The 70,883-nt window shown below is 46.4% G+C and overlaps 2 protein-coding genes across 8 annotated transcripts; both read right to left on the reverse strand.

Moving 5' to 3' along the window:
• Positions 1-592: 592 nt before the first annotated feature.
• On the reverse strand, positions 593-34,755 carry NCAPH (non-SMC condensin I complex subunit H). Of its 3 annotated transcripts, none has more exons than XM_045446995.1 (18): positions 34,229-34,755; positions 29,639-29,858; positions 29,388-29,478; positions 28,385-28,477; positions 27,924-28,059; positions 27,131-27,255; positions 20,357-20,546; positions 18,629-18,720; positions 17,710-17,915; positions 13,871-14,019; positions 13,413-13,519; positions 12,365-12,487; positions 9,663-9,773; positions 8,284-8,466; positions 7,512-7,625; positions 4,991-5,082; positions 4,578-4,653; positions 593-1,119 (listed from the first exon to the last, which is right to left on the reverse strand). In XM_045446995.1, the coding sequence occupies exons 1-18, from the start codon at positions 34,245-34,247 to the stop codon at positions 1,060-1,062; spliced, it is 2,187 nt and encodes a 728-aa protein (XP_045302951.1). In that variant the 5' UTR covers positions 34,248-34,755; the 3' UTR covers positions 593-1,059. The 3 variants fall into 3 exon arrangements, with proteins under 3 accessions (XP_045302951.1, XP_045302952.1, XP_045302950.1); XM_045446996.1 differs by having other exon boundaries at positions 8,290-8,466; positions 34,229-34,754; XM_045446994.1 differs by lacking the exons at positions 593-1,119; positions 34,229-34,755 and adding exons at positions 1,572-1,921; positions 33,834-33,856.
• Positions 34,756-38,025: 3,270 nt separating this feature from the next.
• Positions 38,026-42,906, reverse strand: ITPRIPL1 (ITPRIP like 1). 5 transcript variants are annotated; one of them, XM_045446998.1, is made up of 3 exons: positions 42,402-42,906; positions 42,133-42,245; positions 38,026-41,292 (listed from the first exon to the last, which is right to left on the reverse strand). In XM_045446998.1, the coding sequence occupies exon 3, from the start codon at positions 41,276-41,278 to the stop codon at positions 39,635-39,637; it is 1,644 nt and encodes a 547-aa protein (XP_045302954.1). In that variant the 5' UTR covers positions 41,279-41,292; positions 42,133-42,245; positions 42,402-42,906; the 3' UTR covers positions 38,026-39,634. The 5 variants fall into 5 exon arrangements, with proteins under 5 accessions (XP_045302954.1, XP_045302955.1, XP_045302956.1 ...); XM_045446999.1 differs by having other exon boundaries at positions 38,026-41,571; XM_045447000.1 differs by lacking the exon at positions 42,133-42,245.
• Between the last annotated feature and the right edge of the window lie 27,977 nt (positions 42,907-70,883).

The raw sequence follows: 70,883 nt of genomic DNA on the forward strand, positions 1-70,883 counted from the left end.
ACTGCTTCTGATCTAACATCCAAGATCTCTATTTACCCAGTGAGTGGTGACAGGGTGCTCTGATAGACGGAGGACCTGCCAAGGAGAGAATTACTTGGATCAATGTCTACAGGCAGAGCCTGTGATCTGAGCAGCATATAGTACCAGTGGCTAAGAACAGACTCTAAGAAGCACATTAGTTCAAGATCAGTCTCTGACAGCTGTCTGCCCTTAGGCAGGTTCCTTTACCTTCAAGTACCTATTTCTCCTCTGTAAGATGTGAGTGATGAAACTATGTTCCTCACAGAGATGCTAAGAAGGCTGAGTGAAGTAATCCACGGGAGGTAGCCGCTTAACAAAGGTTAGCAATTTTTACCACCATCACCCTCCAGCAGAATTCATAGGCCCAATGGACCCAATCTGGAAATCTGAACCTCCAGCCAGTGGTTTCTTTGTCCTCTACTGTTACAAGACCAATCTTCTCAGCCCTTAAGTGTTTCCTGCCTTTACTGACACACAGGTACCTCATCAAGCTAACAAGACTGCAACCCCCTTAAGGGAAAGCACCAGCTCTAAAACTTTTCTAGAAGATAGTCAAATATTTTGTCAGGCATATGATTCAGAATGATTTTATTTAAGCAGACATAACATATATACATTTGTAAGTGCACAGACGATGTATTTTATGTACATGGCTTAGACAGCTGTTTAAAGACAACCAGTGCCTACTGGGAAACAATTTTCTACAAAAGTGTGGAAAAAAACAAAGATCAACTGAGGAGGCAAAAACTAGACATGAATTCAAAACATGGATATAGGTTTTCATAATCAAGAACAGTGCCCTCACCATCTCCTCCCTGTGGTCACCACAGGGCAGGAAACTTTAATCAAAGAGCTTCAGGGTGCTGGTTCCCAGACCGTGAGGAAGAGAAGGGAAGAGCAACAGATAAAAAACCTGGCACTTTGGTAGTGGGCTACAGCCTTGCCACAGGCCTGCCACACTTGCAGCACCCAGAGTGGGGACGTCCTGGTCACCGAAGAAGCGATGAGCCCCTTTCTGCCAACTCTTCTCGGGCAAACTCAATCCCCTTGCCTCACAAGAATGTCGGAAAGGTCCTCAGTTCCTTCCAGCTTTAGATTCTGAAGGAAGGTCAAACACATGAACAGATTCTAATCAAGGTAACAGGGTGGTGACAAAGAATGAACTTAGTCCCATGATTGTAAGAAAATTATGTTATAGCAAATATTACTTGCATAATAAAGCTAATTGCAAATCCTTGCCAACTGCAGGGGGAAAAAAGGCAAAAAGAAAGACTTCCTGGTGCTGGTTCCTGCAACAACCTCTCTCTGTAACGGGCCCAAGAGCTAAGCTATTTGCTCTGGAAGGAACGAAAAGTGGATGGGAAGCCACCAGGAGACACAACACATGCTTGTTAACCCTGTCCATATGTGGCCTTGTCCAGGCCCTCCCCCTCCCTGCCCCATAACCTCATCCCTGAGGACGGCCGTGACAGCCCCCTCGCTCCATCTGCTCAGGCCTTTCCCTACCTCTCAGCTCTTCCCCCACCTAACACCCCCACTCTCCCACCCCATGAATTCCCCACCAATCCCAGGCACTTGTTTCCTTTAGGACCAAACAATTGCCAGAGGCCTGTCTTGCCTAAGCTCACCACAAGCATACCTCCCCTCACTTGGCACTGGAGGCAGGCACGATGTGCTGGCACTCAGCAACCACACCACCCTTTCTGGTTCACCTTCCTGTACTGCTAACGATGGAAAGCTGAAATCATACCCCCTGAAGTGTGACTTCTACGACTCAGGTTCCAGAAGCGGTTCAGGTTTGGCTAATCAGTCACACCATATTGGCACTCAGGCCCACAGAGGTAGAGGAGACCCAGCGTCCACCACTGCACCCCAAGCCCCATCGCACTTCTCAGGGGAGCTCATTCCCAGAGTGGCTGATGAAGAGTCCAGATGGGAATGAAAGACAGGGAGAAAGAAGGCCACAAAAGAGTCATGTTCTGGTATTAAGCGTTGTGAAATTTCTCTTGGTGGTTCTAAACTGAGTTACCACAGACCCCTGCAGACTATCATGGTAACTGACAGGGTCAATGTTACAGTCAAATCTTCTCAAACAGCCCAAAGCCAAGACCCAGCAATGGCCTCCCTCAGCGCTTAGCCCAAGGGTTTCTGGTCTGGTGCCATCTCCCCATCCTTTAAATTCTGAGTGCTCTGGGCCCCTAAAGACACACTCGATCACAGCACAACAATCCCGGCCCTGCTGTTGGGGGAAGCAGCGCAGTGCTGGAGCCAGAGCATTATGTGCCTCAGTGAGGCCACAAAATCACCGATGCTTTTTAGCAGGGTTTCCTCGGCCCAGTCTATTTGGGAACCGAGTGTAGATCATACAGCCGCTCTCTCACAGGGAAGAGGCAGGCTTCTGCAGAGACACACAGCCCAGGGCACCACCGATTCTCAGACTGGTGCAATTGAGTGAAATCAGTAACATTCTTCGTTTGGACTCAAGATGAGGGTTTCTGAGCTTTGGGGGCACCCTGTGCTTTAGGAACCTGTGTGTGCTAGGAGAACACACCCAGTGGGAGAGTTCACCAGCACCTACGTCCGTAAAGATGGTGTGAGGTTCCAGGCCTCCCCCAGAACAGCTTTACAGTCACACTTCTGAATGTCAGACAGATGGATGGCTTATGTGCCCTCCTCTTCAGATGGGGAATCCTCCTCAGAGCCATTTGTGGATTTCTTGTCAGGATGATAATATCTTTTTGGTTTTTTTTTCCTCCTAGTTATTCTTTCTTCATGTAGTTTGCTTCCGACATTGGATAAGTTGGAACATGTCAAGAATCACACGGAGCCATTCTCACTGCCATCTCCCACAACCACGGATGGGGCTGTGTGTCCCCTAGCCTTGTCTTCAGGACTTCTGAACAGGGCACATGATCTCTCCAGTCAGCCACTGCTGCTTACTACCTTTCACCCGGCAGCCATGTGAGTTCAATGTTCCTGGGTCAACAATCAACCACGGTGGCTCTAATGTATAAGCTCTTCCCGTCAGAAGCTAAGCTGGGTTGCTCTGTTCACGCCTCAGTAGTGAACGCCCGGGCCCAACAGTCAGCACCGTAGGTGCACACACGCAGCACCTGTCCTGGCTCACTGGCTCTTCCACATCTCTTCCCCACCCAGCCTCAAAACTAGCTTCTGCCAAATGGACACTTTCTTCTTCTTCAGTGAGGTCATGAGCTTCGAAAGAGAAAAAGTGGTCCCTGACTCCCAGTGGTAGGTCCGCGTGGATAGGCTGAAGGCTATCCTACACGGGTCATCCTGCAAGGGAACCTCTCGCCTTCGGGCCCAGCAGTCGGTCCAAGCAAGTCCAGAGCCGCGAAACAGCCAATCATCGTTGCGTCATTTTAATTACGAGGCCAGAGGTCAGGCACTGGCACACAGGAAATCCTGGGTGCTTCTGCAGCACCCCATTTTTGCTGGCATTCCAGTGCAATCTTATCAATCCTCTCAAACCACTCTTCGGTGTTCAGACAGGCGCCACACTCTCGGCTCTGGGGCAGGGTTCCAGTCTTGGAGGAGGTTAGAATCCACAGCTGTGGTGCACGATAGCAGCAAGACACGCCCAGCCCTAGTGATGCTCTACTTCGAGAGCCAAAGTCTACGTGAGGGACCAGCTGCCTAAGGACACGAAAGGATACAAAGGGTACAAAGCCTCACGCAGTGCCACTTATTGGGGCTTGTTGCTGGCTGCCTCACCGGGCTGCCTCCTGGGTAGCTACCACCACACTCTCGGGAAGATGGGTCCCTGCCCGCTCTTCTGGTGACTGTGCCACAGCTGCTCAGTTCTGCTGGCTGGCGTGGCACACCGCGGAGCCTGGCATTGTTGGTGGTGCGGCCCTGCTGGCCATGGCCTCCATGTCTCACTATCCTCTCCCTGCATCAATTTTCCTTTCATCCTCACCTGGCCCTCTGTCCTCCACCACATCTCCATGTGTCTTGACTTTGGCACCGGCAGGATTTGCCCTTTAAAGCCTCCGACACCCCAAAATACAAAAGCACTTTATGTTTTAAAGTTGGGAACTGACAGATCACAATTCAGCACCTAAAAATTTCCCCACTTGGGTCCTCCTTATTATTTTCATTGCTAATCACACCCAGTGGCCTTTTTCTAAGTTACTTCTTTTTTTTTTTAATTTTTTTTTATTTTTTTTTTTCAATGTTTATCTATTTTTGGGACAGAGAGAGACAGAGCATGAACGGGGGAGGGGCAGAGAGAGAGGGAGACACAGAATCAGAAACAGGCTCCAGGCTCTGAGCCATCAGCCCAGAGCCTGACGCGGGGCTCGAACTCACGGACCGCGAGATCGTGACCTGGCTGAAGTCGGACGCTTAACCGACTGCGCCACCCAGGCGCCCCTCTAAGTTACTTCTAAGTGCATGGTCAATCCTCTGGGTTGAAAGTACTGCATAAGTCACTGTATTTAAGATGTCCTATGAGGTTGCCCGTGAGAGATCTAATTAAGAGCTCAAACAGGTTGCTATGAACAAAGAATACTCCCACGCTTACCAGATTTACCTACCTTTTCATTGGCTAAATGTAGGAGACAGGCAAAGGCCAGAGGTATAGAGAGGTTCTGAGCCATAAGGGGAGGCAAGCTATAAAACAAAGAGGCAAGTATTTAGCTGGGTCACTGCAGTTCTAGGAACAAAGGCTCTTTCATCAAGTATGAATACACATGTCCAGTGAACAAACTAAGCAGAAACAAAGAAATATTTCAGATGCATTTTATAAGCAGGTTCTTCTAGTTTCTCATTTGGAAATAAAATACCACTTGTCCCATTCCAGCCAATGGTGCAGAAAAATGCCTTTTTAAAAGTTGGTCTCTATTAACTCATTTCACAATGCAAAGAAGACACAGAAAAACTGCCCCAAGTATTAAAAGAGCAGAGCGTGTGCAGAGGGTCTGTCAGCCCTGCGGTCACTGGCACGCACCTCTTCTGCAGGTCCTTTGTGAGCCCGCTGAGCATCTTCTCATCAGCCACCTTTCCCATGTCCCCTTCTTTTCCAGTTTCACTGTGGTTTGTCTAACAGAAGAAGGATATTGACAACTCCGATATGTAGGACCAGTTCACTTTCGAGAAAGCAACATAAACCTAAAGATTGTATCTCCAAAAAGTCTACATCTGAATGAAACCACATTTTCTAAGTTACATCTTAAAGAAAAGGGACCCATAAGAGGACTCCATTCCTTAGTCCTGCACCAGGACACTGACTACCAAGTGATGGTAAATGTTGATGTCAATGTCAATGTAATCCCAGTAAAGGAAAAACTGCAAAAAGTCTTCTAGTTTTCTCTGAGGAAAAAAAGTACAAACCAACAAAAGCCATGATCATTTATAGTTTCAACTGGCCTAACGCAGCCAAGGGCAGCACAGAATCCATAATCCATACGGCAAGCAGTTATCAAAGGATGTCATGTCTCGTATTTGTGTTACAATAATTCAGAATGTGTACATGGTGGGTGGGATGGGGAGGCAGGACAGGATGGGTGACAGTATACATAAAACAGCGATAGTTATCAGAAGTAGGTGTTCACTATACTATTCTCTCTCTACTAATATGTTTGAGTATTTTCGTGATAAAAGACTTTTTAAAAAAGAATAAATTCTTAGTTAACCATAATCCCTGGAGTAGAGGGTATTCTAAGTTGTTTAAATTCAAAGTTTGGGGTGCCTGAGTGGCGCAGTCAGTTGAGTGTCCAACTCAATTTTGGCTCAGGTCATGATCCCAGGGTTGTGGTTTCAAGCCCCACATCGGGCTCTGTGCTGAGCATGGAGCCTGTTTAAGATATTCCCTCGCTCCCTCCCTCTCTCCTTCTCCCTCCTTCCCCCCACCCCCCATCTCTGGTCGCATGCTGTCTCTCTAAAAATAAAATAAATCTTTAGGGGCGTCTCGGTGGCTCAATCAGTTAAGCATCCGACTTTGGCTCAGGTCATGATCTCTGTGAGTTCCAGCCCCGCAACAGGCTCTGTGCTGACAGTTCACAGCCTGGAGCCTGCTTCTGTGTGTGTCTCTCTCTCTGCCCCTTCCCAGCTTGTGCTCTGTCTCTCTCTTTCAAAAATAAACAAACGCTTAAAAAAAAAAAAAAAAAAAAAAACTTAAAAAAAATAAGTAAATCTTGAAAATAAATATATAAATAAATAAACTCAAAGTTTACGCAGAACCCCTTTCCTACTTTTTTTTTTATTTTTAATTTTTTAAGATGTTTTATTATTTATTTATTTATTTATTTTTTTTTTTTTTTTTTAATTTTTTTTTTCAACGTTTATTTTTGGGACAGAGAGAGACAGAGCATGAACGGGGGAGGGGCAGAGAGAGAGGGAGACACAGAATCGGAAACAGGCTCCAGGCTCTGAGCCATCAGCCCAGAGCCCGACGCGGGGCTCGAACTCACAGACCGCGAGATCGTGACCTGGCTGAAGTCGGACGCTTAACCGACTGCGCCACCCAGGCGCCCCTTATTATTTATTTTTGAGAGAGAGACAAAGACAGAGTGTGAGCGGGAGAGGGGCAGAGAAAGAGGGAGACACAGAATCCAAAGCAGGCTCCGGTCACTGAGCTGTCATCAGAGCCTGATGCGGGGCTCAAACTCATAAGCTGTGAGATCATAACCTGAGCCAAAGTCGGACACTTAACCGACTGAGCTACCCAGGCACCCCACCCCTTTTCTACTTTGTAAAAAGTGCATTTCCCTTACATTTGCATCCTATTCAGTTTTAGGCATATGATTGGAGCCTTAGCTGATATGTAGGACTACACAACTCAGGGTCCTCAGTCAAAGCATGATTTTCACTTCTCAGCCAACAGGAGAAGGTATAGGAGAACGGGTTGGGTTTGGAAAGCTCAGAACATTGTCTGAGCATTAGCGGTCCAATAGAGAGGATGGAAGGATTCTGGTTAACTGAGAGTTCCATTTAGTTGGAGTCAGTCAAGGTTTCACCTTGTTCTGAAGGAGAAAGAGACAATTTGACAAAATTGTTTTTTACTATTTTACTACTTTGATTATATTTCCCAAATCAAGAAGTATTAGATCAAAGGGCTTAAACATTTTATGGCACCTGAGATGTTAGAATTTGCTTTCCAAAAGGGTCATTTATCAACTTAAATTGCACCAGCAGTGAGTAAGTACTCCAAGCTTTTCCTCAACTCTGTACTGAAAAAACTGTTTAACTGCTAAAGTTGCTATTTTAAAGGAGCCTAAAATGCTTTCATCTGTATTTTTTGATGACCAGCAAGGCTGAATAATGTCACGTGCACTAGTTTACCATCTGCATCGCCTTTCGTGTGACTTGCATGTTCATATACTTGGTTCATTTCTCTTTCAGAGGTGTGAAGTTTCTTAGTATTTCTGAATGAAAGCTTTCTGAATTCACGCCATTGATCTTAGAGCCTTAACCACGAGCTATTCCCCTCCCACATGCCGGGCACCTAGAGAGTAAGCCGAACATGTTACCTCCGCGTCTGCATGCTTGGAGAACTCTGTCAGCAAACTCCACATGCTTTGCTTCAACTTCTTCATGTCCATCTTTTTGGCAGTCTTGGCATAATGAATTTCAATTTTATTTACCTGCAATAGATATATAACCAAGTAAAACTGAGTAAAATAAAAAAAAAAAAAAAAACATTTACTATCAACCCATTGTAAAATCAAAAGTCTGGAGTTCAAATAAAGAATCTAGTTTGGTTTAATCCAAGGAGTTCTAGAACTTCCTTTGGATATACCAAAATAGAGTCTCTTCCTTTAACCTAATTTCTTGTTGATCAAGTATAATCTACATTAAGACTAACCTGGAAAGAGACATAGGTCAATCAAATATATATGAAATCACCAAGCCTGTCACTTGGTATGGGACAGATGCTTAATGCATGATAATTTAATACAAATTGAATCTGGCCAAGATTTTCCAGAGACAAATAGCTAGCCTCACGCAATCAGCACAGAAACCGACTTTCCCTGCCTGCAGCCTTCATTCACATACTTTACCACTTTGCTCCTAGTTATATGGTTTATCACAATCTCTAGAGAGATGACTAGTTCTACACATACTTAATTAGCATCAGCTCATTCCCAACACAGCCCTACTTAAGAGTCAGCCACTTAGAGAGTAACGACTTAAAATGGAGGGGGAAAAAAAAAAAAAAAATCAAGCCCAGACCAATATGACTCTCATATAGGAGGCAAATTAAATAGATCTCAGGCAAACAATGTAATTCTCAGCTTTCACCTCTACCTTCTGAGGTTCAGCTACCAGATTCGACTCCCCATAAGAGGTGATGTCCAATCCTTGGACTTCAGGGATATCATCATTCTCTTGTGTTGTTTTAGGTGGATGGCAAGATGTAAGGTCAAAGGTCCCAACTGGTCCCACAAATAAATCATCCGACTCTTCATAATCACTGTCAGCAGCCTGGGCAAGAAAACAGTTCTTCAAGTTTGGCAGAAGCTGTCTGAGAGGCTTAGAAGTATCCTTGAAAAAGACTGTATTTACACATCAAGAGCAGAGCACCTGAGAGTTCATTGTGTGAGTCAAGCCTACGATGGACTTCTAGGTGCCTCTATTTATCTTCCTGTTATACATAAACCCTAAGAGGAAAGCTATCTGTTAACTAAGACCTCTAGAGCAAATTGAAAGGAATTCAATAATCACAACTGCCAGTATCACCTTTGGCTTCAGGCCAACTTAAGATTTCATTTTATAGATAGCATTCTTGAAACACTGGAGATCTGACCCACATCCCTCATCCAATGTGAGCCCAAGAGTCGCCAGGGGTCTCCAGCCGGCCACAGGATTCCTGTCCGGGAGCCATGAAAAATTCATTCTTGGACCAAGGCCAGCAGGAATGGATCAGATCTCTGGGCTGGGACCCAGGACTTGTTTTTAGCGGTGATTCCTTTTTAGGGTGATTTTTAAACACCCGGAAAGTTTGAGAAGCACTCAAGAGGTCTGGATTTTCACTAAAATGTAACAACACAATTCTCCACGTAAGATGGTAAGGTGAACAAACTATTCTGCAGTTGTTGTCCCTCTCCCTACAGGGACACAGATGAGGCTTAATATTTTCCCCCTTTCTGTTATTTACATTTGCTATCTCATTGGTGGACTCACAATAGGAATACTGAGATTATTCAGCCTAAACCTAGATCTAAATTTGGGGAGTAGTTTGTATAAGTTTGCAATGTAAGAACCAAAATCAGAGCTAGAAGCCTGGTCTCCTGAATCTACCCCATAGACTTTTTGCCTATCAGATCACACCATCTTCAGATGTCTATGTGCTCTGTCTCCCTAGCCGAAATACTAGCTCCTCAGAGCAGGAAGAGTATTTTCCTTTGAAATCCCAAAATAGCCAAGATAAGTGCTTTGCACAGGCTAAAGATATTGACTGGTTTATTGGAGTATGATCATTCGCTTTCCGCATGTAGGACTGGCGGCAAAGCAGGCCAAGGTTTTGGCTGTTTCCTCAGCTTTGCTCATTCCCTGATGCCTGGGGCAGGGCAGGCAGCCACAAACTCCCCACCTGATTTAGAATTTCCTGCAGCTTTCCACCATATAGGAAAGAAGGCTCTTCCGCTTAGAAGAGAGGACAGAGCTCTTCTCTCCTTTACCTGTAATCCAGGGCAAAAGTTGGAGGTGTCGTTAGGGTTGTTGTAATCATAGTCTCCAATTTCTTCATAATGTTCAGTTCCTGCCCTCTGGCCTTGGGCCATCTTAAGTAACTAGAATGAAGGAAAGAATAACTGTAGAAAGCAATTTCTAGGAAACATCTCTAAACTAAGATGGACAATAACCTTACTTCTTATGATCAATCTCCTAGAATTATAGAATTTTAGGGGTGCCTGGGTGGCTTAGCCAATTAAGCATCTGACTTCATCTCAGGTCATGATCTCACGGTTCGTGAGCTCGAGCCCCACGTTGGGCTCTGTGCTGACAGCCCAGAGCCTGGAACTTGCTTCAGATTCTGTGTCTCCCTCTCTCTCTGCCCCTTCCCTGCTCATACTCTGTCTCTCAACAATAAAAATGTATGAATGAATGAATAAATAAATAAATAAATAAATAGAATTATAGAATTTTAGAGTTCTAAGCGCCCTGAAAAGTCATCTTAATCCTGACAACTTCAACTGCACAGCTCCGTTCTAGAGCAAGCCCTGGGGTAGCAGGGCTTGGAGACTCCATCCAACCCAAATAAACCAGAGAGCTGGTGTGCAATTAGGTCTGTGCACAACTTTATTGGAAAGGGTTTCTTCATTAAAAACAAAACTGCCTAAAGCTATCTGAAAAGAAGTCAACTTGGTTGCTGCTCGAGCAATTCTGAGAAAACCCATTCACAATTTTAATTCACAGGCAGCCTGTCTCATTTCTGGGACAATCATAAGAAGAAACATCCAGCTTTTTCCCCTGTTGTTACACACAGGGTCCTTGTTCTGCCTTCCAGAGCCTCAGAGAACAAGTCTGCCTCCTCCTTTGGGAATGCCTGTGACCACAGCCCTTCAGATATTTGCTGATCGTTAGACCAGTGATTTTTGCCTGAGGGGTTTCTTTGGGGAGAAGGACATGAGGCTGAAGGTATGTAGTTTACAAAGCATACTGAATATTTTAATACAACTCTATACCCAAAAGCAGCCAAAAAAACCCTTCACAATGTTTTTATAATACAAATCCAAAAATAATATTCAACAATAGGAATTTATTGTCTATTTTCTTCCACTGTTCCTCCTATAACACTGTTTCTTAATCTCTCTCCATTTAGGATACTCTCCTCGAGGCACACTCTAAATTGTCCATAGTCTACAAAAAGTGTTTCAGGAAGGGAACATGACAGCGGTTGCCATTAGAATCCCCTTGCAAGATATTAAACTGGATGGGTGGTTGATCTGTATAGTCTCTAATCAAATAGTGCTTATTAATCCAGCATCTAATTTCCAGGGTTTCCAGAGCTTAACAGTCATTTTCCCAGTGTAACTCTGCTGGGAAGGTCAGGGATCTCCAGCTCCTGCTGCCTGGCTGCCCTACCACACACAGTGAATTTGTTCCCATGGACAATCAGAAGCAAAAGTTCTTTCTTCTATAAGAGACAATCATAAAACAAAAAACAAAAAACCACCCCCTGGAATGCAATGTCTCAATGACTTTGTTCTACCATCTTAACATCTGAATATGCAAATTCCCACCGAAGGTCACAATCTTCAAATGTTCACAATAAGGGCTTGAGGGAAAAGGGGGTGGCTTGTGGCCACAGAGAGCAGCTGCAGGCGGGGCAAGGTTTGAGAAGTGTCCTACCATCCTGCTCTTCCGCCACAGGGTTCCACTTTCTGATCAGAACGAGGGGGCTAGCATCTTACCAATACTGACCATAGCCATACTTTCTCGTACTGCGGTTTTGTATCTCTTTCTGCAATTTTAAGAATATTTCTATTAAGTAAACAGTATTGATTAAAAAGGAAAATAAATTACTGTTGGTTTACAAAAACACAATGTGAGATATCAGTGATTTGGGGGAGCTGTATACATATCATTACGGTCTTGTACAGAAAGAGGCAAAATAAGGAAGAGGAAACTGAAGACAGTTTGTGTATATGACGCCACAAGACTAGAACCACCAGGAATGCAAATGAACGGGGGTCTAGATAAATGAAACCTAGCTTGAACCACTGACTGGTTACCCTGGCAACAGTGACATGCGCTTGCTACCAGCATCACCAGAAGAACACAGGCAGATGAAGCAAACAGCGACTAGGTACAGCACCAAGTGGTCTGGAGTGCTTATCTTAACAGAGGAGCCAGGAAGGTTGCGCAGCACTGGAGAACTCCCTGAGGACTGCACAGTCAGACACTGGCACCTACATCACCCCTCATGTCACAGTCTACACCCCGTCCACACCCTGACCATGAGGAAGGCAACGTGGGCTGGGGACAGCATCTGCCTAGTGAATCCACCACCTCAACGAGAAAGTAGAGAATCAAGCAATAACTAACATCTTGTAAGAACCTCAACAAAAGATTGTTTATCGCCCTAGCATTTCAGCGTGTAGGGCTCAGTGTCCATCCGGAGGTCTAACCAACTGATGTATTTCAAATCTTTGGTGTGCATCTATCCCATAAGCTTTCCCTTTAGCTCTGCTATACCCACTGCGTCTTCCAGTAACTGCCCTCGGCTAACACACATCTCTCCTCTCGCTCTCTCCTTTTCCTTAAAGGCACTGTCTGACAGTCACACTACCCATCATCCGATACCTCTGATGTGCTATCAGCAGGTTAGACAACAGCAGCAGCCTGAACGAACCAAGGAACAGTCTTATCCTGGTCTTACCCTGGTTCCTGGTTTGAGATGCAGCTGGACAAGATTATCAGTCTCATAGAGGAAATCCGTAGGAAGAGTGGTAGCTCTCCAATTCTGATTCTCCAAAGTGGATTTGGTCAGAATAGTAGCAGCCTATTAAAAAAAAAAAACAAAAAAAAAAAAACAAGTTTTTAGTCATCTTTAATAAGAATGTTTTAAGAAGAATAAAGAATATAAGAATATAAATATAAAGAATATAAAGAATATAAAGAAAATAAGAATATTTTTTAAGGAGCTTGGAAAGGATTTGGGCAGCACTAGTCTACTGTCAGAATTCCCAGTTCCATGTGAAAGAGTGATTTTGCTAGACATTATTCATATTCTAAACCTGATTCTATCTGCCACTGAGTACGGGGTTTTTTCTCAATTCCTCTAGAGACTGAGGGAGAATGAAACCATCTATCTACTCTAAAACTTATATTTGTAATTAATTGTTTAAAAAATCACATCTGTGGGGCATCTGAGTGGCTGTTGGTTAAGTGTCCAACTCTTGATTTCGGCTCAAGGCAGGATGTCACCATTTGTGAGTTTGAGTCCCGCATTGGGCTTCATGCTGACAGCACGGAGCCTGCTTGGGATTCTCTCTCTCTCTCTCTCTCTCTCTCTCTCTCTCTCTTTCTGCCCTTCTCTTGCTCATATACACTCGTGCTCTCTCTCTCTCTCTCAAAATAATAAATAAACTTAAAACAAAAATCACATCTAGGGGTGCCTGGGTGGCTCAGTCGGTTGAGCGTCTGACTTCGGCTCAGGCCATGATCTCACAGCCCATGAGTTTGAGCCCTGCATCGGACTCTGTGCTGACAGCTCGGAGCTGGAGCTGGCTTTGGATTCTGTGTCTCCCTCTCTCTCTGCCCCTAACCCACTCGCATTCTGTTTCTGTCTCTCTCAACATAAATAAATACTAAAAAAAAAAAAAAAAAAAAAAAAAAAAAAAAAATTAAAAAAAAATCACATCTGAAAAGAAAGAGTAAAAAGAGTAATTTAAGAAAGCACATATGCTAATAAATCTAGCACAAACCTTTGTTTTTCGAAAATATATGTCAAAGTCAATATCATCATCAAAGTCAATTTCAAAATCTTTCTTTGTATTCTTCTTTTTGTTTTCTGATTTGGAGGCAGCATCATCTGCAGAAATGAACACAGACATCAATACCGTTCACCTCTGTGGACAATATTTACCCATTCTGCAAGATCCTTATCAATGGCAAAATACCATTTTTATCTGAACAACATAATGGCATTAGGAAAGGCAAACCACATACCTATCTCATCAACTGGTAATTTGTGGTCTTGCTAACAAAACACAATAAAAAATATGCTAATTAATCCCTTCCATTCAAAGATAGAATGCAAAACATATAACGCTGGCAAGCCCTTCAGAGTTCTAGAGTCCTGCCTTGTAAGCTTGTGGTCATTCCCACATATGCTGGATGGTCACTGACACTATGTGTTCAAGTTCCATCTAGAAGTACATACGTTTGAGTCGGGGTCTAAAGCGCCAGTGATCCGGGCCAGCCCACATCGACATGGTACGGGGACTAAAATAGGAATATTCTCCAGGTTTCATGGACAGAAGGGGGCACATGGTCCTAATGTCTCCATCCCCAAGGGGAATCATTTCTTCCCTGTAACACACATGAAATCACATTTTTACATGTGCAACCATGTACACGTCAATATATATAACACAATCACGCATTTACACGTAAAGCAGCATGTGAGGCAACTGAAGACTACCTATTCAGTTTTCACAGATGGGCAGGATTTCTAAGAGTTAGTTCAATATAAATACTTCATCGTTAAAAATCCTTTAGTTCTTACTTAGTCAAAGTGCTTTTGCTTCTCTTAATTTTATAACAATATGATCATAGCTATACAAGGAGGTTTTAAAGTGCTTCATAAAATGCAAGTTTACCCACTTGAGAGACAAGAAAAGTGGCAGAGAGAAAGTTGGATTGCACAGTTAATAAAATGCCAGAGCTGGGAGTTGGACACAATTCTCTGAATCAGCTTCAAGATCTTTCCATATGGAAGATTTTCCACCACACAAGATGATAATCTCTCTCTCATTCTTTCTTCACCCTCCTTCCAAAAGTGAGGGCTCCAATAACACTAGTGTAATGTCTACCAAAAGTGAAACAGATGTTATTCTAATTTGTCCCCCAAATGATCGGGGTGGAGGAGGGGCACTTGTAATCCGTTAAGCCATCTTAGCTTTATTTTTGCTGTGTGTGAAGTCTAACTGGCCAGTCCAGCATGGCAGTTTTGGGTTGATTTTTCAACCTTTCTACAGGGTACTAGTATGTGTGAGGTAGCTTTCTCCTAAAGGCCCCTGACGCATCAGAAAGTATGTTAGTGCTGCTATACTGCCCTCTAAAGGTAAAGGTAACAAGGAAACTTCAGGCACCAAGGGGTTTTTCATCCATACTGTGCGATCCATATACACAAATCCTCTTTACATCAAACCTTATGGAATAAGGTTAAAAAGCTTTAACAGGGGACTTCACCTGTATCTACAGAATATTTATTTAAAAACTAGGAAACTGGATTTGTATAATTATTGTGCAATTAAAACTTAATTTTAAAAATAAGAATATGCTCAAAAAAATTCACATTTCCAGTCTGTAGAACGCCCATGTTACTGATAACTGTACTACACTGTGAGCTCCGGAGGGAGAAAGACGATGCCTTCAGTAGAATCTCTGCTCAATTCTCACAGATACTGTTCTGTTTTGGCAGTCATGCTGGGAATGTATTGGGAACTTATAGGCAAAGCTATAAAGAGCTTGGCCCCCATCTCCTGAGAATCTGTGGGCCAGGGCAGGGCTAAGGCCCTTGAGGCTTGAACTCTAGCCATTTTATCTTACAATACACAATACTATGTGGCAGGCACCCTACTGGTCCTAAGTCCCTGACTCAACAACCAACCTACTTCATGGTCTATCCAGTTTTCAAGGCCTACCCCCCACCCCCATCAAGCTTCTCTAATCCCCTCTGGGGGAACTATTTCTTTTACCTGCTCCCCCACCACAGGGCTCCTCCTTCAATTCAACACCAGTTCAGCACATCACACTTTAACCCGCAGGGTAAAGGTCTCCTCCCATTTGTCTTCTAGCGCATCACCCGGCACTTAGCAAAATGCTTCATTCTTACATGCATGGAGCGGGCTGTGGTGGGCCCCGGACTATAGACTAGGTCTGTAACCACAGCAAGCACCTGTACACAGAGAGATTGGCTAGAGCACACGTGGCCCACTGCTGCAGGAAGAGGGAATGCGCCCAAGATGCTGCTGGACATACAACACTTCTGTCAGGCCCGGCCTTGTTAACAGATGATGTGCACAGTTGTCCAAGTGTTGCCATCCAGGGACCAATAACATGGGGCATCCTACAGAACACTGGAACTTATAATTCAGCACTGCCATAACCCACCTTGAGCTAGAGAAGCCCTTAAAGACCTTTTAGTCCAGTACAGTGTTGTCATCACGGGTGCACAGTACAATCACCCAGGAAAAGTTTGGGAAATGTGACGAAGAGCCTGGCTTCAGGGACTCTCAGTGAAATGCTCTGGGGTGGAGCCTACTATCCAAAGTTCATTACATGCAGCCAGAATTGGCCAAAGGTGCTGAGTGATACCCAGCTCCATCCCATTAGTTAACTTCTCTGAGCCTGTTCCCCCATCTGTGAAGTGGGGATAACAGGACTTAATGATAAGGTTGTTGTAAGGCTTAAGAAATGACATTTTCTGCACTACGTAAATTATGTGAGGTAATGCAGGTAAGGCACCTGGTATGGGTCTGGCACAAAGCCAGAATAATATAGCACTCATGAGCTCAGACGTTATTATTATCTAGTCCAAACCCTTCATTTTATGGATGAGAACACAAGACCCTAAAAGGTGATGCCACTTGCCTCTGCCCCACATCTCACATCTATCAATGACAGAGTCAAGTCTGTGCAGTTTAAATATTGACTGAGCTCTCGGGAAAGAACAGCACCAGGCCAAGGACAGGGATTTCAAGATGGACAAAACCTTAGGCTAGAACCTAAGCCCCCTGGCCCTAATGCACTCAGTAGGATGGACTCTACGATTTCATTCTGTTTGAAACTGGAGAGAAATGGAGACATTTATTCAAAATACCAAAATGGAAGTAACTAAAGCCCTTTGTTACCATCAATTCCTCAGATGCCAGGAAAAGTAACAGTTGTTCTCTGACATTTGAAAATGATATTAAAAGAGCTAATCCCACCAACCTGCCTACCATTTCTCACTTTGTAGAAGATAGGATGGGAACGGGGACAAGACTGCAAGTATAATAATAGTACAAATCAGGAGAAGAAAGGACGGTGCCAAAGGTCTTAGATGGTAGTTTTGCCTTGAGGTGCTAAATGTTTAGCCCATCACTATCTACTCCGATTTGAAGAGACATTATCAATCAAATCATTTCCCACATAAGCAGACAAATTATACGGGACAACTTCTAAGGTTTTACCCCATAGCAAACCAGCTTAGCTGTCCCCAGTCACAGGCACACAAAACTGCTGTAGGCACAGGGACTGTTCGTTTGTAGTCTTATGGAATCTCCCACACCCAAGCCTATTCATGACCTTTAGAGGCCCTTGGTACTACGTGATTATGATGCTTCCAAACCATATTCAAAATTAAAACAATACTAATCTCTTCAGTACGTATAAAAAGGCCCAGAAAGCTCTGATTTTCTTCTATGCCTACTAGAGTAATAAAAAATTTAAATTACTACAGGCTAATTCCTCCTGCCCAATATGCTCAGTTTTATTTGCTTATTTAGTTTCCCCTGCTTTGCTTATCCCTGGTCTGCCTATCTGGTAACTGAACACTGCCCAGCCCCCCTTCTTTGCTTGACCCTGAAGAGGCAGGGGCCACTGTTTCTGTAAGCAGCACATAAGCCTGTTTGTGTCTATAACTGACATGCAGTGATGTAGCCAAAAGCCAGACTATGCATCATATGTAGAAAGAAAGCACACTCTGTGCTACCAAAACACGTAACAAGAGCCACCACTGAAGTAGCTCCTGTATCCCGGGTACTTTTTTCCAGCACTTTACATATTTTAGTTCTATCCTTACAAACTCCCACAGTGTCAGTTTTATAACCACTAAGTTGCTGAGCCAAATTCACAGGCAGGTGTGATTCCGTGAGTCAGAACGGCTCAGCCTGTGTGGACTACATGGCCAGCACGCCAGCCTAGCCAGTCTCAGAGATGAAATTCGAATGTCTCAGCAGGGAAAGAACAAATGGAAAACTCCGCTGGGAACATCTGTGGCCCTGAGAGCCTTACGGGCAGCTATGAGTGTGGCAGGGTTCCTTCCAGCTCCTGAACTCAGCGTTGTCCCCAGCCATGCTGTGCTCAGGCTCGTCGTTCGCATCAAAGTCGTCCTCCATGGGCCCATCAGGAAAATCCCCGCAGTCATCCTCCTCTACCTCGGCGTTGATGTCAAACACCTGTTCGTTTTTCTTGAACTTGTCTACCAGGGCAGACACGGACTGGAGAGGACACAGAGAGGGTTCTCTAGTACTCCCCATTCCCACGGCCACCCCAGCCACTGCTGGAGGAACAGACTCCTTTCTCATCCCAAAATTTGAGTTTCCAGACTCTCCTCCCACCTCCCCAGAGCCAACGTTCTCACGATAGTAAAGCGCTGAGGAAGTTTATATTGTGCAGCACAGGATGAAGCTGTATTGTCATCAGGCACATTTTGTAAAACATGAAACAGGAATCTGTATCCATTAACTACATGTTTAGAGAAAACTGTTTTCCATGGAGACCATTTATTCCGGAAGTGGTAGTATGTAGGCTAAAGGGGGCCATACTAAAAATATACAGAGGAAAGCTCTACACATGACAATTTCTCAGGAAACTCTGTGCCAAGGGACTCAACCCTGAAGAGCAGGAAATTCCTTGAGCCTGACAGCAGCCTGAGACCAGAGGACTGGAATTAACCATGTTAGAGGGTAAAGCTAATTAAAAAAAATGCACACCCAGGAATGACAGGGCTGCCTCACCCTCCATTCCTAGCCCCCAGGTTTTAGTCCTTACAGAAGTGCCAAGGGAAATATTTTCTATACTCTTGGCTAAATAAAAATGATGCCACAGTTTTGGTTCTCACTGGGCAGGACTTGTCTTGGGCCATCTCACTGAAACCATGAGCAGTTGGACAAATGCCCAAAGCCCTTAGAAGTCTAAAAGTTGAACTCACCTCATTATGTGCCTCGCTGTCCCATTTAGTGAACTGGAACCCGGCCAGGGAAGGGCAGATCTGGCAATCTTCCACACACTGTTGCAAGGGCGCTGGAGAGAACAGAAGATGGCAAAGAGGGACGATGGCAAAGAATGTGGATGGAGCACACTCCTCCCTGCTCAGAACGACCAGAGCAGCACGATGGAGATGGGAGGCTCAGTTGCCTCTTGTTCTGTGGCAGAGGCTGGCTGGAGGCCAAGCTCCAGGTCACAGACTTCTGTCCAGGGAGAGGGTGGTGCTCCAAAGACATACCCACACTGGAAGCAGGCTCCACATTGGCATTCCAAGAATTACTGAAACATTAGGGCAGAAACCTGAAGCATAGACATTTGACTCTGAAATGGACTCTGTGCCCCTATGCTATAGCTGGGAAATCAAAAACCCTTCCAAAAAGTGTACCAACTGGGGGTACCTGGGTGGCTCAGTCAGTTGAGTGTCCGACTTCAGCACAGGCCATGACCTTGCAGCTCGGGAGTTTGAGCTCTACGTTGGGCTCTTTGCTGTCAGCACAGAGTCCACTTCCGATCTTCTGTCTCCCTCGCTCGCTCTGCCCCTCCCCTGCTTGTGCTCACTCTCTCTCTCTCTCAAAAAAAAAAAAAAAAAAAGTGTACTAACTGCACAACCAATCATGCAATGCTACTTATTTTAGTCCCAAACTAAACTAGTTACCTCACAGGATTAAAGTCCCAGTTGGGAGCATAAACTTGGAAATAGATCATGAGCACAAAACAGCTGTACTTAGAAAACTTTAGATGAGAATCGGGGCGCCTGGGTGGCTCAGTCGGTTAAGTGTCTGACTCTTGATTTTGGCTCAGGTCATGATCTCACAGTTCATGAGATCAAGCCCTGCATCAGGCTCCATGCTGGGCGCGCAGCCTGCTTAAGTTTCTCTCCCTCTGCCCCTCCCCTGCTCACACATGTGCACGTGTGCACTCTCTCTCTAAGCAAAAAACAAAAAAAAGAAAAAAAACTTTATACAAGAATAGAAAGGATGAAAATGGGCACCGTAACATCTGTGTGGCCCTGGGGGCAGGGGGGTGGGGGGGAGGACCAATTTCATGCAACACATAAAAAAGACTGCACACAAGTGTAGCTACTACATTCCCGCACCTGCCATCCCCCCCCACCCACGGCTGTCACAATTTCTCAGATGATTCAGAGGGGTATGGACGGTAGGATGGGAGGGGGGATAAAACCCTTTCCAAGCCAGTATAAGGAGTTAACAAAAGGACAGGTCCGTTCTCAGACCACCACAGTGGAGTCTGAAAATAATTCACAATGCCCTCTTCTCCTCAGGACCCCCTAAATTGGTAACAAAAGAACAAGGCCTCCCTGGCTCACCAAAAGCCTATTTTAAAGCTCCTTTCCCAAGTCCAAACTGTGACAGGCCAGGCTTAGCCCAGGGCTCTAAAACGTGACTGTGCGAGCTGGCTACTGACAGGGGCACATGAGGGATACAACACATATAGACCAGGTGGGCATCAGCTACTTACTACTCTTAGACTCCATGCTGCAGAGAGGAAGAGAAGTTAGTTTCTCCCAAAAGGATGCCCAATTTGGCATTCCAGAGGCACCTTCTGGTAATTTAGCCAAGCAACATAATGACAGGCTTATTACACTCCAGGGCTGTACGGAAACTTTTCTGATGACTGAAATGCTCTGGTGAGACGCACTATGTGTACTCACCCTTTAAATCTGTCATTTCTACCCAACCTAAATCTGGCAACTCCAGGGGTTCTTCAGTGGAGAGAGTCTGGACATCGGAAGGAAACAGCAGCTCACTTCTGTAGTCATGGCAGTGGAGGGTCGAGAGAAATACCCCCGCTGTGCTGCACTCATCGAATGAGGCTGCTGTCTTCTGAAACATGGGATCGATCTGAACGTAAAAACAGAGGGAACCGAAGAATTATGGAATGCAGCCAAAGCAAATATAAAATCTCATTCACTGAACCCTGCTTATACACAACTGCATATGCTGGACTGAAGTATCTCTGCACATGATCCAAACAGGTCGAGGGCTTTCTGATAGGTAGAATCTCATCCTAGCAGATACCAATTGAAAAGGAAGCCTGTGTGTGGTCAGATGAATAAATGCATAGTGCTCAAGTACACGGTAAATGGGAACAAGCTTCTACTGTGTCAATCTGTTTATAATCTACACAGACAGTATCCCTCTGCTGGTCTCTTTCCATAAGTCACTGTTTTCAAATAGCTATCTCTAGTAGAATGCTATCACAACAAATTCTGTGGACTTAGAAAACCTGTATGAGGGATCTGTTCACAAGATCCCATTATTACTCTGAACAGAAATATTTTCACAGATTTGAAGGAACACACTAAGAGATTGAGGGGAAAGACAGGCAGAGTCAGCAGGACTAGATGGATGGGTAAAACATGGAAGAGGCTGTAAGAAGGCTCCCAAGGTTGGGATAAGGAGTAGGAGTGGCACGGCCACATGACACCAGTCCCAAAGGCAGAACAGGGCACAGAGCACGAGAACAAGGACAGAGCAAGGCACATGCACGTGTGGCAAGAGGGCAGAAGTCACCTGATTGTACAGGTGGCCCTGCGACAGGAAACAGGTTGGGTACTGGATTCACAGGTTTTATGTCTCAGGATGTAGCTACTATGGAGAGAAGAGGCCTCAGGTGGGATGACAGATGTGGCTCTCTGGCTCTTTCCTGGCCCCCTTAGCTCTGAGCCTGGCCCCACCAGAACCAAGACTCTCCTCTCGCCTTCCCAATAAACCTGTCTCACCATCCTCCTAGCCCGAGTATCACATATATCACCTCCACGTTCTTCCTGTCTCCCTACTGCTCACCCAGTCACACAGCCTGGCAAGTTTTCCTCCCCGCACATCTCTACCATCTATCCCTTCCTTTTTCACCCCTATTGCCACCAATACAACCCACGCCTAAGTTAACCCTGGCCTCTGGTCTTTCTCATTTCCCATTCCAAAAATACTAGTGTTGTTACTCCCATTCCCTTTCTAAAATGCTACCCAGACCATTGGCTTCCCACCTGGAGCCCCACACCCTTTGAGGTCCTGTGTGGGTAGTTAACGAAACTCAGCATTTCAAAGAGTCAATGCAGAAACTGTAAATGCTAAAATAAAACTGAAAAACACTAGTTTTCCTCACTTTTGTCTAGAATTACATCATGCTAGTGTAAGAACAATGGTCTTGACTAACATCTTTGAGTAATTTGATGGGAAAATGAATTATTGCTAACTGCATAGTTTGGATAGATAAAGCTTTTGTCTTTTATTTATGTATTTATTTATTTTTTAAGTAATCCCTACATCCACCATGGGGCTGAAACTCCCAGCCCCAAGATCAAGAGTCACATGCTCTAAAGACTGAGATAGCCAGGTACCTTGGGTAGATCAACCTTTTGAAACAAGGGTCCACAGCAAGGAAAAGAGAGAGTAAAAAGAGACCTTGGTAGGCAACACACTGCATGGTAAAGCCTAGGTGGTTTCAGCTGTGTGAGTAAATACTAGACAAACTCTAGTTTGGCTCTAGACAAACTTATAAACCACCCAGCTGCCTAGCTGCCTAGAATCACCTTCCTGGCAATCTCCATCTGAAAATACCTACCTTTCCTTTAAGGCCCAGTTTCAAATTTCACCTCTTCCATCAATTCTGACCTCCACCCACTCTGATTTCCTATACTATGTGCCTTGAACTTCCTTTCATTGTATCTATTTGTGCTCTCCTGGTTTAAAGAACTGGAGCATAATCAGGTTGGAATCTCTCATGACAGCAAACATTTTGCACACAGAGAGCTGTGTCCAAAACAGATCAGCTCATACACAAATAAGAGTTCTCAACTGGTCTAGACACACCCACAGAACATTTGCTTTCTCATCTCCATGCCATCTCCAAGAGAATGTGGGTTCAAGAAACAGTTGAAACTTCAAATTTTAGGTTTGTGACAATCTCTCCCTCTTGTTTATCTTCCAAATTGGGCTTTGGGCCATTACGGCAGATTACAGAGCAAAAAAATACTTTCTAGGATGGGGTACTCGGTGTTTCTTCAAGACTAACGATGGGGCTCCTGAGTGGCTCGGTCGGTTAGTCATCCAACTCAGCCTGGGTCATAATCCCACAGTGTGTGAGTTCGAGCCCCGCATTGGGCTCTCTCCTCTCAGCACAGAACCAGCTTCACATTCTTTCTCTCTCCTCTCTTTGCCTGTCCCCACCCTCAAAATAAACAAACTTAAAAAAAAAAAAAAACAAAAAAAACAACCCAACAACAAAAGACGAATGATTTCACTTGGCCTAGATGTAGCTGACCACCACAGGCTTAGAGGGAGCAGGACTGCTTGCTCTCATTCTCTCTTTAGAACAACGGGAAAGGGTAGTTAGTGCAAGCTTCCTCAGGCTCCCTGGAACTGGATCTACCTGGTCAGAAAAAAGATGATTGGAAACAGAATTTTCTGTAAGAGCTGAAGTTGGATGTAAGAAGGGGGAAAATGGAGAACTGGGGAGGGGACAGGAAGGTGGGAAAGAATTATATGGCTTCTCTTCAGATGTATGCAACGTATTACTATGGATAAAAAGCAGTTTGCTAGGAACAGATTCACCACCACAAAACCCATAGGTGGATGGGACTAATGTCACCTGTTCTTACAACTTAACAAAGTGAGATTCAGAGTCTTTTCCCAAACCACACAGCTAAGACAGTGGAACTAGGATCTGAACTTTACATCACCTGCCTAGAAATCTGGCACTACCCAAGGTCAAGGCTGACACATCGATAAATACAACTCTCTCTCCCAAAAGCACCCGCCACCCTTGTTTTTCCCCCTCCCTCTTTGGCCTTGGCCTCAGTGGATCCACCTTCCTCAGGCCCCATCCTGCCAATTCACACACAGTCCTCACACTAGCACAGGCTAGAGCCTCCAGGCAAGTCCAGAGAAGAACTGCCCCACCACTCAGAATAAGACTGGCAAGGCTCCTCTCTCCTAGCCCCCCGCATGCTCAGCCTCTACCACTACCGTCTGCCATGAGGCCACCAGGACCAATTTCATTATTACCCTCTATTTAGTTTATTAGTTACGTATAAAAGACCCAGGACCCCCCAGGATTCTACATTCCCCAGGCTCTAAACCCTATACAGCTCTGATATCCCCTTTTTGGGCCCCACCCCCCTCTCTTAACAATCGATAATTTCTGCCAGGGCCCTCTAGACTCGGTCAGTCATCACCAGAATTCCCTACATTCCCCCACTTCTTTCTTCACCTACCAGCTGTAACTCATTCATTTTCAATGGGGGTGATATCATTCTAAAGGAAGTGAAAACTGGTTCTGGGAGAGGGTGAAAAAAAAATCTCAGAAGTTATAATAACTTGTGGTTCTAAGCCTCAAACTTAACCTGACAAAATCTTATTCCTTTATAATGCATTTCAGGGCAGGGGGTAGGAAGACAATATCTAAAAAGGCTCTGGAGGAGGAAGAGAATGACAAAACGCTGAGGGGCACTGCTCTAATGAAACCTGCTGTCTGCCCAAGGACACTGCTTCCCTGCAGGCTCACCAGTGCAGTTGCTTCCTCTTCCGCAGCTCTCCAACCGACCGCTGGCCTAGATGTGGGATAGGTGAAGTTCCTTGTTCCTCATCGCTGCTTCCAGATTACTCTCCTTCCCAAGTCCTAAAACCCTCAGCTTTGAACATAATATAAGGTCTGACCTCACCACCCTCTGCCCATGTTTTTCAATCGCCTTCCAATCCCCAGGTCTACCCAATTCTTAGGAGATCTTAATATGCACTCTTGGCTCATTACTATTCTCCAATTTTACTGCTGTCATAGTTTTTGGTGGTTTCAATATCCATCTATCCATCCATCCAGCACTGTGGCCTCTCAGTTCCTTGATATCCTCTCCTTCAATGGTCTTGAGCTTCATCCTGAAAATCCCAGGACTTCCAGAGATCCCAGCATGAACCCCACACCTCCTGTCTTTTACTCCCTTTCTTCTTCTCTGAATTGAATCCTAACCATGACTGCAGCCTCTCCGTTGCTCAACTCTAAGTGCCCCTGACAGTCACCTCACATCTTTCCAGCCAACACCTTCTTGTCTCTAACACCAAGAAGTCTTTGACCCACCAGGCCCTACAACCACCGATCATACGGCTTTATGCTGTCCCTCTTTTCCCCACCAAAGTTCCATAAACACCGATCGTAACCACCCCCTCACACATGATCTTCACTCCAGTGCTCCTTTCTAGCTGTGTCACATTGATTCAGCTGAACACAATCTTGTATTAAATCCAGCTTTCTGCCCGCTTCATGCTCGCACCCACACAGCTAACCACTGTCAGAGAAACACACAAAGTCACGTTGACTGAACTTACTTTATATTCATCTGCCACAGCCTTCAAGTCAACCATGAGTATTGTCTGGCAAGCAAACTCTACTTCCCCGGTCCACTCGCTCACCCACCCTCCTACCTTTTTCTCTCCTCAAACCTTTACCTTTCCTCTTCCACACAGTCAGTTGATGGTCTGGCTTCCTATTTTCAATGGGGGGGTGGGGGGGTTCTGGTGGGACACAACCAGAAGGGACTACCTGGAACGCTCCCACACGTGCACACTTGCATGCCATCTCTCACCAGCCATGGGTGCTCCTTAGCCAAATTCTGTCGACACTGTCCATTCCCTTCCCTTCTCACGAGCTCAAAGACTCTACTTGAGCAAGTCTCCTCCATTCTCCACTAGACTGTTCCCATCAACAAGTAAACATGCTGTTAATTCTCCCATTAAAAAAGCAAAAACCAAGAAAACCCTCTAGACCTTACTTTCTTCTCCACTTGCCACCCATTACTCTGTTCCAAATTATAGCAAAACTCTTCAAAAGAACAGCCTATAGTGTCTTCATTCCTCTCTTGCCATTGGTTTGCCCCCATTTATTAAGAAAAATTTCAAGCCTACAAGAATGTTGAAATAGTAATAAGAACCTCTGTGTAACTTTTATGTAGATTCCCCATTGGGTAACATTTTGCCTATCTGCTTTCTCTCCTTGCCACCTCCACCGAACCTTTTCAGAAGTAGATATTGTGACACTTTACCTCTCTGCCAGTTATTAAGGTATTGCTTCTCAGACCCAAACCAACTTTGTATTGTCCGCTCTGTGATGCTAGCTCTAGGACCACATTTGGGCTTTGCCAGCAGCTCCCTGTTCGGCTCCACCAGTAGGGGACACTAGAGGGAGCTTGCTTCTTTCTGTAGGCTTCCTGTTGCTGTCACCCAGCAGGACTTATTCACCCCAGATGCACTAGCTGAGTTCAATTTGCACTTTTACTCACACTCACAGAACTAGCCTCACTGTGTGCCCCTCACAGACACCAGCACCAACCAGAATGCCTTCCTCGGAGGTCTGGGTCCTGGGTCCCATAAGCCCCTCTTCCAAATTCAGGGACACTGAGCCAAGCAGCACCCCTTCCTTGGTCTGAGTTTCAGCTCCATAGGCCCTTCCTTCTCCAAGAATACCAGTGGCCCCAGGTTGCCACTTTGGTAGAGCTGATCACTCCCTCCTCCCTGACACTTTCTCATTTGGGTGCCACACCCTCCTGGTCTTCCTCCTACCTACTGAATGTTTCTTCTTTGGCTCTTTGAATTCTTAAGATTGGGGTATCCCAGGGCTCAGTCCTTTTTCTACATATGCTCATTCTGGTGATCAATTCCAGTCTCTTGACCTTAACTGCCATTTACAAATGTCATGGAGGTAGGAGAATGTAATCTAGTCCACTGTTGGTGGCATAGTAGATTGGTACAACCCAATGGAAATTCTATGACTCAGAATTTTCTTACAGATACATCCTCAGAAGAGCACAAATAGGTACAAGAATGTTCACTGAGACACTGTTTTTAATAGCAAAATTTTTAAAAAGTTTGTACCAACACCTTTGCTTTAAATTAACTATGCTAAAGATAAATGAAGCCTCTGGCTGCCTTTAAGCAGATTCCTTAGGATTTGCCAGATCGTAAGGCTGTTTACAGCAAGGACTCTGGAGCGAGGCCACTTAGTTTCAAATCCCAGCTTGCTTACTAGCTGTATCATTTTGGGCAAGTTACTTAACGCCCTGTACCTCAAGCGAGGTAACACCGCTCAGCTCACAGGCTTTGGGCAGTACAGGGTGCCCAGTAAATGCACACTAAAAGTTAGCCATCATTATCTTTGCTGCATGTACTAGGAAAGAAAATTAATGGTATGATCAATTAGAGTCCTTGGTAATTTGCCATCTCTTTCGACTCAATCATTCTGAAATATTGTGGGGAAAGCAGGGACTTATACCTGTCAGTCTTCACTATAAAGCTAAGGGATGATAATGCAGATGCCACTTATATATTTTACTCCCTTGAGGCCTAAGCAAACGCATACCGGGCAGGCTTGGCTCTGCCGAGTTTCAGCCACTGAGGCTCTGAATTAGTCAGAGACCACACTGCACACAGTTCCTCACCTCACACTTCCGATCTGCTTCAGAGACATTGAGGTTGCTTATATTCTGTTCGATGGTTTTGCAGGAGTGCTTCTTCTTTGGCTTTTGAGCCTTTTTGGTTGTTCCTGTCTCGGTAGCACTTCCATCTGAAAGAAGAAATAAGACTAGGTACTGCAAGGATTGCTCTGGAGCACGTAACTTAACTAATTAACTCATGTTCTTCAAACCTCTAAAGAGCGATCATAATTGGAATGTGCCATTCTCTCAAAGCAACAGGCTCATCTAATCCGCAGCTTCAGGGACGCCTGGGTGGTTCAGTCAGTTAAGCGTCTGACTTGGGCTCAGGTCATGATCTCGTGGCTCGTGAGTTTGAGTCCCATGTCAGGCTCCATGCTGACAGCTCAGAGCCTGGAGCCCGCTTCGAATTCTGTCTCCCTCTCTCTCTCCCCCTCCCCTGCTCATGCTCTGCCTCTCTCTCAAAAACTAATCCACAGCTTCGGGAGAAACCTTAAGTATTTGGCTTCTAATACAAGCCAATTTCTAAAGCCCCCCCAAATCAGAAGCTCCCCCACTTGGTGATGTTTACTCAATCTTGCCTAAATAAAAGCCAAAAGTTTTAATAAGGTTCTTCTCTTTTTTGAAGAAAAACAACTCTAGGGCTTAAGGATCTTCTCATATACAATTCTGAAAATGTTCATGTCTTCAGTCGAATGAGATTATTGATTTCCTACGACTTCATTCCAACATATTACTCAAATCACTACCTGCTACATCCTTAAGAAAGCCCCTTAAATCCAGATCTGAACCCACATACCTGCATCATGGTTTTCTACCTCTGGAGATGGCGCATCTTTGCCCAGCCCCCCGAGGACTCTGTATACATCGGCATGGACAGCGTCCACCCGCACAGCGTAGATCTTGGTGCTGGCATCCAGAGTGCCAGCGGCCACCTAGTCAAACAAGCAGAGCTATACTCACTGGAGGCATGAAAAGGAACTGCTGAACAAGCAAAAACACAGCAAGCTTTGTAAAATATTTACTTGCTCTTAAGAAAAAAATGACAAAGATTCCCCTAAGACTGACAGGGAATAAACAAAATATAACAGAAAGAGATCTCTATTTCATCAGTTTAGGAAAGAAAGTAAAGAAGCTAATAAAATGTCTTATACAAGGAAGGTTCTCATGTATTTGCAGAATTCAAGTACAGGGTTGTGCTAAATATCAGAAATAGTCATCATTAATTGACATCCAAGAGAAGGTGAACATCCTTCTTACTTTAAAGTTGGTCGGTTCGGTGTCTTTCTGTTTAAGAATCTCTGACATGAAATCAATCAAGTGCAAACCAAAAGCATTCTTGGTAGTAATTTTCTGAAAACAGAAAAACGTAGAAAGGTTTGTTATTTATAGCCTAGGCTCATGTAAATAATGCTACCCTAATAGAGGAAGCTACGCTTTTACAAAGTAACGGCCCACATCTCACCACAGGTATCAATTCCCACAAACACTTGATGACAGGGCTAAATCCATACACGTATCTCCCCATTCTCAAGGCCCAGAGGGTGACAGCACACTTCTTGAGTTTTCACTGTACACAGACCCTGTTCTAAGCACTGCACACAAAGGGACTCAGTCACCCTCAGAACAACTCTAGGAGGCAGGTACTAGTCACATTCTCACTTTACAGCGGACAATGCAGCAGAGTGCTTAGGCGACTTGCCGATACTATACAGCTTGTGAATGGCAGGGGCTGGATTCCAACAGAGGCTAGCTCTAGAACTCACACTATTAACCCCTAAGCAATGCTGCCTCTCTAGATACACTGCAGGTGGCAGGCAACCTTATCAAAAAGAGCATCAAAGGCCCATAAGAAACAGTAAAAGCGTGCAGAAAAATATTAGCATTAAGAAGAGTCGCTGGACAATGAAAGCACATAATTATCAATTGCGTGTTCTCCACAGAATCAAGGATAGATTTCCCTTGTGATCAAGTTGCAGTATCTTCACTGATAATCCAGCAGATACTCACATTTTTCTTTTTTTTTAATAATTTTTTAAAAATTTATTTTGAGAAAGAGACAGCACAAGGGGGAGAGGGGCAGAGAGAGAGAGAGAGAGAGAGAGAGAGAGAGAGGGAGGGAGAATCCCAAGCAGGCTCCGTGCTGCCAGAGCAGAGTCTGACATGGGGCTCGAACTCATGAACCAGCAAGATCATGACCTGAGCCGAAACCAAGAGCCGGACACTCGACCAACTAAGCCACCCAGGCGCCCCAGATACTCACATTTTCAGTGGATAGTTTGATACAGGTGGAGTAATGTTCTGTAATCTGTGTATTTGTAAATTTAGGAATCGTGGCTGAAACGTCAATATTCCTACACGAAAAACAAAAACAAAAAACTCTGGCAAGGATCCATGATACCCTAACTTTTCAAAATCTGGATCCAGAATCCCACATGGTATTGTGGAGATGCCAGACCCACATAACCCACGTCAGAACAGCCACCCAATGGAGGCAGCCCCAAATGCACTCACCTGCTCGATGGGGAGGCTAGCAAATGAGGCGAGTCTGCGCTGAACTGCAGGTCCAGGACTCGGGAGCGCCTCCGCTGCAGTCGCTCCTTTTCGTCGTCATTCTGAGGAAAGTCTTCAAGGACGGGGGTGCCAGGAGTATTGAGAGGGGCCTTCCGAGGCAGGGGCATGGAGAACACCCGTTCTGAAGGTGAGGAGGTACTGTGGGGGTGCCCACGGATTTCTGAAGAAAAAGGTATTCATTGTGGCTGACGATGATGGAGCAAAACACTTGCTCAACAAACCTTCCACGGAACATTTCCTATTCTAAAGTGGGCTTGGGGCCTCTCCTGGGGTGGAAGTTCACTGCACATTTGCCACCAAGATCTTTTCCAACTCGAATATTCCATGGCTAGAACCTCTATAGTTTACGTTTTTCTTAGCGTGATGGCCTTCTGATGCTTCCTTGACAAATTAATGAGGTCTGAAAGGAGGTCAAATTCGAGAAGGGCTGAGAATCAATCAGTGGATTTAACCACCTGGAGGTTTATTGGTGACCTCGACAATAGCCGTTTTCCTAGGGTAGCAGCAGGAGGAGAAAGTCAAACAGGCATAGATTCCAGGGAAGATAGGAGAAGAGAAACTGGGAGACAGTAAATGGAGACAAGGTTTTCAAGGACTTATGTTGTAATAAGGAAGGACTAAAATGGGAGGGAAGCAGTTGAAAGGGAAGTGAGGTTGAGAAATTAATTTTAAGATGGGAAAACTCCAGCTTAGTAGAGAGAATACAGCAAAGAAATTGTATTAGTTTCCTATTGCTGCTATTAACAAATTACTACAAACTTAGTGGTTTAAACCAATACAAACGTATTCTCTTGCAGTCCTGGAGTCAGAGTCTAAAATCAAGGTGTTAGCAGGGCTGTGTTCTTTCTGGAGGCTTCAGGGAAGAATCTCCTTCCCTATCTTTTTCAACTTTTAGAGGCTGCCTACATTCGTCCCATGACTCCAACCTCTTGTTTCTGTCATCACATTGCCTTCTGACTGTGAACCTCCTGCATCCCTCTTATGAGGACCACTGAGATTGCACTGGGCCCATCCAGATTATCTGGGATAATCTCCCCATCTCAAGACCCCTAACCTAATCATATCTGCAAAGTCCTTTTCAAATTATAATCTTGTATTAGTGTGTGTGTGTATATATATATATATATATATATATATATATATATATATATATATATTTAGTAGTCTCTACAACCAACATGGGGCTCCAATTCACAGCCCCAAATTCAAGAGTTGCATGCTCTTCCAACTGAGCCAGGCAGGTGCCCCAGCAAAGTCTGTTTTACCACATAAGGATACCATATTCAAAGGTTCCGGGTATCTTGGGGGGGGGGGGGCGGCACTATTCACAGCGATCATGCAGAATAAAGGGTAAAAGTCACTGAACAATGCATTCAAGGAACAATGCATTCAAGGAAGTAAGAGCATTGCTTTTCCTTACAGAAAGCCCATCCACAGCAAGAGAAAGGAAGCCAGACAACACAGACAGAGATACAGGTAAGGGAGCAAGCACAACGGTGCATTTGTGGATGTTCCTTTTGGACTGTTTTAATTTTCTTAGTAAAATAAGAAGCACATAAAAACCAAAACGCAGTAGCTAAGGGTGAGGGCCAGGGAGGAGGTACTGGAGATTTCAGGAGAGAATGGAAGGTATGGAATAGCCATCTAGGAGAAGGAGAGTGGATGAACAAGGGAATACAGCATGACTGCTGGGCAGCTTTAGGGTCCCCTTGAGACCATCAAGTGAGCAGGGGCAAGGGGAGAGTAGGCAGAGTTGGAATTAATCAGGGTTGTGATTTTATGAAGAAAGTATACAGAGGCTGGAAGAGGGCAAAAGGCTAGAAGGGGTTAGAAGCGTATGAAACAGAGTGATTATACTGATTGACCAGGGAATGTAAGCTAACGAAGGAGGGGAACAAGGACATGAGAGACATGAGGGACAATGAAAAGTAAAGAATATAGGGGCTCCTCGGTGACTCAGTCAGTTAAGCGTCCAACTTCAGCTCAGGTCATGATCTCATGGTTCGTGGGTTCGAGCCCCGCATCGGGCTCTGTGCTACCAGCTCGGAGCCTGGAGCCTGCTTTGGATTCTGTGTCTCCCTCTCTCTCTCTCTCTGCCCCTCCCCTGCTCATGCTCTGTCTCTCTCTCAAAAAAAAAAAAACAAAAAACACACAAACATTAAAAAAAAAAAAAGTGATACACAATTAACACTAAGTGTTGCCCATGTAAGGGGAAGGGAACATAAGTGGCAAAGCGGGGGGGGGGGGGGGGGGGGGGGGGGGGTGCGGCGCTGGGTGGCTCAGTCAGTTAAGCGTCCCACTCTTGATTTCAGCTCAGGTCATGATCTCACAGTTCCGTGAGTTACAGCCCTGAGTAAGGCTCTGTGCTGACAGCACAGAGACTGCTTGGGATTCTTCCTCTCTCTGCCCTTCCCCGGCTCACACTCTGTCTCTCCCAAAAGAAATAAACTTAAAAATAAAAACATTAGGGGCGCCTGGGTGGCGCAGTCGGTTAGGCGTCCGACTTCAGCCAGGTCACGATCTCGCGGTCCGTGAGTTCGAGCCCCGCGTCAGGCTCTGGGCTGATGGCTCAGAGCCTGGAGCCTGTTTCCGGTTCTGTGTCTCCCTCTCTCTCTGCCCCTCCCCCGTTCATGCTCTGTCTCCCTCTGTCCCAAAAATAAATAAACGTTGAAAAAAAAATTAAAAAAAAAATAAATAAAAAATAAAAACATTAATTGGGGCGCCTGGGTAGGCTCAGTTGGTTAAAGTGTCTGACTTCAGCTCAGGTCATGATCTCAACTGTTCATGAGTTCAAGCCCCACATGGGGCTCTCTGCTGTCAGTGCGGAGCCCCTTCACATCCTCTCTCTCTCTCTCAAAAAAAAAAACATTAATTTTTTCAAAAGTGGTGCACAGGGATAAAAGGGAATAAATAAAATACAAGAAGGACTTCACATGTTCCCCTGATAGCTTCCCACAAGCTGAAGAGTATGTTTAACATTAACTCTGAGGTGAGGTCAAAACAAAGGAAGAAAGGCAAGAAAAGGAAGGAGGCAAGAGACATATTTAGGGAATGAATCAAGAGGACTTGTTACTATCTAGATGAGGGCACTTCCAGAGAAGAAGGGGAGTTGGACCTTGAGACAAAAGACTTTAACAGAAATAGGAAGCACTGAAGGAGGAACCTAAGAGGGAAACTCAAGATGGGGATCAGAGGCACGCTTCAACTCTTGGAATACTCCTCAGATTTCTCTCGTTCAGATGATTACTGAGCTCAAAGACACTTTCTACATCTACTTCCTTACCTCCCATTCGTTTTTCAAACCTCTATGTCTGGCTACCACCCCCACCACTTGACGAAAACTATCTTGTTACTATCACCTACAACTTCTGGCTACTTTTCAGGCTTCATCTCTCTGTAGAGTTTCAGCAGCATGTGAAACAGATGAAAACCCTTCAAGTGCTTCTTGAAACACTCCTGGTTTCTATGTCACCGCTCTCTTCTGACGGTTTTTCAAGCTCCCCCTTCTCTATCTAGCTTCTAAATGCTGGTCCTGAGTGTCTTTTCTTACAGGGTCTTCCTAGCGTTCTCACCTGTTCCCATGGTTTTATGATCTATATGATGATGATGTCCAAATTTGTTCCTGAGTCTGCGGGCCACTGCCCTGAGTGGCCCATATCACTCCCCGGAGTGTCCAACTCTTATCCCAATGTTTACTGACCCCTTCAACAGTCTCTCACGAGTCATTTACCACGTCCAAAACGTAACTCTAAATTTCCAAACCTTTTACCAAGACCTGCAAAGGCCCTGCCTACCTCAAGGGCCTCACTCACTGTTCAGGCACAATGTTGCTAGTCCTAGCGGAAGCCAGCCTCTTTCCTCCTGGCCCTTTTATCGCACCTGCTTCTTCTACCTAGAACCCGTTCCCCAGTCTCTGCTCTAAGACCTTCCTTGCATCCTCAAATGAAAGGGGCCCCTCCCCTTACTCTGCTATTCTCAATCACCGCACTCAGCCTCATGCGCAATTCTTTCGTTTGTTAACTGGCTCCCCAACTAGAATACAAGCTCCAAGAGGTTGGGATCTTATCTGTTTTGTTTTTACTGTATCTCTGCACCTGACAGAGGGTTTGGCCCAAAGGGAGCGCTCAGCGCTTACTGAATGAATGCAAAAATACATGCACGCGTACGCGAAGCGTACGGCAGGCCCAGGAAAACCACCGTTTCAACGGAGAGACACCGCGCACGGCATAGAAGCCTACAGGAAAGGTCGCCCCACACCCAGCGACCATACGGAGGAGTGGGGATCGGCCCACGCGCTCCGGACGCCGACTGAAGCCGTGTCCTGATTGGCGGGGCACACCCCTCCCCCACTCTTCCTTCCCGCCTCTTCCTCTCGGCGCCTGCCTCTCCCTCCACCAGCAGAGCCCAAGACCAACAACTAGGCCGAGAATATCCGCACCTCCCGCTCAGTCCGCCCGCCGACCCTGCCCGCCCGGAGCACCGCTTCACGCCGACCCCTTCCAGCGGCACCCAGCACCCGCTCAACCTCACCTGGGCAGGGAGGCCCCATCTCGCCCTCCCTGTCTGGAGCTGGTTTTAAATCGCGCGCCGAGACGCTTTAACGGCGTAACGGCCGCGGTGACGTTTGCCGTGGGCGGGGCTAGAAGCGGGCCTGCGCAGACCGCCGCATCCTCCGCCCGTAAGGGGGTGTGCCGGGCTGTGCGCTAGTGTGCGGCTTGGAATGGCTGGTTTCCTGCTCGGTTCCTGTGAGCGCACTGTAGAGGGTCCATGGACTCCCTGAAATAGCATGAAAACTCCCTCTTTTCGAGCTTAGACGCGGAACTGAGCACTAGCCCACTAGCTGGGCTCCAGCGCGGAGCAGGACGGGCGAAGACACTGCTTTCACGCAATTCACTTTCTAACGATGGGGGCAGATTACTAGGAAACAAGGTTAATTTCTCACAGTGACCTGTATTATGAGGGCAGCAAAACACTAAGGAGGTAGAAAGCGATGGATGGGGTATGGGACAGAGGTGAGAAGGAGCCAACAACACAATGGACTGATCGGGCAGGCAAAGGACAGGTGCGAAATGTTGTACATACAGTTTTGAATGAAGGCCATCATTTTTACTCACATTCTTGTGAAAAGCTTAATGGATATCTACACCTCCCCCCCCCCCCCCCCCCCCCCCACACACACACACACTCCTACCCCTGCCACACTAAAGAAAAGGTTAAGGTCAGAAATGAGATGGGTATAATTGGCACCTATCCATTCTTCATCTGATCCCAAGAATCGTATTATGGCAGGAAAGGCCAGGGCAATTTCCCCAAATATCTCTAGAATATCCTATAATTTCTTTTTTGTTTTTTATTTATTTTGAGAGAGAGAAGGAGAATCCCAAGCAGGATCTGCACTGTCAACACGGAGCCGGACCTGGGGCTTAATCCCATGAGCTCTGAGGTCATGACCTGAGCCAAAATCAAGAGCCTAACTGGCCGAGCCACTCAGGCACCACCCTGCCCCCATTATTTCTTACAACACACATCTGGCATTTTATGCAGTGTTTCCCCTCAAGGGTGTTATTGGTATTCGGGGTGAAACAATTCTTGACACGTGGGACTCTGTAGGACTGTTCAGCAACCTCCACACCATTTGTCCGCTGAATGCCATCAGTGCCCCTCAGTCATTAAAAGTACTACCCTTTGTTGAAAACCTCTTCATAAGCCTATTTGCTTTTACACAAATAGTGACCACCTTCAAATCTTTAGCGCAAGGCAGCGTGGAATAGAGAGAAGAACGCAGGTTTACAGTGTCTTTCAGCGAATGATTCTACCAGCCACCCAGGGACCCAAATCAGCACCCAGGAGCCATCCTGGATGCCTTACTCTCTATACACAATCTATTGTTGAACTCTTTTTACTTCCTAAAAAGCTCTTTAACTCTGTGTCTCTTTTTCATCCATATTACCTTCTTGCTGGTCTGCAGCAGCTCCACACCTGCTCGGACACCCTCCTCATTGCACCCAGGGTGGTTGTTGCTAAGTACCTGTTGCTAAGTACCGACCTGTCACTTCCCAAAGTCTCAAACCATCCAAAAGTTCCATTGCTCTGGGAACTTCTAAAGTGTTCTAGAAGGCCCTACAGGGTCTGGTCCCTGCAGCCTCTCCAGCTTCATCTTGCACCTTGCCTCCACTTACTTCCTGCCCTCCAGACACTTGGGCCTTCCATCAGACTCTCCCTCATCATGCCCATTCCCACAAGGCCTCTGCACATGCATGTGCACATGTCCTCCACATAGGATCTCAACCCATCTTCACCCAGTTGGCACCTGTCAAGTTTCAGCTCACATCACTTCCTCAGGGAAGCCTTCCTTGATACGCTCAAGTGTCCTTACTGGAAGTTTTAGTGGAACTTGTCACCGTTGAAATTTCACATCCGCTGGTGTGACTATTTCACGTCTATCTCCTCCACACGTTGTCAGTTCCATGAGGATGAAGCCATTGTTTTCCCAGGGCCCGGTGCTAGCCCCGGACACAGCAAGTGCTTGAATATGTATTGAATGTGTGAAGTTGGAAGACAAGCTTAAATCCTCGGTTGGGCATGTGAACCTCTCTGGGCCTCATTTTGTTCTCTGTTTATAAAACATTGAAGATAATACCCCTTCACTGGACTGCTTGGGGCTCCCTGTGCTGGGAGGGAGAGCCAGCTCCACCCCCTGCAGGCGGGTCATTCACCTCCAGATCTGAATGCCGTCTTTGTTTCTCGAGGGGTTAGTTGGGTGGAGGGTGCCAAAAGATTGAATGATTTATCAGTGGTTTGAGTGGTATGCAAAACTCAATTGCTCTGCACACACCCCAAGTAGTGCCTCCCGCCCCCACTCCTGGTCTGCCAGAAAAGCAGTACTGGGGCCATTCCCCTTCCCCATTTCACTCCTTACCAAGATCTACTTCCCCGAAATGAATGGCAAAAACCTTTAGGTGAGGAACGATACTGTTATCGGTTGGCGACCTGAACAATCTTTCGGCTTCAAATTTGCCCTGACCTTCCATCCTGCAGCTGGCTTGTATCATAATGTAGTTCATGATATAAACAAGTCACTGGGGCTCAACAGGCATGTAGTGCAAATGGCTTTACGTTCATTTTGGCCTCTGAGCAAATGCCTTTAATTTTTGTATGTGATACGAAACTCCTGACCTAAAGACTGGGCTAAGGACCAACAATTTCTGTCTTCTAGAATTTCTAAAGAACATACCACCCTTTATCTTAACGTAGTGCTTTTAGCTTTTCAAAGCATGTTAACTCCTACATCTTGATATTCCCAAGACCATGCTGGAAGGTTGCTAGGACATGCACTTTCCTCTGGGCTCTGCCTTTTACTAGCTATGTGACCTTGGGGAAGTTGTGTACCATTTCTTTTTCTTTTTTAAATTTATTTTGAGAGAGACAGAGCGCGAGTTGGGGAGGGACAGAGAGTGAATCCCAAGCAAGCTCCCCACTCTCAGCACAGAGCCCAACGCAGGGTTCAAACCCAGGAACTGTGAGATCATGATCTGAACCGAAACCAAGAGTCAGACGCTTAACCGACTGAGCCACCCAGGCGCCCCAGTGTGTACCATTTCTGTGCCTCAGTTTCCTCATAGGTAAAACGGAAGGGATAAAGCCCTCACTTCATGGCGTTATAGTGTGAGGACTAAATGAGTTACCTCACTTAGAGGTAACTTAGCATTAAGAACAGTGCCTGGACCATTGGCAATGCTCAATGAACATTAAGTATAACCATTACTAGAACTCCTGTTGTATCCTGGGTGCTGGCCAGGAATTGTTTTAGAATAAAGCTCAGCTTCCTAAATTATCTAGAGAAGTTTCCCCTTTCATTGTAAGAGTATTCCCAGAGCACAACAGCTCTGTTCTTTCCATTATTACTTGTTTTTTCTATACTCGTTCTTAACACCCTCTGCCCCACCCAAGCTTCGCTGACTGTTCCCTTTGTTGTCTTCTGTTCGCTCCTGTTTTCTTACCTCGTACTAGACTGGAAACCACAGAGCTCTAGAACATCATACTACCTTTCAACTTGACAGATTTGTGCCTCCTACAGCTTCTGCATGTTGTTTGTAGTCTTTTAAATTGGCTGATATTTTGGTTTGGGCACCATGAAAATGAATAACATTCTGAATTATTCTTTCCTGGCTACTGGCCATGCCACTGGGAAACCTCAGGGCAGACTGGTTCAAGGTGCATTGAGAAACAGCAGGATGTACTGGATGAAGCTATCAGGAGAACATGAACATCTTGGGAACAGGCATGTGAGAATACTGGTCTTCTGTGTGTGTTATGTAGATTCCAACTGACACACAAAATAACTTCCTTTATTGATTCAGAACTAAAACATCAACACATTGTTTTCTAAACAAAAAGAATACGGATGTTTCTAAAACATCAAAATCCCAACGAGCATGGAACCAACCATCACTGCATCTTAGCTTGAAAGCAGTACCTGGCAGGTGTCAGCAGATAACATGGGAGCACAGCCATTAATGTGTGGTAGGAGCCTCAAATATTGACTCGCATCAGCTTCTGGGACATAAATTTGTAATTTAATTTTGCCATGGGAGGGGTGTGGAAACAGCAAAAGCCCACAAGGCCAGCATCTAAACCCCCCTGTGATCAAGTTAAATGTGTGGCCAGGTTCTCCTCCCCAGATCTTCCTGGCATGCAGGGAAGGAACAGCATTGTTATTTCCAAAACAACCACACCCACAACTACAGTCACTTTTCTTAAGGCTCCTCATCAGGATGCCCAGGTTTTTGAAAGAAGGGAAAAATCCACCAATCGTATCTTCAGAATCACGACTTTGTTGGAGCTGGACTGCTCCACAGTCCCTTCCTGTCCGACCCTGGCAACGGGCCTGGATTGTGATGATCCTGCTTTGCAAAACCGCAAACATAGTTCAAAAAACTCCCTTTGTCATCGTTGAAAAGAGAATACAAAGGCATTAACAGACTGAGAAAAAGCACGGCTACACATGGGGGTTAAACCTTTTCATTTGACAAAACAAATGGCTCCCTTTAGAAACACTAATTGTTCATCTCAGAGCCACCCGCCCCCCACCCCGCCAAAAAAAAAGACTGTCCTCTGTAAGGGTTTTATAACATTGGTTCCAGGCTTGAGAAGCTTGTTAGATGCTGGCTATGTCATTAATTTTAGTAAATACACTAAATTTACTAGATTTACACAATTATGAAATAGATCACCATTGACTTAATATTTGTGAATCAGTGCTAATGAATTCTTTGGCTAGTAGTGGGAGTTTTCTTTCAGATTCATAAAAACAGCTGTATTATATTCTACTTCATATATTATATGAAAATAGGGCTAAATTAAGAAAAAGGAAAACAAACATCTTGGTTATATCTTCAAATAGAGAAGGTCTGAAAAATTAGATCCTAACATACGAGCAATTGCCTTCACAGGTATTTAGGATAAAATGATGCGCTGTCAGCTTGGATGTGAATTAAACTAACAGTTCAACCAGGAAACCAGGTTGCAAGGAATGTTGCTGGGAGTCATTCACAAAAAGGAATAAGCTGCGACGGAGGTATTCTCTGGTTCTCTTTCACTTCCAGTGTTGATACAAAACACAACTTCACAGGCCGCCTCTGGATTTCAACTCTAGCTGCAAGATCCTCCTAGAACACCCGCTTCCCTGGGCCCTCTTTGGGTCATGCTAAAAGGCAGGAGAAGAAAACCTCAGAAGACACACTGTAGATCAGACCCTACAGGTTGGACCCCATCCTTATGAGCACTTCGGGTACCCCGTAAAGTGTCTTCATCTATCATAGCCCCCCCACTGGCAAGGTAAACATCACACATACCACTGACGTGTCCTGAAACATAAACTCTTTGGCAGCCTGAGGAATCAGAAATACCTTCTCCCCTTTTTTAATGGCCTTTACATTAATGTGCCCCAGCCAATGGGGCACAGGGCAGCGTTTTCACTTGGGTCAGAAGGTTGTGGAATTCTTCCACTGCCTGTGAGTGTGCCATGGGGTTTAGCACCAGGTGTTGGAAGAGATTGACAGGCTCGGCATTCCGAAATGTCTTAGGGATCGGGATGGTCAGGGGCAGGAAGGTGTTACCAATGAGGAAATGATGGAGGGACCGTTGCTGGAGGCCACGGCCCAAGAACCAGAGGATGTCCTGGAGCCGCTGGGAGAGCATGCTGTGCTGCCAGTCTGTTAGGGGCAGCCGCAGCAACAGGTGCATGAGGGCCGTTTTGAAGTGGTAAGAGGTGAGGATAGGACGAGATGCTCCCTGGGGTAAGCTCTGAAGGTCCCGGAGACTTAAAATGATCTGGAGGCACTTGAGGTGGCAGGTGTTCTCCGGAACAAAACGCCCTACCAGCTTCAGGAACAAGTGTTCACAGGCTGCAAAGGACTCAGGCCAGTCCACACTGGTGAGCTGTTCCTGGTCAGGAGCCTGACTCACCAAGTAGACCAACGTGTCTTCCCGTTGCACCCCCAGAATCAAGTGGATCGAGAGAAAGCGGCCTGAGCGGTAGTCCAGCCTGAGCTTGCAGGAGGTGGTAGACGGTGGGAGGCTGAGCTTAAAGTCATACTTGTGGGCCACAAGGGCCCAGGCATTGCCCACCATGTTCCGGAACCACTGTACTGTCTTGCACACGTCCAGGTGGGAGCCAGTGCAGAGAGCCACCTTGATGGTGCTGCTACACTTGCTTAGGAGAGCCGAGTGATCCCTGTGGTGGTGCACCAGGCACAGCACATCCCCCAGAATCTTCTCACGCTTGCACACACATTCCGACTCCACCAGCACAGAGCCACAGCGGCGGCCTAGGGTCGGATCCCTCATCTCCAGCACAAACATAGTGCCCTGCGGAGGGATAATGGGCACCAGGATATCAAATTTCTGAGTCTTGTGAAGGGTTCCCCATTTCTCAAAGGCAGCCCCGATGCCCAGGCAGTCCTCCAGCTGTGGGTGAGCCTCCCGGCGGCTGAGCACCCGACAGGCCTCAATGAGGTCATCCACAAAGCTCTCTACGAATTCGCAGGTGCAGGACAGATCACGGGTGACATTCTGGACGTAGTGTTTGTAAAAGGATTCCAGGGCCTCCCTCGAGGGGAAGTCAGTAAGCCAGTTATAGGAGGTGACGGGCACAACACGGACTTCCTCCTCCTCCTCATCGCTGCTGGAATCAAAGGCCGGCTCATGCTGCATGTTCTGTCGCAGGAGCTCAAAGACGAGAAAAAGGCAGAAGAGGCCAGCATTCCACAGGTTTCCCAGAAGCCAGCCCAGGGGCCCCTCCTGGCCATCAGCCCGGAATGGCCACCCCATGTCTTGCTTCCCCAACACTAACTGGTCACTGGATGTGTCTCCTCTCCAGAAGTTCTCTGCCTTCTGCTTCTGCTCAGCTGCCCGCTTTCTCTCTTCAAACTCTAGCTCCAACTGGCGCATCTCCTCGCTCATCCGCTTCTCCAGCTGCCGACTTCTGGCTAGTGTGTCCAGGTCCATCCGGTCGCTGACCATCAAGGGGTGGTGAACAACATACATCACTGCCAGGAACAGAAGGCTTATCACAGCCATGGAGGCCTCTGCATCTGGAGAAGTTAGGAGGGTGGGAGTCAGTGGTGATCTTCGGGATTCATCTGCTCTCCAGTGCGTACTCCCCAGAGCCCTGGAACCCCAAATCCTGGAAGGTACTCAGGACAAACAGAAAGCTCACAGAGCTGGGCATGGACAGAGCAAGGGTCTGCCCAGGAGGTGGTCTGGGAGAAATGGGGTCAGCAAGATGTGCCACTCAGTCTTTCTGCTTTCCTTCCACATGGTGTGGGTGGTATTTAGGCTTCCAGAGTATGGACACAGGACTGTTTTCATTCCTGTGTAGAATAGGGAGGGGGACCCTTGTGGTAGGGTGGCCTCACCCGACTCATCAGTCCACCGTGGGCACCAGGAAGGCACCGTGCCCTGCTGATCCCAGAGGGCCTTCCACTGGCAGAAAGTACTGATCTTCCTGGGCAACACCTTTCCTCTTGCCAGGCAGCCAACCCCAGGCCCCCAGCTGTAGCATCCCACTTCTGTGACTTCACAATCCTCATTCTGCTCACCCTGTGTCATCAGACCACTCAGTCTCTCCTCCCTCGTGCCCAGTGGGGCAACTGCCAGTGGGCACCAGGGAGGCACAGTCCTGCCATCCTCCTCTCCACTGATTCCTGCTGTGCTCTCTCTCTGAGGTCCTAAGGTTTATTATGCTGTATGCCCCTTCTTCGATGGGCCAGACGCAGAGGCAGGGAAGGCTCCACCTCTCAGCCCAGGAAAGTTCATGAAGAACCAGCTGCCCAAAGCCACTTGACAGTCAGCAGTCATCGGATCCTCTGCCTCCCCACCCACCACGAGGCCGGAAGCTTCTTGCATTCACCCCCACAAATTACTGGGCTTACCGAGATTACGAGATTACGAAGGACTATGCCGTGTGGGCGCTGAAGCCAGGTGGAGGGACTCTCCTCCCTTTGGAACTTGGCCTTGCTTAGTCTCACTGCCCGCTCCAGGAGCTCTGTTAAAATTTACAAGGTACGGGGCTGGGCTGTGGTTCAAAGCAGGGTGCCCCCTCCCATTCATAACTTCCCCAAATTCCACGCCCAGAGATCTCTATTCCCATCCGCCTACCCTTCTGGGGGTTTCTCCCAGGACTTGGGGCCAGGTTACTCACCGTCGGTGTTAGCGGGAACACGGTCTTAAAGAGACAGTGCGGCCTGACCGCCCCCGCCTTTTTCCCGGCGGGGTGGGAGCTCCGTGTGCCTCGCCGGGGCCGCCCGGGGGAGTAGCCCCTCTCTCCTCTCCCGGGGAACGCACCATCTTGTCCGAGGGCCCGATTGCCAGTGCGCGGCCCGCCTGGGAGACCCCACCGCGCCGGGCGCCGCTCCGTGGGCGCCGGCCCCGCACCGCGGATCCCGCCGTCCAGGCTCCGCCCCTCCCAAGCTCCTCCTACCCCAACCCCACCGCCCAGCGCGCAGCGGGAGCGCCGCCCTGGGGCCCCGGTGGCCCTGATCGCGTACGCGCGCCTTCCGTCCGCCGCCCCGACTCCCGCGGGGTCGTGTGCAGAGCGGAGGGGTTGCGGTCTCGGACTCACAGCCGAGGGGCGCGCACGTCCCCGGGGGTGGTGCCACGGGCAACTGCAGTGCCGGTTGCCGGCTTCACGCAGCTCGGTTCGCCGAGGATATACTTACTGGGAATTTGGAACGCACCGTACATGTACAGCGAAGAGGATCGTGGCATGACTAGGAATTGACGGGTGGGGGGGACAGTGCGCGTCATTCCCTCTTCGGGTTCGTCCTGCGCAAAACGGCACAGGAGCTGAGGTGTGTCGACAAGGTCCATAAGGTGCCTCTCACCCCCAGCCCACGCCCAGGCTCAGGTGTCTTTCCCCACCTCCTTTCTCCTATGGAGGTGGTTGTCATTAAAGGACCAGACAGAACGCAAAGACCTGGCTTGAGGCCTTACTTGTCACTCACTACGTAGGAGTAAGAATCTTAAACCTCCGAGGTAGCTCTGTTGATGAGATGGCGTAAAAAGGAAAACTTCATGAAGTGTGGAAACTGGACAAGATTTATAATACACTAAGATATCCCAACAGAAGGGATTTCCCAGAGAGGCTGAAGAACCCCCAGCCTTCCTGTCCTGCGTCAGCTAACCAAGGAGAAAAGGAAGTGATATCTTTCCATGCTTATTAACCAAAGTCCTTCTTCCGGAAGACAGTCAAGTTTCAGGCCTCCTTATCCAGTGGCAATGTAGAGGTGGCCCCAAACAACTTGGACAGTGCTTCCAAAAACACTTATTTTCCTGTGGAGGAGGAAAGACTGTCTTCTGGCTGACCAGAAGTTCCAAAGTTAATTTTTATGAACTTGAGGGCTACTACCAGTAAGCATTAGTGCTATCAGGCAGTGACAATGAAATTTTCTATTATTTTTTTATGACAACGTTGGGATGAAAAAAAAATACATTTCAGGGTGTGCGAAACAATGGTGTTTAAAGCCACATGTTTAAAAATGTGTCATGATCAAATAAGGGTTTGTTTCAAAAGTGATTGTCATGTCAGAAGACATTTGCTCGTTCGTGCTCATGAAGTTGGTTGCTATAGCAGATAAACTCCAAGCTGGAGAAATAGTCATCCATGTAAATATCACACTTAAAGCAGCAAGAAGCCCTCTAGCAGTGAACATTTCTTGGCCTGTTTTTGGTGATTTTTCTTCTTCAGCATAATGTGAAGTGATTGCTGGCTTAGTGGGATTAAAAGAAAATCGAGTCACTTGGACACCTTGGCATTGATGCTAATTGGTGATTGTACACAAATGACATGAGGAAACTGGCAGTGGCCACTCATTTTAACAATTGAATTCCACTGTGGTGGGATTGACCCTTGTCAAGGAAGGAAACATGGTAGTTTCCCCCCCAAATAGTTTTATTTTTATCATTGGAAAATAAGACCTAGAACGTAAGTACCTTCATAACCTATGTACGATTCTGCCTCTTGGCCTGCAAAACCTAAAATGTGTTTGAGACTATTAGTGTTTTTGGGGGCACCTGGCTGGCTCAGTTGGAGAAGTATGTGACTCTTGATCTCAGGGTCATGAGTTCGAGCCCCACATTGGGTGCAGGGATAACTTAAATAAACAAAAGTAAAAATAAAGACTATTAGTGTTTTGGTGAGAAGAGTTGCTCAAAGAATTGAGAATGTGGGTAGAAACATCAATAATCAATATAGGGGCTCCTGGGTGGTTCAGTCAGTTAAGCGTCCAACTCGTGATCTCAGCTCAGGTCTTGATCCCAGGGTCATGAGTTTGAGCCCCGTGTTGGGCTCTGTGCTGGGCATGAAGCCTACTTTAAAAAAAAAAAAAAAAAGAAATCAATTTAAAAAACAGGTCACATGATTCTGAGTGATTTTTGGTGCTGGGCATGAAGCCTACTTAAAAAAAAAAGAAATCAATTGAAAAACAGGTCACATGATTCTGAGTGATTTTTCTTTGGCTTGATGAATCGGCAAATGTTACTAATACTGCTCAGTTATTGCTGTTTTTTGTTGTTGTTGTTGTTTGTTGGTTTTTGAGAGAGAGAGAGAGAATCCCAGCAGGGGCAGTCCCAAGATGGGCTTAGCTGAAACGGGGCTCATGTTTTACCTGAAGGCGGACTCGTGTTCACCAGATGCGGGGCTTGAACTCACAAACCATGATATCATGACTTGAACAGAAGTCAGATGCTCAACAGCTGAGGCACCCAGGCGCCTGAGTTGCTGCTGTTTATTCAGGAAGCCAATGCAGAGTTTGCAATTACTGAAGAATTAGACTTTATGAATAGTCTGCATGGGACAACTACAGGCAGGAATATTTATTTAAAAAAATTTTTTTAATCTCTATTTATTTTTGAGAGAGAGAGAGAGGAGAGACAGAGTGCGACTGGGGGAGGAATGGAGAAAGAGGGAGACACAGGATCTGAAGCAGGCTCCAGGCTCTGAGCTGTCAGCACAGAGCCCAATGCAGGGCTCAAACTCATGAACTGTGAGATCATGACCTGAGCTGAAGTTGGACGCTTAACCAACTGAGCCACCCAGGTGCCCCAAGAATATTTCAAACCTGAGAAAACACTAATTCAGTACAACCTGACGTGGAATCTGTTAATATATGTTACAACCGATGGTAATAAAAAACACAGAACAGAAAAAGGCTTAGATAGGCAAATTTACAAAGCTTGCGAAAATGTCAGGTGTTTGAAGCCTATGGTTATTCGTCATATTATTCATTGGCAGGTACTTTGTGGAAAATATTTGAATCTGTCATGTATTTGTGAACCACTAGTGTCAATGGTAAACTTTGTTCATTCTCATGAACTTAAAAATCGTCAGTTCTGGGAAGTTCCATCAGAAATAGATACTGAGTGGGGCGCCTGGGTGGCGCAGTCGGTTAAGCGTCCGACTTCAGCCAGGTCACGATCTCGCGGTCCAGGAGTTCGAGCCCCGTGTCAGGCTCTGGGCTGATGGCTCAGAGCCTGGAGCCTGTTTCCGATTCTGTGTCTCCCTCTCTCTCTGCCCCTCCCCCGTTCATGCTCTGTCTCTCTCTGTCCCAAAAATAAATAAACGTTGAAAAAAAAATTTTTTTAAGAAATAGATACTGGGTATCTTGACTTGCCCTACCATCATTATCAGTTTACAATCTTTTCGAGCTTGGGGATGAGATTAAAATTTTTCTAAACAAGGGGCACCTGGGTGGCTCAGTCGGCTTAAGCATCCGACTTTGGCTCGGGTCATGATCTCACAGTTGGTGGGTTCAAGCCCTGCATCAGGCTCCCCGCTGACAGTGCAGAGCCTGCTTAGGATTCTCTTTCTCCCTCTCTCTCTGCCCCTCCCCTGCTCATGTTTTTTTTTTTTTTTTTCTCTCTCTCTCTCTCTCTCAAAATAAACTTAAAAAAATGTAAAACACATTTTTTTCTAAACAAGAACTGCCCTCAGCTAGTCTTATCAAACACTGAACGACTTTGGAAATCAGCTTTTTGTTGTAGGTTTGAGACTGTTTCTTAATGAAGTCAACACAAATTTACAAGTCAAAATGGCATTTACATATGAAATTTATTCTCGGACCAAATCATTTTAACAAACAGTCACAAGTAATACCAAGCTGCTTTTTACACTTCCAGCACTGTCAAAAGATTAAACAAGAAGCAAGATGTCCATTCCTACTTAAATTTGTAGCAGATATATTTTCTGAGCTCAAACTACAGTTCCAGCAGAGTTAGTCAGACATCAGTGCAAGTGGAAAGAATACTTCTATATTTCAAAATCCATTTAACTTTGCAATTGAGGATCTTCCACACAATCTTCAATTAGAAGTCATTAATCTGGGGGGCACCTGGGTGGCTTAGTTGGTTAAGCTTCCAACTTCAGCTCAGGTCATGATCTTGCCATTCGTGAGTTCAACCCCGCCTCCAGCTCTGTGCTGACAGCTCAGAGCCTGGAGCCTGCTTCAGATTCTGTGTCTCCCTCTCTCTCTGCTCTTCACCCACTCACACACTGTCTCTCTCTCTCAAAAATAAGTAAACATTAAAAAAAATTTTTTTAAAGAAGTGATTAACTGGGGGGTGCCTGGGTGGCTCAGTGGTTAAGTGTCCGATTCTTGATCTTGGCTCAGGTCATGATCTCAAAGTTCATGAGACTGAGCCCCGGATCCAGCTTTGCACTAACAGTGTGGAGACTGCTTGGGATTCTCACTCTCCCTCCTTCCCTCTTTCTCTCTTCCCTACCCAACTCATGCTCTCTCTCTCTCTCTCAAAATAAATAAACATTTAAGAAAAAGAATTGATTAATCTGTAGTGTAATGACATACTAAAAAGGCAAGTAAGAATCTAATATAAGAATGCTTTCAATTTAATATGAATACATTTATATTAATTCATAATATGAATATGTTCAAATTAATATTTAATATGTTGTGGATTAATATATCAATTTTTGTTAGTAACTATTGAAAAACATTTTCAAAGAGGCGTAATATCTCATTACATATCAGCATTAACAGATGAATATTTGCAATCAATGTGGATGATAGGAAACATACACTTTGAGCCCTAATTAAGTGACATGTTATTTCCAAAAAATAAAGGAATTCCATTCTTTTCATTAGTAGCCCCATATTACAAAAAAAAAAAAATGCACTTAATAATTATTATTGTACTTTGAGTTTTGTCAATAGAATTTTGTGGAAATGTATTTTCTCTCTTGTTATGTAAACGCCTACATAACATCCATGATTCTGCCTCTTGGCTGGTAAACACTAAAACATTTACTATCTAGATGGCCATTTACAGAAAAAGTCAAGTGTCCTTTACTCTTTTTTTTAATGTTTATTGATTCATTTTGAGAGAGAGCGCGCGAGCAGAGTGCAAGCAGGGAAGGGGCAAAGAGGGAGAGAGAGAATCCCAAGCAGGCTCCATGCTGTCAGCACAGAGCCTAATATGGGGCTCAAACCCACTACCGTGAGATCATAACCTGAGCTGAAACCAAGAGTCGTATGCTCTACCGACTGAGCCACCCAGGTACCCCTGTCCTTTGCTTTTAAGTAGCAAAACGTGCACGTTTCCCCAAAAATTCATTTTTAAAGTTTTGTCTTTTTGTAAAAATGACACATCCTCATTGTAAACATGCATATTCTATAGGAGGAATAGGAAAAGAAGCTACCCTCATCCCACACTACTCAGAGATAAGTGTTACAGATTTGGGGAGTACCTTCTAGGCATGATTTGTGCCAGTATTTCCAAAAATTTGCCCCTTGAAACACTAGTGGCTCAAGTTGACCCTCATCAAAAAGATTTGTATGATGTTTCTTAGTATCATTTTAAAAACTCATAAACACAAAAAAAAAATTGTGAAAAATTTGGAAAATACAGAAAAGTTAAAAAAAAAAAAAAACATTAATATAAAATCACCCTGAGCCTGGGTGGCTCAGTCGGTTAAGCATCTGACTTTGGCTCAGGTCACGATCTCAAGGTCAGTGAGTTCCAGCCCTGCATCGGGCTCTGTGCTGACAGCTCAGAGCCTGGAGCTTGCTTCGGATTCTTTGTCTCCCTCTCTCTCTGCCCCATCCCCGCTTGTGCTCTGTCTCTCTCTGGCTCTCAAAAATGAATAAATGTTAAAAAAAAAAATTTTTTTTTAATCACCCTTCATCCTTTGGTATCAGTTAGGATCCCCAGCAGGATTTGATTGCATACTTATGCTGGGTAATTGAGGGGGGTTTAATCAGGGAACAAGAGTTTCAGGGTTTGGGGAAAACTGCAAAGGATGATTATGGTTCCTGGAGCCAGTCCAACAGGGAGCCTCTCTCTGGGTAAGGGTGAGGCGGAGGGGGAGTGATTTGTTACCAAAACTTAAGAGGGTAACTATGTGGAGAGGATGTCTGATAAGAAAATGTGGTCTTCAGTTGAGAGGATGAAGTCAACCCTGTGGGGCACCACAGGAAGAGAGCTGAGTTCTCTCAAAACTCATTTCCTGCTGATGCCTCCCGTTGGCCAAAACCAATTGAACAAGGGAACAAGGGAGCCTTTTGATTCAATCCTTCTGGGTCAGTGCATGCCCTGGGGCACAGAGCAGGAATGAGAAAGAGGGGGGTCTGCAGGAGCAAAGAGAGAATATACACAATGTCACAGTCAAAGGTACCCAAACCCAATGAGCACCAGTCTGTGAGCTCAAACTCAGAGATGAAGCTGCCTTAGCTACATACAAACACATTTGAATCCCACATTTAGATCCACTGCGCTGTTCTCTAAAAAGAAACAGAATTCCTTGGAGGGGGATGACACAACATGTCAAGACATCCAAAAAGTCAGGTGAGCCTATAACATCTTGCTGAGGTTAGAAAATGAGAAGCCCAGGGGCGCCTGGGTGGCTCAGTCGATTAAGCATCTGACTTTGGCTCAGGTCATGATCTCACGGTTTGTGAGTTCGAGCCCCGCGTCGGGCTCTGTGCTGACAGCTCAGAGCCTGGAACCTGCTTCTGATTCTGTGTCTCCCTCTCTCTCTGTCCCTCCCCTGCTCATGCTCTGTCTCTGTCTCAGAAATAAATAAATATTAAAAAAAATTAAAAAAAAAAAAAAGAAAATGAGAAGCCCATTCAGACCTGTCTCAGGTGATGTTAGAAAAGGTGTGAAGAGGCCACACAGAGAGAACTCCCACTGCTAGTGTGAATGGCAGATGACGCATGAAAAAATGTTAATCATTGGCATAACTTGAGCCATGGATCTGTGAAAATACTTTTTAAGTGATATAAAGTTTTCGGAAAAGATTGTTGTGATGCACCCATGTGTTTTCAATATTTTTACCAAAATTAAATCACTATATAAGTCTTAGACTCATGTTTTGGTCATTACACAATAAACCTATACAAATTTAGGAATATGCTGTATGTATAAAAAATAGAATGTGTAAGTCCACATTAAAGTGGGAAATAGGGGCGCCTGGGTGGCGCAGTCGGTTAAGCGTCCGACTTCAGCCAGGTCACGATCTCGCGGTCCGTGAGTTCGAGCCCCGCGTCGGGCTCTGGGCTGATGGCTCAGAGCCTGGAGCCTGTTTCCGATTCTGTGTCTCCCTCTCTCTCTGCCCCTCCCCCGTTCATTCTCTGTCTCTCTCTGTCCCAAAAATAAATAAACGTTGAAAAAAAAAATTAAAAAAAAAAAATAAAGTGGGAAATAGACAAGGGGCGCCTGGGTGGCTCAGTCAGTTGAGCATCTGACTTTGGCCCAGGTCATGATCTCACGTTCATGGGTCTGAGCCCAGCAACGTGCTCTGTGCTGACAGCTCCGAGCCTAGAGCCTGCTTCAGATTCTGTGTCTCCCTCTCTCTCTGCCCTTCCCCTACTCATTCTCTGTCTCTCTCTCTCTTAAAAATAAACATTAAAAAAATTTTTTTTTTTTTTTATAAAATGGGAAATAGACCATTGTCTGGTAAGTGAACAAAAAAGCAGGTTACAAAAGCATGCTATGGTTTAATCCCTTGCGTGTGTATTACATGCCTAAGAAAAAGTTTCAAAGGGTGGATTCCAAAATAACTTACAGTGATCCTCTGAGGATGGAGAAATTGATTACAAGTGACTTTTACCTCTCTCTATGCCTTTTTTGAACTATATAACAACGAACAGGTAGTATTTTCACATTGTAAAAATACCGTTCAGACAGTGCCCAGTTAATGATTGAATGGGATCTGTGCTCAAAGATCTAGCGTGTCTTAGTTGAATAGAGCTCAACTTGCAGTTTCTAAAGAAGCAGGCGCTCCCACGCTGACGTGTTTAACCCAGGGATCCGATTTGTGCTCGGGCGGCGTCCTCGCGGTTCCGGTGACCCGGCAAGGGGCTTCCTCCGCCTGGTCAATTCACTGGGCGCCACGAGCGCCCTCCCCCAAACCGGGACAGCGCCGCAGCCACTGTAACTGTCCCCGCAGCCGCCTAGGCGCAGCCATGCTCCCGCCGCCTTTCCGCCCTCTCCAGGCTCTCAGCCCCACCCCCTGCCCCATCCAATCCCCCGCGACACATCGGTTAGAGCGAGCGACTTTGGGGGTCACAATGACGCGGGCGCATGGTTGCCAGACCCTGGAGAGCCTATGAACGAGGATCTGGGCCAGCACTTCGCTCCATGTCACATGCAGATGGGTGATAAGCGGGTAGATGCCATAGATGGAGACAAGGTATATTAGTTTCCCGGGGCTGCCACACATTTTTGGTGGCTTAATACAATAATACAATAAAAAAAAATGATCCACTCTGGGGCACCTGGGTGGCTCAGTCGGTTACAACTTCGGCTCAGGTCATGATCTCACCGTTCCTGAGTCTGAGCCCCACACTGGGCTCAGCCCTGACAGCCAGCCGAGCCTGCTTGGGGTTCTGCCTCCCTCTCTCCCTGCCCATCCCCTCTTGCTCTCACTCTTTTTCAAACATAAATGAACATTGGAAAAAAAAAAAAAAATTATCCACTCACAGTTCTGGAGGCCAGAAGTCCAAACTGAAGGCACTGGCAGGGCCATGCTTCCTCTGAAGGGTCTAGAGAAGAAGCCTTCCTTGCCTCGGGGTTTCTTACTTTGTAGTGGGATCATTCCGATCTGCAACTCCATCTTCATATCTCCTTCTGTGTGCCCTTCTCTGTCTCCTACAAGGAGGCTGTCTTTGGATATAGGCACCAACCTAATGCAGTATGGTCTCATTTTTATCTTTACCTTAATCACACCTGCAAAGACCCTATTTTCAAATAAGGTCTCATTCCTAGGTTCCGGGTGGACGTGAATCTTCTGGGCGGTGGGGACACTATTTAACTCAGTACAGATATGTACTATCTGTATAGGTCTACACAGATAGATGGATTAAAAGACAGACCCTGGATGGGGGTGGTATGAGAGGCTGAATTGTGTCCCCCTAAAACTCTGTGTTGAAGACCTAACCCTCAGTATCTCAGAATGCAACTCTATTTGGAAATAGGATCTTTGCAGATCGACGATTATGTTAAGATGAGGTCATCAGGGTAGGTCCTAATCCAGTATGACTGGTGTCTTTATAAAAAGGGAACCACCTCACACCCTTAGGATGGCTACCATAAGAAGCAAGAAAGAGAGAGAGAGAGAGAGAGAGAGAGAATTACAAGTGTTGGTGAGGATGTGGAGAAACTAGAACCCCTCTACACTGTTGGCAAGAATGTAAAAGGGTGCAACCACCGTGGAAAACAATGGAAGTTCCTCAAAAAAATTAAAAATAGAACAACCAGATGATCCAGCAATTCCACTTCCGGGTCGGTACCCCAAAGAAGTGAAAGCAAGGTCTTGAAGGGATATTTGTATATCCATGTTCATTATAGCATTGTTCTCAATAGCCAAAGGGCAGAAGCAACCTATGTGTCCATTTGGAACAGTCATACAAAACTATCTTGACCCAGAGTGGAGGGCTGAGAGATCCATGGGCAAGCCCTGGCTCTGCCACCTGCTTGTTCTGTAACGTGGGCAAGTCACTTCCTGTCACTCTGGTCCTGGGCTCCTGATGTGTAAACACTGGGCCTGAATGGACCTCTTCCAGCTGGCATAGTTTTCATCTATTGAAAACAATGGCCCCAGTGTACCAGCCAGGCAAGAGCATGCCTTTCGTGCCTCAGACTCATTCAGCCTCAAGAACTGCAGGGGCCAGTTCCCCCAGGGTGGGTCGGGGACACTGATGTCAGATCTGTGATGTCAGCACCACACACTGGCTAAAAGGGCCCATGCCCTCAGTCTCAAGTTGTAACCAAATGGTTGCCTGAAAAGACACCAGAGGCTGAGATGAGGGTCCCTTCTCTGCTTTCCTACATATGATGCAATCAACCTTGTGCCTGGCACCCACCAAGCAGGCCTTGCCCTCACCCCATCTGCCTCCCAGAGCACATGCGTTCCTCCTCACTCAGCCAACCCAGAGTCCCTGAGGCTCCTAGCTAGGCTGGAACTGGCCTCAATTTGGCCTCCCAGAGTATGGCCTCCTCCTGCTCTGTCTTCTCTTGTTCTCAAGGATGGCCCCGCTTGTCAGAGCCCTGCTCTCCCTGGTTCCCAATCTGCCATTCTTCCCTAGACTGTGGACTGATGCCTGACTTGGTCCTGAATGTTAACACATGGCATTTGCAAGGACTTTCCCTTACACCTAGGCACTAGCTAGATTCTAATTTCTCTCTACAAAAGGTATCTGCAAAAAAAATTTTTTTCCCATCTTGGGTTATTTCCTTGAAAAAAAAATATATATCTGGTTGGTGACATTTTCTCAGACTCTAAAATTGTAACACACATGTTATAGTAATTATATGAATCTTTATGGGACCACAGGAAGTGAATACTAAGGTTGGGCTGTCCTGGCAAATCCAGGTGAATGGTCAACGGGACTATGATCTCAACAGTGGAATTCCTTGCTGATCCCCAAACTCTGGACTTTGACCCATCCCCTATTCACTTACTTCCCAAAAACTCCCTCTCCTGTCTTCTGGGTCTAAGTGTCTCCTCGGTGAGTGTCTCCCAGCACCCAGCCCTTGAAACAAGCAGGCGTCACATTTTAGGGAATGAATCGATGGCTTTGGACAACCACTCTCCCCAATCCAGTCAGTGTCCCTTTCTTGTCTTTTTTACCCCATCAGACACTCCACCCCAGCGAGGCCTTTGGCTTCTGTCCTCAAAGTGCATTGTTTATAGCACTCCTTGCTATGAAGGAGACAGAAATTATCTGAGTTGGGAAAGAAGGAGGAGAGGGGGAAGAGGGACATAGAAAGGTTAGAGGCTAGGGTGAGTCCTGATGGAGGGGCCCATCATTGCTCTGCCTAAAAAAAATCATTTCCCCCCTACCCTTCTAAGTTCTCTATGCCTGACCTTGTAATAAGACAGATTAACAGGAGAAAGAATTACATAATTGTATTAACATGCATACTTCATGCATGCATTAGGAGACACCTAGGAAAAAATGAGTAACTCTCCGAGATGGCTTAGAACTCAGGCTTAGGGGCACCTGGGTGGCTCAGTCAGTTGAGCATCCAACTCTTGATTTCAGTTCGGGTCATGATCTTATAGTGCATGGGATCGAGCCCCACATCAGGCTCTGCAAGCTCTCTCTCTCTCACTCTCTGCTCCTCCCCCACTCACTCACTCTCTTAAAAATAAACATTAAAAAAAGAACAACAACTCAGGCTTAAATACCACTTATCAGACAAAAGAAAGAAGGGTGTGGGGGAGGCCAGTTATGAGAGATGACCAGGAAAAGTACAGAAAACAAGAGTGAGGTTTGTTCTGCATTTAAGTGCCTTCTTCATTGGTAAGAGTTTATTTTAATTAAAAGCAATTTTTAAAATTTTTATTCATTTTTGAGAGGGGAGAGGGGCAGAGAAAGGGGGGGGGGCACAGAATCTGAAGCAGGCTCTGGGCTCCAAGCTGTCAGCACAGAGGCCAACGTGGGGCTTGAACCCATGAACCGTGAGACCATGACCTGAGCTGAAGTCGGACACTTAACTGACTGAGCCACCCAGCCTCCTCAAGAGTATATTTTAAAGTCATTCTTCTCCTCCTGGTTCAGAGAGGGAGACGCCTTTATAAGTGGAGTTTTCTTTTATAAATATAGATTTCTCTTACAAAAGGGAAACTTCTACTCTATTTTCAGAGCTTCTCCTTTGCCTGCTACTTCTCAAAATTATCAGCTCAAAATTTTCCTAATGCCAAAGACATCCTAACGTATAGTTTTGGGTGGTACTTTCTGGTCTTCTATGGAGTGAAGGGGATCCTGATAGTTTGAACATAAGAGAGCTGGAGAGGGGCTGCACAAGATCTCTGCTGTGTGTAAAGAGACCTGGGGACTGCTCCAGCAAGCTTCCACGGGCCCTCAAAGGAGTGGAAGTGGCAGAGGGCATGCAAAAAGGTAGACCTCTGGAGCCCAGAGCTGTACTCGAGGCCTGCATGAACCAGCAGATGGGAGCAGAGGGCCAAGGAGTGAGTTTCTTCCAAGAACTTGGGTGCGGCCTTGGAGAAAGGGGTTGTGGGAAGTATAATAAAAAACAAAATCTTCTTCCAACCCAGAACACCTCTCCACAAAGGTATTAGGAAAAAAACAAACAAACCAGTTTTGTTATTAAATAAGCATTAAATCAGTGAAGGAAATCAGAATGTCACCCCAAAACATACCTTTAACATAAAAATTATGTTGAGCTGAAGGCAATTAAGAAGCAAAAAATGCAGTAAAATCTCTCTCTACACTTCCCCCTTTCTGACTAAAGGCAGGACATAAACTCCCCCCTTACTGAGGACAGACTTAGCAGCCCAGAGACAGCACCAGAGGAACCCGCAAGCACACCTCACTTCATTCGCTTCCTCCTGTACATTTACCTTTCTACAGTTTGCTGCCCTTGGAAGCTTAAAAACGCTTTCCTTTGGGGGCGATTGGGTGGCTTAGCTGGTTAAGCATCTGACTCTTGATTTCAGCTCAAGTCATGATCTCACAGTTCATGAAATCAAGCCCCCATGTCAGGCTCTGCACTGACAGTGGAGATCCTGCTGAGTATTCTCTCTCTCTGCTTCTGTCTCTGAAAACAAAACAAAAACCTGCTTTCCTTTGTCCTGTCATTTCTCCACCAATTGATTGTTCTTTATTGAAGCAAGTGCTTCATAAGCTAGAGTTCTAAGCTGCCACTTCGAGTTACTCTTTGTGTAGGTTTCTTCAACTATACAAATTAAGAAACTTTTTGTTTTGTTAGCGTCCCATTTGAAAACTCCAAGATGGGTAGAAGTAAAATTTTGCCTGCCCTACCCCAGAATGTGCGCTACCTCCCTTGACGTTTGAATTTTTTTTTTTTAAAGTAGGCTCCATGCCCAGGGTAGGGCTTCAACTAGACAACTGCCCCGCACCCCCACCCTCCAATCAAGAATGCCAGTCAGGTGTCCCAATGTTTGCATTTCATAAAGATAGCTCCCAGGCCCCTGATGAAACATTCCTGAGCTGTGAGACTGGCCAGAGTGCTAGTGGCTTGGTCATTATAAAGATTTACGTACAGGGGTGCCTGGGTGGCTCATTCAGTTAAGTGTCCACCTTTGGCTCAGGTCATGATCTTGTGGTTCATGAGTTCAAGCCCAGCATCAGGCTCTCTGCTGTCAGCACAGAGCCCGCTTCAGATCCTCTGCCGCCCCCCCCAACCCTGCTCTCTGCCCCTCCCCTGCTCATGCTCGCTCTCTCAAAAATAAACATTTTAAAAAAAGATTTACGTACACTGAAGAGGACAGAGAAAGACATTCTGAAAAGAAAAGGAGTGGGAGAAGTCTCTCATCAACAAGGAGAATTAAGCCTCTTATTTGTAATTTGTGTCTGGCCTTATGGGGTCCTGACTGAGCCAACCGACACTTGCCTGGGCTTGTCCTGAATTGACCAGGGTAATTTCTGCCACATAATGGGATGGAAACTTAAGCCAGGAATTCAATGTAAGTGGAGACATTTTTTTAAAGTGGATTTTATTTTTGCACCTCTGAATTCCTGCTGTACACCATTTAAAGCATTTGAAGCTAAATGAGGTTTAATTCTCACAAAAGCACATGGCTTCTGACTGGGAAGAGGTATGGGAGCTACCTCTCAGGGAGATAAGTAGACACCTGCCTTCGCTCTGACACCTGGGCAGAGGACACGGCACAGCAAGTGGCAGTCACATTCCTGTCCCTGCAAACACCCGCCCGTCACACCTTGGGCAGGAGCCCTGCCTAATACCTTGGCTCCCACTGCTTCTTGGCTAAAGTCTAGGTGCCCACCCTGACTCAGGCCCCGGCGATGTATCCTAGTCCATCCTGACCCCTGGGCCACTCTGAGTTCCTTTTGGTTCCTCGAGAGCACCAGGCTGTTCCCTGTGGTGAAATCCTGCTTACCCACCAGGTACAGCTGGAAGGACGTGGCCTCTGGGGGCCTTCTGTGACTCTCCCAGGACAGGGTTAGGTGCCCCCATCATGGGCCATCCCTTCCATTACCCCCTGAGAGAAGCTCTTTCTTTCCATCTCTGCTGCCTAACAAAATAGGCACCAATTAGAGCTGAACGAATGGATGGTGGGCAGGTGGGTGGCCAGGGCCTCTCTCACCCAGGGCAGCCCACACCTGGTCGTCTCTCATGCCCAGTAGCGTGCAGTGAGGTCTACCTGATGAGCAGGAGGGGCTAGGCAGGGTCCGGGAGCTGATCTGTGTATGTTGCATCCAGCACACTCTGCTTGGCCTCCTGGGCCAGTGCATTCTGCTTCCTGCCTGTCAGATGCAGAGCTGCTTCTTGGCTCATGTGGGGAAAAGGATGGATGGACAGACAAAAGGACGGAGGGACAAGTTGGGGGGGGGGGGTATGCATCAGGGCCACAACCTCCATCCTGGGGGCTCCCTGTATCTTTCCGCTCTTCTTATCTGCCCTGGCAGCGATGGCGAGGCCAGGCCAGTGACCGGAAGGGTGACTAGGAGAGTGCTTGACTCACCCTGGGTCTATCCAGCATGACAGAGCCCAGAACCTGGGCACAATTAAAAAAAAAAATTTTTTTTTTTAACATTTATTCATTTTCGAGAGGCAGAGCACAAACGGGGGAGGGTCAGAGAGAGAGGGAGACACAGAATCCGAAGCAGGCTCCAGGCTGCTGCGCTCCCTCCATTAATTACTTGTGGAGACACTGTTGTATTAGGCAGGACTTACTGTAGGCAACTTGAGTTCGTCTCAGTAGGTGAAGGGGCAAGTAAGGCAGGGCTTACTCCATTAATTTTGACTAAAATGGTCCCTTTTGGATAGAATTAGCACTCTATAGGGAAGGAGAAACTTTTCCTTTTACACTCTCAGGTTCTGTACCCAAGTCCTGCAAATTAAACCAACAAAAGACAGATTAGTAGGAGAAAAGGTATATAAGTTTTACTGTATGTGCATGGGAGCTTCACAGAAAAGAAGTGAAAAACCCAAAGAAGCTGTTAGATTCTGGCACTTGATGTACTATTTTAAAAAAGGGATAAGTTACGGAAAAGAGACAAGACAAAGGAAAGGGGGGATGGCTCCTAGGGGCTGTAAATTGTGGGGAAGTGACTAGGAAATAATTGTGGGCAGATCAGGGTTGTTTAGGAAGATCTGTTCTGCAGACTCCTCTCTGCAATCTCCAGTCTTGTTATGGGAGAGGGAACACTTTTACAAATGGAAATTTACGTTCTGTGTTTTGGCAGAAAGGGTTAGAGCAGAGAGTTTTGGTTTTTTTTTTAATGTTTATTATTTATTTATTTATTTTTTTTTTTATAAAATTTTTTTTTCAACGTTTATTTATTTTTGGGACAGAGAGAGACAGAGCATGAACAGGGGAGGGTCAGAGAGAGAGGGAGACACAGAATCGGAAACAGGCTCCAGGCTCTGAGCCATCAGCCCAGAGCCTGACACGGGGCTCGAACTCACGGACCGCGAGATCGTGACCTGGCTGAAGTCGGACGCTTAACCGACTGCGCCATCCAGGCGCCCCTAATGTTTATTTATTTTTGAGACAGAGAGAGACAGAGCATGAGCAGGGAAGGGGCAGAGAGAGAGGGAGACACAGAATCTGAAGCAGGCTCCAGGCTCTGAGCTGTCAGCACAGAGCCCGATGCGGGGCTCGAACTCACGAACTGTGAGATCATGACCCGAGCTGAAGTCGGACGCTCAACCGACTGAGCCACCCAGGCGCCCCTAGAGCAGAGAGTTCTACCTGTGTCCACTGTTTCTCAATTGCCTTCAGCTCTAAATAATCCTTATGCCAAAACTGGCATATTTTGGGGTGGCATATTCTGGACCCCTTCAACCGCATTAGCTGAACAGAGCATCGCAAACCTACATACTTTTGGCACTTTGTTTTTACATGGTATAGAGAAGCTAAGTACATTCAGGTCTGTTAATAAGCATGAAAAACTGTACTATAAGCAAACACGTTTCTGTTCATAAAATTTGCTAGTCTAATACAGAATGCTGGCATGTGACAGTTCACTACTGTCTACTATTTTCTCTGTAAAAGAAAGGCTACAAACAGTTAAAAATCATAACTAGTATATATAGTTAAAACTACTAGAAATAATAAGGATGAAGAAAAACGACCGCGCATGAAGAGTATGCAAGAAAAGTAGGATATATTTATCGATAAGGAAAGGTATGAAGTATGAAGGATGTGTTTTTGTTCTGGGAAAAAGAGAGGTATTTTATTTTAAAATAGAATGGTTGCTCCAGAATGAAAAGAGGAAAATGTAGAAAAATGGACAAACACTTGAATGAATATAGGAAAACTGTAAAAGGTTTGCAGAAAATAGACCTTATCTCATGTAGTCAAGCTGAATAAGACTTGAATGGATTTGTTTCAAGGTCTTAAAAAAAAAAAAAAAAAAAAAAAAAAAAAGAGCCTTAACCACAAAAATACACTGGTGCAAACACATTTGGTTTTCTCTCTGTTAGAATGACGATGTTTCCTTAGAATATCATTCTGCTCTTAAGAGATTGTAAAAGCTTTCTTCTTAACCTTTTAAGTCATCTGCCTAGGACACCAAGATCTTAATCAGAATAATTTCAGGTGCTTTATGCTAACCTTTATCATATCTTTGACTATTTAACCAAGAAGAACCAAGACTTCTCACATTGAAAAGGGCTAACGTGTTTTACATTTTTGACAATTTCATCTTCCCCAAATCAAGTCCTAAATGAAGTTTGTTTGACCTCAGGCTAACTTTGGAATTTCCTAGAGAGTTCCTGGAAAATCTCAAAGGCTCTGTTCTTTCACTTTGTAGACAAACAGATGTTCGAGTAATTAGGTTTCTTTGACTTGTTACGTTGCATAAAAGGGCGTTGTCAAATAGAAGTTTTAACCTTCCTAGATTTGCTTGGGTAAATATTATTAATGTAAATATTTCGGAAATTGTATAACATTTACAAAAATTTGTCAATACCTTTGCTAACCATGGTATGGCCTAATATAATGCCATTAGTCCAAATCCTGGTTATTTTTGTTATGCGTCACAGATGCAATGGCATGTTCTTATCAAATGAACTCTCATGATCTTTAGAAGTCAACAGGTTGGGGCGCCTGGGTGGCTCAGTCAGTTAAGCGGCTGACTTCGGCTCAGGTCATGATCTCGCAGTCCGTGAGTTCGAGCCCCGCGTCGGGCTCTGTGCTGACAGCTCAGAGCCTGAAGCCTGTTTCGGATTCTGTGTCTCCCTCTCTCTGACCCTCCCCCGTTCATGCTCTGTCTCTCTCTGTCTCAAAAATAAATAAACATTAAAAAAAAAAAAAAAAAAAGAAGTCAACAGGTTCATTGAACTCCTAACCCAGGATCAAATGGAACAAGAATTGATTACACGGGGGGCACCTGGGTGGCTCAGTCGGTTAAGCATCGGACTCTTTTTTTTTTTCCCTTAAGGTTATTTATTTATTTATTTTGAGAGAGAAGAAAGGGAGAAGGGGAAGCCCAAGCAGGGCTCTGTGCTGTCAGGGCGGAGCCCGATCTCACGAGCTGTGAGATCATGACCTGAGCCGGATGCTTAACCATCTGAGCCACTCAGGTGCCCCAAACATTTGACTTTTGATCTCAGCTCAGGTCTTGATCTCAGGGTCATGAGTTCAAGCCCCAAATTGGGCTCCTCGCTGGGTGTGAAGGCTACTTAAAAAAAAATAAATTGATTAAATGGAACTGAGTTAACAGATTAAAGGATGATTATGGCTATTTTTTAGAACACTGCTAATGCTTTAATGTTCTCTTTTCCAGCCATAAGGAATCCCTTTCACTTAAACTGTCTATAACTTATACTAGTTAAGTAGATTATACTTTTGTGAGATAAAGCACTTACCTTTTCTCCCTCTCTGATCCCTTGAGAATTTGGAAACTCTTATTGAATATTCTTATTTTTATGGCAATATAATGACTTGAATAAGTTCAATAAGAACCTGTTCTTGTAACAGGACATAATTGGTTAGATTTGGATAACATTAGTTAAATATCCAAGGTTTTGAGAGAATGTATATTTCAGAATGATGCAGAGAATCAGGACCATACGGTTCTAAGAAACCAGGTTTAACTTTATAGAGCCAATGCTTACAAGGTGTTCTGGGAAAAATCATCCTGATACCTGGCTTACAGGGTTCCCAGTCTTCAGGTGAGTAAGGAAGGTCACTTCTTGGCAGGCCCAGGAACCTTGGGTTATTTGGGGGATTTCAGAAGAGAGGGATTCATCCAAATAGGTACCACACGTGAATGCTTCTGGAGAATTCCTGATTTGGCTTCCTAGCCTTGAGAGAATTTTAAAAGCCTAATCTAAGACTTCCTTATAAAGAGTTCCATCAAAGTGAACTCAAAACGGCCCATATGGTCAATTACCATTCTTGCTGCATTTCTGTGAATAATCAGGCCAAATCCAGGTTTATTTGTAAATGAGAACCAAAAGCAGGTGACTGTAGAGAAAATTTTTGTTCCAACGGAAAACCAGAGCGCACCCTTGTGGATTCCATCTTGCACATTTTGCCACTCCTTATCAAAACTTCAGTTCTTCTAAGTTTCCCCCAATATCTAGCTACAAGTCTCCAAACTAATGCTTCCAAATTTTCTCCCATTCCCCTGACTTGGCATCACTGAAAGCTAAACCTGCCTTCTTCCAGAAGCCTGCAAGCTAAAGGTGGGGAATTCGACATAAACGTCAAAGAAATCACCATTGTGCCTGCTGCTGAGAAACTTCACCCGATCACCCTGTACCATCACCAAAGACATTCAAACTGAAGATCAGGGAATTTCTTGGATTGCCAGTCCTGTCCTCAAGCCCAACATCTGGAAAATCTCAACTGGCAGATCTCTGGACTCAGAAACTGGGTTTCCAACCATTAACTTTTTTTCCTTTTATTTTTATAGATATCCCTCTCAGTAAATGCCTGAATGCACACCCCATCCAGCACATACCCTCCACCCCTAACTCCAAGGCAACTAAGTGAGAACACGGACTTCTTTTCAGAGGAAAGAAGAATGTCACTCCTTTCCTTGGACGAGATGGGGATTGATAAAGAGTCTCTCTCTGACCAAATTTGAATCAGGCTCCTCTGAGCTCTTTCCAACAAGGCCTTGACTTTTGGACTTCCGTGTTCATCTTTGCATTGTCTAATTTTATAAGCACTCTCCTAAGTCCGTTTAGCCAGAATCTCCAGCTTCCGTGTCTGGTCGATCTCAATAGCTGATCAGGTTTCTCAGCCTCCACCACCCCCAGATGATGTCTGATTATCTTGGCCTGCTGCCTTCTGCAAGAGTCCTGTTAGGTAGGTTAGCCAGGATCCCACTGACCCCTGCTGTTTCCTCTTAGTTATTTTCCATCCCCTGATCCCTACCCCGCTCCTTGGCTATAAATTCCCCCTTGCCCATGCTGCATTCAGAGTTGAATCCATTCCGTCTGCCCCAGTGCAAGACCCCATTACAGTGGTCCTGATACCCATTGCCCTGGTCCCCCCCTTGAGTAAATTTGGCCTTACTGTTCTTTAACAAGTGTCATGAAGAATCTTCTCTTTAGCACACTCCGCCTTCCCTCTGAGGGAGAGAGCCTAGCCCCTATGGCTCTTCCTCCTCCATTCCTGGGAAGGACCTAGGTGCCCCGGCCTGAGGAATATGCTCCTGATCATCTCCTACTCAGGGTTCCCCTGTCTGCTATCTTATTCCCAGTGTGGGTCCCCAGGGCTCCTTCTAGAGACACGCCCAGTGTTTGGGCTCTGACCCCAGGACATTGTGTCTCTCTGTGCCCTGGCCACATTTCTTTAGGCCCTGGGCCCCTCAGTCGGCTGTCCCCACGTGCTACATGCAGTCCCTGCCAGAGGCTGCTGTCTAGCACTGGCTGAGAGCCTGGCAGGACTGAGCATGCCAGAGCCCAGGGGCTCAGAGACACTGGCCTGGCCTGACAGATGCCCATACTCTCAAGTCCTGTCTCCTGTCCCTGAGTCCCTTCGGGAGGGTTAGAGCCGGCTGTTAGGTCCAGGTCATTGCTTGGTGTCTCCTGGGGCACTTGCCCTGGGGGCTTCTCCTATTTGCCCTGAGACTGCTTCCCTGGGAGTGGTTCCAGGCCTTCTGGAGGGTAAGAGTCATAGGTATGCCCTCCCCTCACTGACAGCAGTGAAGGCAGAACAGGGGCCATGTGTATACTTTTGTTGGTCATCCCGTCTGCCTGTGGGAGGGGCATGTAGGCAGGGAGACAGGCTCCCTGGGGCAGGTGAGGGGCATCTGACTTCACATCTCCTGGTCTTTGCCCTCATGGACAAGTGGCCTGGAATGGGGATACGGTTGGCACTGCTCATAGAGTCTGACCAGGCCTGGGGCAGAAAGCGGGAGGCTCATGCTCGTGACCTTTCTCACCCTGCAGGGTTGATGGACACTGACCAATTGATCCCCACAGAAAGATCAGTGCCTCTGCAGCCTCTTGATGTTGCAGGACCACTCTGGGTACATCCTCATGACCTCATGGCCATCAAGAGGCCCAGCTCACAGGGACAGATGGCCACCTCACCTACTGTAGGAAGTCGGAGGCCTGGCAGCCCACGACAGAACGGCTTCTGGCCTCTGTCTGCCAAGTGATGGCCGCCCCGGTCAAGCCCCGAGGTCAGCAAAGGGACACCAGGGCTGCCCTCCACACCACCCTCAGCAGGTTGGCCGACACTCTACAAAAGTCGCTGGCTTTCCCTCCCGCCCCGGCAGATGGGCTCAGTATTCACTTTCCTCCATCTTGGTGACCAAAGGCCCCCTACTGGCATCTTGTTCAAGAAATGTCCTAGCTTTTGAGATGCTCTGTTCCTGGTACAGGCCCACCCCAGATGTGCAGGGACACTCCAAGTTCCTTGTCTGGCTGGAAGGCTAAGGGAAAAAAACGGGAATCTGTTCTCTTTGGGGGACGTGCTTGTGGCCTCGGCACCTGCTGAGTGTTCAGAACTTTCCCTTTGTTACCCTTCATTAATCCTTCCCTCAGTCCTCCCCAGTGCCAGACAACAGGGAAGGAAACCTATTCCAACTCTAAGCCAGAGGCCTTAAATTCCAATGCAGGGAAAACAGCTAAGCATTAGTGAATGTCACAGCCTCAGGGAATACACTTGGACCTCTTGTTTTCTCACTTTGGATAGACACAAGGATATCTGGCTCTCTCAGCCCTGGGTTCTTCCTTCATGTTGTGCAAGGACAGAAAGCATGGCCTCCCGCTCCATGGCTGGCTCCTGGGAAGAACATCCAAGGTGTTTGCACAGAGGCTGCAAACTAGCAACCCCCCAGATTCTGGCCCACGGGCATGGTTTAATAGGTCTGCACTAGCCCAAGCAGTAAATAAGTTTGCCATTAAAAAACTGGAAGGTTTCCCATATAAACCTGGATTTTCAGCTCTTAAAAAAAAAAAAAAAAAAAAAACTTGGCAACATTGGGCCTTGATTCTGGCAACAAGTGTGTGGAGCTGAGTCATGACTGCTCCCCGTCTCCCCATGGTCCCCACCAAGCCTGGCTACCTACTTGGCATCACTGCCATCCTCGGATGCATCGCCCACCTGGTCCTTGTGGTATCTGAGTTTGCTGCGGCATCTGGGGCCCAGGTTGGGGCAACGGCATCCAAGGTCCTTGCGGAGGCATCCCCCTAGCGGGGGCTCTAGAGCCCCATGGCTGCTCGGTCAGGCTGCCCAGCGCCGATGCCCTGCTCTGGCCACCAGGTGGCAGTGCAGCGCGTGGAAAGCATGCTGGCTTGCGGCACGAGACCAAGTGTTCTCCACCTCTGTCCCCGGCCAGGGGCTGTCCTGGTCAGGCCTAGGTTGCAGCTTCCCCTCAGGTGAGGAATCCATTGCTGGATTTTTAAAAAACAGCTCCGAGGTACTTAATATGCGACTCACTGCATATATTCAAATTGTACCATTTGCCAAATTTTCATACACATACACACCTGTGAAACTTCCTGCAATCACGATCCTAAACGCAGCCATTACTGCCCGAAGTTTCCTCCTGCTCCTCCTCATCCCTCACAGGCTCATTTGAATTTTCTAGAAATTTGGGTCTGTCTGCTTTCACTCACCAGTTATTTTGAGATGCATCCACGTTGCTTTTATAATAACCCATTCGATGTTACTGCAGTAACTCTCTGGCTTCCTACAGTAGGTGAGGTGGCCCTGTCACTGCCAGTGTTACTGCCTCCCGTGCATGGAGACACTGTCTTTGTCTACCTGTTCACTTGTTGGTGGGCTTTTTTATTCTCAGTGTGGGGCAATGACAAATAAACCTGCTACGAACATTCACGCGCAAGTCGTTGTGGGGGCACCTGCTGTCCTTCTCTCGAGTAAAGAGCCGGGAGCAGAACGGCACGGCCTTACGGTAGGTGTACATCTGACTTTTAAAGAAAACGCCAGGGGCGCCTGGGTGGCTCAGTCGGTTGAGCGTCCGACTTTGGCTCAGGTCACGATCTCGCGGTCCGTGAGTTCGAGCCCCGCGTCGGGCTCTGGGCTGACGGCTCGGAGCCTGGAGCGTGCTTCCGATTCTGCGTCTCCCTCTCTGTCTGCCCCTCCCCTGTTCATGCTCTGTCTCTGTCTCAAAAATACATAAACATTAAAAAAAAAAAAAAAAAAAAGAAGTCAACAGGTTCATTGAACTCCTAACCCAGGATCAAATGGAACAAGAATTGATTACACGGGGGGCACCTGGGTGGCTCAGTCGGTTAAGCATCGGACTCTTTTTTTTTTTCCCTTAAGGTTATTTATTTATTTATTTTGAGAGAGAAGAAAGGGAGAAGGGGAAGCCCAAGCAGGGCTCTGTGCTGTCAGGGCGGAGCCCGATCTCACGAGCTGTGAGATCATGACCTGAGCCGGATGCTTAACCATCTGAGCCACTCAGGTGCCCCAAACATTTGACTTTTGATCTCAGCTCAGGTCTTGATCTCAGGGTCATGAGTTCAAGCCCCAAATTGGGCTCCTCGCTGGGTGTGAAGGCTACTTAAAAAAAAATAAATTGATTAAATGGAACTGAGTTAACAGATTAAAGGATGATTATGGCTATTTTTTAGAACACTGCTAATGCTTTAATGTTCTCTTTTCCAGCCATAAGGAATCCCTTTCACTTAAACTGTCTATAACTTATACTAGTTAAGTAGATTATACTTTTGTGAGATAAAGCACTTACCTTTTCTCCCTCTCTGATCCCTTGAGAATTTGGAAACTCTTATTGAATATTCTTATTTTTATGGCAATATAATGACTTGAATAAGTTCAATAAGAACCTGTTCTTGTAACAGGACATAATTGGTTAGATTTGGATAACATTAGTTAAATATCCAAGGTTTTGAGAGAATGTATATTTCAGAATGATGCAGAGAATCAGGACCATACGGTTCTAAGAAACCAGGTTTAACTTTATAGAGCCAATGCTTACAAGGTGTTCTGGGAAAAATCATCCTGATACCTGGCTTACAGGGTTCCCAGTCTTCAGGTGAGTAAGGAAGGTCACTTCTTGGCAGGCCCAGGAACCTTGGGTTATTTGGGGGATTTCAGAAGAGAGGGATTCATCCAAATAGGTACCACACGTGAATGCTTCTGGAGAATTCCTGATTTGGCTTCCTAGCCTTGAGAGAATTTTAAAAGCCTAATCTAAGACTTCCTTATAAAGAGTTCCATCAAAGTGAACTCAAAACGGCCCATATGGTCAATTACCATTCTTGCTGCATTTCTGTGAATAATCAGGCCAAATCCAGGTTTATTTGTAAATGAGAACCAAAAGCAGGTGACTGTAGAGAAAATTTTTGTTCCAACGGAAAACCAGAGCGCACCCTTGTGGATTCCATCTTGCACATTTTGCCACTCCTTATCAAAACTTCAGTTCTTCTAAGTTTCCCCCAATATCTAGCTACAAGTCTCCAAACTAATGCTTCCAAATTTTCTCCCATTCCCCTGACTTGGCATCACTGAAAGCTAAACCTGCCTTCTTCCAGAAGCCTGCAAGCTAAAGGTGGGGAATTCGACATAAACGTCAAAGAAATCACCATTGTGCCTGCTGCTGAGAAACTTCACCCGATCACCCCGTACCATCACCAAAGACATTCAAACTGAAGATCAGGGAATTTCTTGGATTGCCAGTCCTGTCCTCAAGCCCAACATCTGGAAAATCTCAACTGGCAGATCTCTGGACTCAGAAACTGGGTTTCCAACCATTAACTTTTTTTCCTTTTATTTTTATAGATATCCCTCTCAGTAAATGCCTGAATGCACACCCCATCCAGCACATACCCTCCACCCCTAACTCCAAGGCAACTAAGTGAGAACACGGACTTCTTTTCAGAGGAAAGAAGAATGTCACTCCTTTCCTTGGACGAGATGGGGATTGATAAAGAGTCTCTCTCTGACCAAATTTGAATCAGGCTCCTCTGAGCTCTTTCCAACAAGGCCTTGACTTTTGGACTTCCGTGTTCATCTTTGCATTGTCTAATTTTATAAGCACTCTCCTAAGTCCGTTTAGCCAGAATCTCCAGCTTCCGTGTCTGGTCGATCTCAATAGCTGATCAGGTTTCTCAGCCTCCACCACCCCCAGATGATGTCTGATTATCTTGGCCTGCTGCCTTCTGCAAGAGTCCTGTTAGGTAGGTTAGCCAGGATCCCACTGACCCCTGCTGTTTCCTCTTAGTTATTTTCCATCCCCTGATCCCTACCCCGCTCCTTGGCTATAAATTCCCCCTTGCCCATGCTGCATTCAGAGTTGAATCCATTCCGTCTGCCCCAGTGCAAGACCCCATTACAGTGGTCCTGATACCCATTGCCCTGGTCCCCCCCTTGAGTAAATTTGGCCTTACTGTTCTTTAACAAGTGTCATGAAGAATCTTCTCTTTAGCACACTCCGCCTTCCCTCTGAGGGAGAGAGCCTAGCCCCTATGGCTCTTCCTCCTCCATTCCTGGGAAGGACCTAGGTGCCCCGGCCTGAGGAATATGCTCCTGATCATCTCCTACTCAGGGTTCCCCTGTCTGCTATCTTATTCCCAGTGTGGGTCCCCAGGGCTCCTTCTAGAGACACGCCCAGTGTTTGGGCTCTGACCCCAGGACATTGTGTCTCTCTGTGCCCTGGCCACATTTCTTTAGGCCCTGGGCCCCTCAGTCGGCTGTCCCCACGTGCTACATGCAGTCCCTGCCAGAGGCTGCTGTCTAGCACTGGCTGAGAGCCTGGCAGGACTGAGCATGCCAGAGCCCAGGGGCTCAGAGACACTGGCCTGGCCTGACAGATGCCCATACTCTCAAGTCCTGTCTCCTGTCCCTGAGTCCCTTCGGGAGGGTTAGAGCCGGCTGTTAGGTCCAGGTCATTGCTTGGTGTCTCCTGGGGCACTTGCCCTGGGGGCTTCTCCTATTTGCCCTGAGACTGCTTCCCTGGGAGTGGTTCCAGGCCTTCTGGAGGGTAAGAGTCATAGGTATGCCCTCCCCTCACTGACAGCAGTGAAGGCAGAACAGGGGCCATGTGTATACTTTTGTTGGTCATCCCGTCTGCCTGTGGGAGGGGCATGTAGGCAGGGAGACAGGCTCCCTGGGGCAGGTGAGGGGCATCTGACTTCACATCTCCTGGTCTTTGCCCTCATGGACAAGTGGCCTGGAATGGGGATACGGTTGGCACTGCTCATAGAGTCTGACCAGGCCTGGGGCAGAAAGCGGGAGGCTCATGCTCGTGACCTTTCTCACCCTGCAGGGTTGATGGACACTGACCAATTGATCCCCACAGAAAGATCAGTGCCTCTGCAGCCTCTTGATGTTGCAGGACCACTCTGGGTACATCCTCATGACCTCATGGCCATCAAGAGGCCCAGCTCACAGGGACAGATGGCCACCTCACCTACTGTAGGAAGTCGGAGGCCTGGCAGCCCACGACAGAACGGCTTCTGGCCTCTGTCTGCCAAGTGATGGCCGCCCCGGTCAAGCCCCGAGGTCAGCAAAGGGACACCAGGGCTGCCCTCCACACCACCCTCAGCAGGTTGGCCGACACTCTACAAAAGTCGCTGGCTTTCCCTCCCGCCCCGGCAGATGGGCTCAGTATTCACTTTCCTCCATCTTGGTGACCAAAGGCCCCCTACTGGCATCTTGTTCAAGAAATGTCCTAGCTTTTGAGATGCTCTGTTCCTGGTACAGGCCCACCCCAGATGTGCAGGGACACTCCAAGTTCCTTGTCTGGCTGGAAGGCTAAGGGAAAAAAACGGGAATCTGTTCTCTTTGGGGGACGTGCTTGTGGCCTCGGCACCTGCTGAGTGTTCAGAACTTTCCCTTTGTTACCCTTCATTAATCCTTCCCTCAGTCCTCCCCAGTGCCAGACAACAGGGAAGGAAACCTATTCCAACTCTAAGCCAGAGGCCTTAAATTCCAATGCAGGGAAAACAGCTAAGCATTAGTGAATGTCACAGCCTCAGGGAATACACTTGGACCTCTTGTTTTCTCACTTTGGATAGACACAAGGATATCTGGCTCTCTCAGCCCTGGGTTCTTCCTTCATGTTGTGCAAGGACAGAAAGCATGGCCTCCCGCTCCATGGCTGGCTCCTGGGAAGAACATCCAAGGTGTTTGCACAGAGGCTGCAAACTAGCAACCCCCCAGATTCTGGCCCACGGGCATGGTTTAATAGGTCTGCACTAGCCCAAGCAGTAAATAAGTTTGCCATTAAAAAACTGGAAGGTTTCCCATATAAACCTGGATTTTCAGCTCTTAAAAAAAAAAAAAAAAAAAAAAACTTGGCAACATTGGGCCTTGATTCTGGCAACAAGTGTGTGGAGCTGAGTCATGACTGCTCCCCGTCTCCCCATGGTCCCCACCAAGCCTGGCTACCTACTTGGCATCACTGCCATCCTCGGATGCATCGCCCACCTGGTCCTTGTGGTATCTGAGTTTGCTGCGGCATCTGGGGCCCAGGTTGGGGCAACGGCATCCAAGGTCCTTGCGGAGGCATCCCCCTAGCGGGGGCTCTAGAGCCCCATGGCTGCTCGGTCAGGCTGCCCAGCGCCGATGCCCTGCTCTGGCCACCAGGTGGCAGTGCAGCGCGTGGAAAGCATGCTGGCTTGCGGCACGAGACCAAGTGTTCTCCACCTCTGTCCCCGGCCAGGGGCTGTCCTGGTCAGGCCTAGGTTGCAGCTTCCCCTCAGGTGAGGAATCCATTGCTGGATTTTTAAAAAACAGCTCCGAGGTACTTAATATGCGACTCACTGCATATATTCAAATTGTACCATTTGCCAAATTTTCATACACATACACACCTGTGAAACTTCCTGCAATCACGATCCTAAACGCAGCCATTACTGCCCGAAGTTTCCTCCTGCTCCTCCTCATCCCTCACAGGCTCATTTGAATTTTCTAGAAATTTGGGTCTGTCTGCTTTCACTCACCAGTTATTTTGAGATGCATCCACGTTGCTTTTATAATAACCCATTCGATGTTACTGCAGTAACTCTCTGGCTTCCTACAGTAGGTGAGGTGGCCCTGTCACTGCCAGTGTTACTGCCTCCCGTGCATGGAGACACTGTCTTTGTCTACCTGTTCACTTGTTGGTGGGCTTTTTTATTCTCAGTGTGGGGCAATGACAAATAAACCTGCTACGAACATTCACGCGCAAGTCGTTGTGGGGGCACCTGCTGTCCTTCTCTCGAGTAAAGAGCCGGGAGCAGAACGGCACGGCCTTACGGTAGGTGTACATCTGACTTTTAAAGAAAACGCCAGGGGCGCCTGGGTGGCTCAGTCGGTTGAGCGTCCGACTTTGGCTCAGGTCACGATCTCGCGGTCCGTGAGTTCGAGCCCCGCGTCGGGCTCTGGGCTGACGGCTCGGAGCCTGGAGCGTGCTTCCGATTCTGCGTCTCCCTCTCTGTCTGCCCCTCCCCTGTTCATGCTCTGTCTCTGTCTCAAAAATACATAAACATTAAAAAAAAATTAAAAAAAAAAAAAAAAAAAAAAGAAAACGCCAAGCTGGTTCTGGTTCAAGGTGGTGAGGTAGGAAGATCCTGAACTCGTCTCCGACGGACACACTGGACACACTGAATCTACAGCTACCCATGGAACAGTTTCCTCTGAAAGAAACCCCAATCTAGGTGAGTAATTCCTATATATCAGAAGAATGAGGGGCACATGGCTTAGTCAGATAACTCTTGATATCAGGATTGTGAGTTCAAGCCCCACACTGGGTGTAGAGATTTTTTTTTTTTTTTA

This window comes from Leopardus geoffroyi, chromosome A3 (assembly GCF_018350155.1).
Source record: "Leopardus geoffroyi isolate Oge1 chromosome A3, O.geoffroyi_Oge1_pat1.0, whole genome shotgun sequence".
Classification (NCBI taxonomy): Eukaryota; Metazoa; Chordata; class Mammalia; order Carnivora; family Felidae; genus Leopardus; species Leopardus geoffroyi.

Bases quoted from the DNA above. Each gene is read 5' to 3' on its own strand.
- NCAPH (XM_045446995.1), bottom strand. The intron at 27,256-27,923 runs GTATGTGGGTTC...TTCTTCTTTCAG, and splicing joins GGTAGAAAACCATGATGCAG to ATGGAAGTGCTACCGAGACA. The intron at 12,488-13,412 runs GTTTGTGCTAGA...TTTTTTTAATAG, and splicing joins TATATTTTCGAAAAACAAAG to GCTGCTACTATTCTGACCAA.
- ITPRIPL1 (XM_045446997.1), bottom strand. From the start codon at position 41,809: ATGACACAGGGTGAGCAGAATGAGGATTGTGAAGTCACAGAAGTGGGA. The intron at 41,293-41,616 runs GTGAGGCCACCC...TAACTTCTCCAG, and splicing joins ACGGTGGACTGATGAGTCGG to ATGCAGAGGCCTCCATGGCT.